The 66,531-nt window shown below is 37.5% G+C and overlaps 2 protein-coding genes across 2 annotated transcripts; one reads left to right on the top strand and one right to left on the bottom strand.

The window, feature by feature from the left end:
• The first annotated feature begins 9,503 nt into the window (after positions 1-9,503).
• Positions 9,504-51,047, top strand: BLNK (B cell linker). The gene is made up of 17 exons (XM_044660205.1): positions 9,504-9,594; positions 10,293-10,333; positions 11,421-11,577; positions 16,758-16,915; positions 21,561-21,642; positions 22,004-22,084; positions 25,697-25,722; positions 27,389-27,431; positions 28,865-28,943; positions 32,993-33,020; positions 36,044-36,086; positions 37,850-37,940; positions 38,267-38,298; positions 39,426-39,502; positions 41,975-42,058; positions 46,777-46,932; positions 50,295-51,047. The coding sequence occupies exons 1-17, from the start codon at positions 9,504-9,506 to the stop codon at positions 50,412-50,414; spliced, it is 1,389 nt and encodes a 462-aa protein (XP_044516140.1). The 3' UTR covers positions 50,415-51,047.
• An 8,724-nt stretch (positions 51,048-59,771) lies between these two features.
• On the bottom strand, positions 59,772-64,340 carry ZNF518A (zinc finger protein 518A). Its single transcript, XM_044660204.1, has one exon. It carries the CDS (start codon positions 64,338-64,340, stop codon positions 59,772-59,774), a length of 4,569 nt encoding a protein of 1,522 aa, XP_044516139.1.
• Between the last annotated feature and the right edge of the window lie 2,191 nt (positions 64,341-66,531).

The following is a 66,531-nucleotide window of genomic DNA, read 5'->3' as shown; positions in this document are numbered from 1 at the left end:
TATATATATATATATATATATATATATATATATATATATATATATATATATATATATATTCCTTACTTTACCTCTTTTAGGATCTCTTGTTTCCTTCAAAATTCTGCTCAAGTTCCACCTTCCACTGGAATCCTTTTCTGATCCATTCAACTTCTAGTACCCACCCAGAATTTACCTTGTATTTATTTTTCATATGCTTGAATGTTCTTATTCATGTTTATGTTGCTCTTCACCCCCTACAGAATATAAGATCCTTAAGGGCCAGAAAAGTTTCATTTTTTCTCTTAATGTCCTTTGTGCCTACTCCAGTACCTGGCAAATAGTAAGTGCTTCATAAATGCTTATTGATTAGAGCAGGTGGCTCATTAGGTAGAGAGCCAGGCCCAAAGACAGGAGTCCTGGGTTCAAATCTGACCCCAGACACTTCCCGTGTGATTCTGGGCAAGGATATAATAAGGTATATCAAGCACTTTTCCTCATAATAACTCTATTGAGAACATCATTCTCATTTTATAGATATGGACACTGAGGCTTAAAAAGTTGAAATAGGACATTTCTAGGATTTAGAAGCCTAATGTGAATAATAAGCTCTCTCCAGTGATCTAGGAGCAGCCAAATGGCATCAGGTCTGGAGTCAGAAAGACTCATCTTCCTGGGTTCAAATCTGGCCTCAGATTAACTCAACTCCAATTCCTTAGCCTTTACAACTCTTGTGCCTTGAAACCTATAGTTAGCATCACTTCTCAGACAGAAGGTAAGAGTTTTTAAAAAAATACTTATTGGTTGATTGATGAAAGGGATAAAAGTCATGGCTTGATCATGGAAATTTGTCATATTATATTTGTTTAATATTGTACTGTTGTGTTGCAGGACAATATTGTATCTAGATAGTGGGTTGGATAGCCTAGCTGGATGGTGCAGTATCGTTGTTGGGGTGTCATCTGTTGTCCCAAACAACCCTTAGTTCCTACCTTCATGCTCCCTTGTAGCCAAGTGTTACCACTTCCCCTTTCCTGGCTGTGTAGCTGTAACCAAGGTCTTAGCATGTATGAGGTATACTTTGTGGACAATAGTTAGATGGTGAGTTGGGAAGAGGGGATGGTTCAGGAAGCAACACTGTGATTTCTAGGAAATAAATCTCAAGATCAAATTGTTACTCATATATGAGAATATTTACAGAGAGATTGTGTGGAGTCAGGTTAATAGTATAGAGGGCAAAGCCTGAAAAAAGCTTTGCAAAACTCTTGTAGTTTTTTTAGGCTTTGCCCTACACATAGTGGTAGAATAATCAATGATCTGATCATTGTTTATCATTGTTTATGGCAGAAAGGGTGCACCTGAATCTGATGATCTTTGAGAGCAGGGACTATTTCTGTGCACCTGTCTTTATATCACCAATGGCTGACATGAAGCAGAATTTTAGTAATTGCTTGTGGATTGATATTGAGTTGCAGTTTGAGAAACAAGTTGGTTGGTGCGAGATTGGCAAGGTATGTTCCTGTGTATGATAATGTCCCTTATGTATAAGTCTCAGATTTCCCTGTGTATGAAGAGAAGAAGCAATGATAGAGTACAACAGTATAATAACATGTAAGAATTAAATTTTAATGGTTTGGCTAAAATATATGAAGATTATAAATAATAATGGTGGCTGCCGATTCAAAGTAATATTGCTCAAAGTCAAAATGACTTTATAGCTTTTATTTACAAAAGAGTAGGAAAGGGTGAAAACAGAGAAATACAAGAGTGTAGAGAAAACATCAGCCTATCTAACTAAATAATGCTATAATGCTCCAGTGTTCAACGCAGCCAGGACTTGTTGACCTTCAACCAGAATTAAACTTTCTCCAGAAGACAGGAAGGGAAAGCCAACTATCCACTCACCCAAGTTCCCTCCAAGAGGCAGGTCAAGAGGATGACTTGAGCTGATGGTGACTCCTGAGGCTGCCTTTCTTCCTTGAGCCAACCTTCTTATTGAAGCTGACTTCCTTCTTGAAGTCCAATCCCTTCTTCAAGTTGACTTCCTTCTTTTATTTTATAAATAAATTTTATAGTGGCTTCTTGTCCCTTCCCCCTTTTCATAAGGGCCAATCACAGCTTCCAAATTGCCCAGCACTGCCCAGAGGACAGTGTTTGTGGGACTCTCTTCTCACCTTCTGAAGAGGAGTACTCATCAAAAGAGTTCACAGGAGGCAGCTGGGTACCTCAGTGGATTGAGAGTCAGGCCTAGAGACGGGAGATCCTAGGGTCAAATCTGGCCTCAGACACTTCCCAGGTGTGTGACCCTGGGCAAGTCACTTGACCCCCATTGCCCACCCTTACCACTCTTCCAACTAGGAGCCAATACACAGAAGTTAGGGGTTTAAAAAAATGTAAAAAAAAAAAAAAAAGAGCCCACAGATTCCTGGCTAACTGAGGTGTGAATTCTCATTTCCTGGCTGATTGAGTTGAAAGGGTAGAGAGCTCCTCCACCTAGTGCTAAGTAGGGTGTTCAAGCTTTTGTTGATTCAATTTAAAAGTAGACAAAGGAGAGTTAATCCTGTCTTCACAATCTAGTGAGGTACTAAGTAGGGGTACTTAAGTTATTGTTAACCAAAGTGTTAATTCAAAATAGACAAAGGGAATAAAGAATTCCCTTTTATAAGTGTAACCTCAGAAAGAACAAAGAATTCCTTTTTACAGTCAAATCAAGCACTTTTCCTCCTTATAACTCCATTGAGAACATTATTCCCATTTTGTAGATATTTCATCTCAGAGATGAAATAGGACATTTACAGAATTTATAGGCTAAAGTGAATAGTGAGCTATACCCAGTGATCTAGAGGCAGTTGGGTGGCACCAGGCCTGGATCCAGAAAGACTCACCTTCCTGATTTTAAATTTGGCCTCAGACACTTATGGCTATGTGTTCTCAGGCTAGTCACTTAACCCTCTTTACCTTGGTTTCCTCATCTGTAAAAATGAGCTGGAGAAGGAAATGGCACACCACTCTAGTATCTTTACTGAGAAAACCCCAAATGGGGTCATTAAAAGTCTTACATGACTGAAAACAACTGGACAACAGCAACTCCATTGATCTACACTTTGCTCAGTAATGCTAGAGCCCCTGGGAAGAAAAGGACAGACTAGTTTCTCACTTTTCCACACTTTGTACACATCATCCATAATACCTGACTGGAGGAACAGATCAAACAAAGGGCACTGTAAGTCCTCCAGTTCTTCTAACAATTGATGGTCCTGGTAAATGGTAATGAGGAAGCAAAACTATCTTGTACCTTGTGATCCAAATGCTATAATTCTTTCATCCTCCAAAGAGAGAGGGAACTATAGCACATTAGCAGAGGGAATGACAATAGGAATCTTTGACTTATGCTTTGGGAAAACAAATCAAACAAACAAGCATAAATGCAGGTTTATAGCCTAAACAGATTCAATTGATCAAAAATCATATCTCTCCAATGTCCGAGCTTTTGAAGAAATGTGAAAGTTAGAGTACAATTTGTTTTTTGTTTTCCAGAAAACTCTCTAGTCATTCCCACAAACTCCCAAAGGCTACCCATGTTGGTTCTCCAGAATTGAAGAAATCTTTCCCTTTGGCTTCACTAGAACCAGAGGGAAGTGTCCCCATATCTTCTAATCTGCCAAAGCTGGTTATGATTCACACCATGCTCAAATCCCAGATGCATAAAACTGTTCTAATGTCTCATCACCCAAGCTAATAATAGAACCAGAGCTTGAGGAGCCCAGAAATAGCAAGTCCCCATGAGCCTTGGAAACCATTGCCTGCTGGGAACCCAAATTCTAAAATTCAGTCCAAATGGTGGGCCTTGGTCCTTAGAGACCACAACAACCATTTGTTTCCTGTGAGCCTTAAAACTGGGTCCTCTTTCTTTCCTTAGGAGCATAACCACTTCTCCAAGCTCTAAAACCACTTCTGCTTTCCCTGAACCTCAGAAATTTGCTGAAGTGGGCAACCTTTAGAAAGAGTTCAGAAGATCAAAAAGTGATGTTTTGACCAAGGAAGGAAAAACTATTACAACCTATAGAACTCCATAGCTGCAAGGGGGTCTCAGCAGCCATCTTTTTCAACTGGTACCTAAATAGGAATTACTTTCACCATCTTCCTAGAAGTTGTCTTAACAGCTCCTACCTAAAAACCTCTAGTGATAGGGAATTTGCGGCTTTCTAAGGAAATGCTTTCCATTTCTGCTATGATTGTTTGTTTTTTTTCTTTTTATAAACCAAAATTTATTTCTGTAGCTTCTATCCATTATTCCTAGTTCAGCTCTCCAAGACCAAGAACAAGTCAAACTTATCTTCCATGTAGAAGTCATTAATTCAAATATGCTTTAAGGACCACATTCTTTCATAACTAGAAGATATCTCAGAAGTCATGCAACACTACTCCCATTGCATAGATGAGAGAACTGAACCCAAAGGAAGGAAGGAAGGAAGGATAGAAAGAAAAAGAAGTAAGGAAGTTAGAAGTATTTACAACTTATATACAACAAGAAACAGGGTAGGAAACAAAATACATATCCTCTAATTTCAAGTCAAATGCTCTGTCCTTTACACCAGGGGTTCCAAACTTGTGTGTGTGTGTGTGTGTGTGTGTGTGTGTGTGTGTGTGTGTGTGTGTGTGTGTTGGTGATGGAACCCTTTGGCAGTTTGTAGAATAATGAAGCCTGTAGACCCTCCCTCTCTTCCTTCCTTCTTTATTTTCTTCCTTCCTTCCTCTCTTTTTCTCCCCTCCCTCCCTCCTTCCTTCCTTGCAGCTGTCTTTCTGTTTTAAAATGTGTAAAATATATATAGGATTCCACATAAATTAATTGTTAAAATGTAGTCATCAAACTGTTTTTTAAGTTTATAGACACAGATCAAAAACTCTGTCCTATACCCAAGTTTTTTGAAGCTAATTCTCACGCTTCCACACCAAATCATTCTCTTCTCTAGGTTTCTCTAGGCTAAACACTACCATTTCCTTCAACCAATATATATACCTAGAATGGTTTCTAGTCTTCTCACCATCTTAGTCTCCATCCTTTGGAAATAGTCCAGTTTGCTAATGTTCTTCCTAAATTATGGTGGCCAGAATTGACTATAACACTACATACAGATGGCATTGAACCAAGGAAGAATACAATGGCACTATCACCTCCCATATTGTGGATAGTAATACCACTTCTAATGTACCCTTCAACTAAATTAGCTTGTTTTAGCTACTGTGCCCTCAGCAATGTGTAAAGAAGGGATGGGATAGAAGGAAGGAAAATAGACAGAAAATGGAGGGGAAAATACTCACTAAAGTTAGTGTGTATTTACTTTAGTCTTATCCTGGACCTTTCTAATGTGACAAGACCCCTACCACCACTACCACCATTTCTGGAAATTTTAGCAATGTCATTTCCTTCACCTTCACTGAACTCCTGGGAAGCAAAGAAGGGCAGGGAATTTCCTCACAGTCCTAAATCGTCATTATATATTGTGTCACAAACTTTTAAATGAAGGGACTGTTTTGTTTTTGTCTTTGCAACTCTAGTGCCTAGTGCTGTTTTTTGCATAGTATTCTTATTCCTTATCAAAAAGAAAATTAAATTTAATAAAAGTATTAGTAAATATATACCCAGCTCAACACCAGACCCTTTACTTAATTCATATGTTAGAGGGTCATAGTTGGCAGCATGTCAAAAAAACAAAACAACAACAACAATAGATTTAGAGTCAGAGGACTTGGGTTCAAATCACAGCTCTGTTACTCCCCACCCATGTGACTTTGGACAAGTCAATTAGCTTTCCTTTGCCTCAGTTTCCCCATTGGTAAAATGAGAGAGGTAGACTTGCTGGTCTCTAAGATTATTTTCAGCGCCAAATCTATGGCCCCATGATCTTTGATCCTTTCCTTTCTTTCATCTCCTTTGTCTACATCACCAAGTCTCATTAATTCATCAAAGTAACTCTTGTATTTTCCTTCTCTTCTTTACCATTTCCACAAATCAGGCCCATGCTTTCACCACCTCGTTTCCATATTATTACAGATAATTTTCTATTTGACTTTTCTTCTTAAAGGCTCTCATCTCCATTCCTCCATACCATTGCTACTCTAGTCTTTAAAAAATGTCATTTTCTTCATGTTATTGCTCTGCTCAGTAAGCTACAATAACTCTCTTTTGCCTAATATATTGAAACCAAAGAAAGTCCCTTAATACCCTTACAATCTGACCTCATTAAAATATTCTTCCATCCCATTGCCCTCCAAAGCAAATCACTGAAACAGGGCAATCTCTTTCACATACCCCACCCTATCTGGCTTCTGTGTATTTGCTTATTGTAAGTGCTCTTTGGGTTGTCCTTTTCTCTTCCTCCTCTTTATCTAGCTCAGTGTTTCCCAAATTTTTTTGGCCTACTGCCTGCTTTCCAGAAAAAATATTACTTAGCCCCCTGGAAATTAATTTTTTAAAAAATTTAATAGCAATTAATAGGAAAGATAAATGCACCTGTGGCCATCACCACTTTCCTGGATCACTGCAGCACCCACCAGGGGGCAGTAGCGCCCACTTTGGGTATCACTGATCTTGCTAAATCTTTTCTATCTTTGACATAGGGAAAAGACCATTATACTAGGAGATGGGAGGGTTGTGTTCAAGTGCTAAATCTACCATTTATTAACCAGGTGACATTGAACAAGTCACTTATCTTGAATCTGTTTCCTGATTGGTAAAATAAGGAGATTGAATTAGATGCTCTTTAAAGGTTCTTCCTAGCCCCTATTGGCACTATATGATTTTCAATAAAATGTAGTCATCTAAATTAGCTTATTTAGGTCAATAAATATTTATTAAGCTCTTACTATGCACCAGTCACTATGCTTAGTGTTGGGAATGCAAGAAAAGGCAAAAACCAGTCCCTGTTTTCAAGGAGTTCACATTCTATAGGGGAGGCAATATATAAACAACTATGTACTACTAGATATATGCAGGATATATCAGTGATAACCAATAGAGGGAAGGCACTAAATTTAAAGGAAAGACTTTTTATAGAAGATTGGATTTTTCACCTAGTTCTTGAAGGAAGCCAGAGAAGCCAAGAGGTAGAGATGAGGAGGGAAAGAATTCTAGGCATGGGAGGTAGCCAGTGAAAATTCCTGGAGTCCGAACATGAAATGTCTCATGTGAGGATAAGCAAGAAGGTCAGCACCCCTAGATCTTGGAATATGTGGTGGGGGTGGGTGGAATGGAAAGTAGTAGAAGACAGAAATAGACAGAAATGGGGAGGGCAGGTTATGAATGACTTTGAACACCAGACAATTTTATATTTAACCCTGGAAGTTATAAAGAGCCTCTGGAATTTATTGGAGAGGGGGGAAGGTCATGATGTGGTCCAACCTATGTTTTAGGAAGATTACCTTGGCAGCTGAGTAGAGGATGCTCTAAGGTGGGGAGAAACTTGTGGCATAGAGGTAACATCAACTCTGAGCTCCAGATCTGAGTTCCACTCCTAGAAATTTTCTCTGATTGCCCAAGCCTGCACTGACTTTTTTCTTCTTAAACCTTTTGTCTGTTCTACATGATTTAATAATTATATGCTGTCTTGAATTGCTCTCTAATTGTTTCACATTTTCAGTCTAATTTCTTCGACTATATCATAAGCTCCTAGAGGGCACAGACCACGTCTTATGCTTCTTTTACCCAAACCCTTCCACAGTAGGCCTTGCCTGGTACTGGGTTCATGGTAGATATTCTGCTATCAATTGACCAAAGGTACATCTGAAGTAGCAGATTTAAGGAAAAGGGTAATGTGATAACACATAATCTGGGGCCAATATAAGAAATTAGATGGGTTTAATTATCAAATGGTAAATATGAAGGTAATGCCCCCCCTTTATTTTTAGAATGTGGTACAACCAGATTGCCAACTTCCCAGCCTATACGGTTACACTCACAAAATTAAACCATGCACTCCATAGAAAGTTCAAGTGGGTCACACAGTTCCCAAGACTGTCATCCTGTTTCTACCTTACCTTTTCCCACTCTAAGCTTCTTCAGAACAGTGAATTCCCAATGTGTAAATCTGTGGTGATTTCTGATGCCACAGCAATTCTTCTGTCAGTCCCTCCCTCTGCACTCAAATAGCCACCACCCTAATGCAGACATTCTTCACCTTTGCTTGAACGATAGCAATAACCTCTCATGTGATCCCCCTACCTCAAGCCTCTACCTACAGCAATCCATCCTCTACATAGCTGTCAGGCAGACCATGTATGCATTTGTTACAGGACATCCTCTATGGCACCAGTGAACCCCTTTGAGGAGCTTGTTTGTCAATTTGTCTTACTTGACAATGATAGAAAATGATTGAGTACAATTATCTCTGTGGTTGTATCTAGCAGGGTTATCTTGTATAATTTCTCTGCTGTTACTCATGTGCTACTGACCAGAGCTATAGAAAGTCACATAACTGGGTTGAGTCAATTGAAAATTTGTTATTTCAATTGGATCCATCATTGCAGCAATGCAATCCTTTTACTTCCCCTAAATTGATTCTCTGTCCCATGTCACATACAGGTTGTCCCAAATCTTCTCTTTTCTCTTGAAATTCCCCATACCATCTTCTCCACTCTCCCATATTTTACTGAGAAAATACAAGTATCTTGCCATGCCTTCTCTCTTCTTTTTCTACATTTTACTACCCCTCAATCTTGGCTCTCATCCTTTTTCATCTTTTCCTGAAGATTTCACTCACTAACATGTCCTCGCTCTTTAATCTTTAATCTCCTCCTAGTTACTGATTGCCTTCTAAATACCTGCAATCATTCCCAGGTCTTTGTCCATCCTGTTTAAGAAAAATAAAAACTCACTTGACCTCTGTCCTTTCTTCTATTCTCAACTAGATTCCTGGAATTTACTATCTATTCCTGTTGCTTTCCCTTTTCATTCATGCCACCACCCTTTGTAACCTCCTTAATGACTCCTTCACATTCCTTGCTGTGTCTCCATCTATATTATCTCCCCTAACCATGCAAGTATGTCTAGGCTTCATCCTACGTCTTGTTTATTTCTTCCTCTATACCAGTGGTTCCCAAACTTTTTTGGCCTACCTCCCCCTTTCCAGAAAAAATATTACTTAGCCCCCTGGAAATTAATTTTTTAAAAAATTTAATAACAATTAATAGGAAAGATAAATGCACCTGTGGCCATCACCGCTCCCCTGATTGCTGCAGCACCCACCAGGGGGCGATAGCACCCACTTTGGGAATTACTGCATAGTCAATCAGTCAACAAGTATTTATTAAATGCTTACCATGAGCCAGATGCTGAGCCCTGAGAATACAAATACAAGTGAAAAGAAAGACAGTCCCTACCCTCAAAGAGTTTACATTCTAATGAGAAAGACAGCCTATAAAAGGAAGGTGAAAAGGAGAGGAGAAAGAGGAGACGAGAACATCCACAATAAGTGCATAATAGAAAAAAGTAGCCAAAGGAGTATAGCTTAATGAGAAATGAAGAGATGGTTGACCTGGGTACCTTCTTTAAGCCCTCCTTAAATGGCAGCTCTGTGAAGATCCCATCACCTCCAATCAGAGGGAGGGGCCCCAGAGGTAGAGGGTACTTTGGAGCTATGAGTTCCAGGACTAAAGGGATCTTCTAAAATGAGGAGTTTCTGGGGCATGATAGAGAAATATAGCAAAAGAGTACAGCCTGGTATGAAGATGATGATAAGCCTGAGTGACTTCCTTAAATAAAGGCTATAAAAAGAGCCCTCTACCCTCCAGTCAAAGGGAGGTACCCCAGGAGTACTTCCATGCCTTCGTACAGGCTAGATGCCATACCTGGAATGTTTTTCCTCCTTAGACTTGGCTCTAAAGATCCTTAGTTATCTTCCAGGACTTTAGGTGTCCCTTCTTGGGGGAACCTCTCTTGACTTCCACCTCTGGCTGATAGTGTATTCTTCCTTCTCATATTATCGCATATTTATTTTCCATTGATATTTTATATCCACTAGTAGAATTTAAGCACCTTGAGGGAAAGTCTTTTTAAATATATATTTGTCTTTGTATCCTCAGTGCTTAGCACAGTTCCTTGCACAAATCAATTGATAAGTAATACTGGTAGTATTGAACTGGGGGAAGATTTTATTTTATTTACCATGAAAGGTGGCTTCATGCTGTGATTATCCTCAGTTCTGCATTTATGAGGGGAAGGACAAAGAGTCATTTGGCTATCTGTTTTTAACTGAAATAGATTGTCTATGATCTGTGCTCATGTGATCTTCTTTTCCCTCTCATGTCTGCTTTAGAAAGCCCTGTTGATGAAGAGGAACAGTGGTCAGATGACTTTGTAAGTATATCTTCCTGAAGTCAGCAGAAGGTCCTCCACAATTAGGCTCCCAGAGAATACAATTATAGCTGTTTCCTTCCAAATTATTCATTTTGACCTCATTGAATAGGAAGTGATATACCTAAGACCAGCTAATTTTTTACTATACCATATTGCTTCTTTTGACTCTTTCAGGTAATGACTTCTGACCCACTAACTTTTTGATAACTTTTCATGGCATACAAAAATATCTGTATGTATACATTTATTGACTTAAGTTCATTGCCTTATCTGGATATGGTTTATGGTGCCCCAAAACAATTACACTAGTAAAATGAAGGATCACTGGTCAGATCACTGGGACAAATATAATAATAATGAAAAGTTTGAAATATTGCCAGAATTATGAAAATGTGACAGTCATGATGTGAGCACCTGGTGTTGGAAAAATGGAGCCAATACATTTGCTTGATGAAGGGTTGCCATAATCCTTCAATTTATAAAAGCTCAATAAAGAGAAGTACAATAAAACAAGATATGCCTGTATATAAAAACTGGATGCAATAATTCAAAATCATTAAGATTCCTTGATAAAGATGTTGGAATATGATAGTTTTTCAGTTTTGCAGAATTTGAGAGCTTGAAGGGGCCTCAGCCACAATCTAGTCGGACTCATACTTGAAAGGAAGCCCTGCTATCACACACCTGACAAAGTTAGGAGAAGTCATTCGACCTCTATTTGAAGGCCTCCAACAAAGGCAGACTCAGCTCTTCTCTAGATACCCCTTTCCCACTTTGGGCCAGTTTTCATTGTTAAACACTTTTTCTTGACATCAAAGTTATATTCTGTGCCTTATTCTGAAGATCATCACTGTTGCCTCTAAAAAGATCCTCTTATTTTGTGACTGGATGGTTTTTAAAATTTTGCTGGTTCTTGTGTGATTTTTAGAAATTTGGTCATGAAAATAGCATTCTTTTTTTCTTTTGAGATTGCACCTTTCATTTTCCAAACATACATCAATGGGGAATAATTAACAGAAATTCATTTTATGGCTAACTTTTTGTGATCACAGCTATTCCATTAAGCAAAGCCAACCTGTATTTCTAGGACAGTGATTATGAAAATCCAGATGAACCCTCTGATTCAGAGACATATGTGGTACCTGGGGAAGAAACGGCAGATGACAGCTATGAACCTCCTCCTACAGAAAAAGAGAAAAGGAAGCTTCCCGCTGCGCTTCCATTTTCCAAAGGAGAATATGCAGGTAAGACTAACAGTCATATCTCTAGTGTATGTGTGAGTGGATAAAAATATAAATCTATGTGTAAAGTAGGGACTAAATCTTTTCCTGGTCTTTGTGGAAACTAAAGATCTTAGTTTTAAGTTCTAGGTCTGAGACTCCCCAGCTGGGTAACTGAACAAACCACTTAACCACTATGAGCCTCTGCTTCTCCATCCATAAAATTAGAATAATAATATTTGTAATGTTATAAAAGTCTTAAAGTGCTTTAGAATTATAAATTATCATTATTTTCTTCAAATACCAATCAATCCATAAACCTTTAATAAACACTTATGATATGCCAGGCACTGTTCATAAGTGCTGGGAATCAAAGAAAAAGCAAAAAATAGACCATCCTTTGAGACATTTACATTCTACCTGAGGAGACAACACACACATATATAGAAAGTAAAGGAAAAGTAGCCTTAGAGCAGTGATTCCCAAAGTGGGCGCTACTGCCCCCTAGTGGATGCTGCAGTGATCCAGGAGAACAGTGATGGCCACAGGTGCATTTATCTTTCCTATTAATTGCTATTAAAATTTTTAAAAAAATTAATTTCCAGGAGGCTAAGTAATATTTTTTTCTGGAAAGGGGGCTGTAGGCCAAAAAAGTTTGGGAACCACTGCCTTAGAAGGATGAAGGTATTAGTGACTTGAAGTAGAAGAAAGAGGCAGGAAAGTCTCCTTCAAGAAGTGACTCTTCAGCTGAGTCTTAAAGGAAGTCAGATATTCTAAAAGGCAGAGATTGAGAGACAGAATACACCAGGTCTCTGGAAGAAAGACAGAGCAAGGGCTGAGATGGGAGATGGAGCATTCTATGAGAAGAACAGCAAGTAGACTAGTGTGACTAAAAGAGTCAGTGGAAGATGGTAGGAGCAGGAAGAGAGGTGAGGATGAGATAGCAAAACACTGTCATTGTTTGGTTATTTTCAGTCATGACAGACTCTTTGTGGTCCCATTTGGGATCTTCTTGGCAAAGACACTGGAATGGTTTGCCATTTCCTTGTCTAGCTCATTTTACAGGGAAGGAAACTAAGGTAAACAAGGTTAAATGACTTGCCCAAGGTCATATAGCTAGTAAGTGCCTGAGATCAGCTCTGAACTTCCTGACTCCAGACCCAGAAGACTTATCTTTTTGAATTCAAGAATAGTGTTTAGTAAATTTAAGACATACTCTTTAGTAAAATCACTTTAGTAACTATATTAGAGGATAAATTGGAGTGGGAAGAAAATTGAGGTAGGGAAGCAAATTAGAACACTTTGGCAGTAATCCAGAAGATTTACTAAACTAGGGTGATGGCCACCTGAGTGGAGAAAGTAGAAAATGTATAAGAGATTTGTGAAAAAATGTACACATTTTGCTTAATAATGAATTTCTCTCTCAATGTTATTTCAAGGCAAACCAATTCATTCTTTCTATGAAGGACTTCTCTTTGATCTCTAGACTGGAAAACACCATGGCCCTTGCAAACAGGGTTTCAAGTTCAGAGTCATTAGAGATCATATAGTCCAACCCCTGTATTTTGCAGAAAAAGACACTGAAGTTCAGTGAAATGATTTGGCCCAAGTCACATAGGCAGTAAAAAGCAGATCTGGCATTCAAACTTAACTGGGTTTTCTAACAAAACAGCCAGTGCTCTCCCCATTTTATCCTGCCCAGATGACATTTTCCTCCTATTTCAAACAATAATAACAAATAATAAATAGCTAGAATTTATACAAAAAGTTTGCAAAGCACTATACATTTTTTCCATTGATATCCCTTCTCGTCACCCTCTTCCCCTTTGAATCTCCCTAATAGTTGGTTTTGAATAAATATTCTATTCCCCTGATTCTCTTTATTAGTTTGGTTAGCTTGAAACAAAGATTGGAGCCCAGACATGAATGGTTATAACTTTTTTAAAAACTGGCTTGTGGCTTAGGCATTTTGTTTAAAGACAAAATGTTCAAAAGGTATTTTTAAAAACTGGTTTGTAAAAGTGCTGAAAAGCTGGAGAAATGAAATGCATTGGAGTGGGGGACAGGGAATGAAAGATAATTGTTTTTAAGAATTTGAAAGGCTATCAGGTAGGAGTGGGATCAGATTTATCACAGTTATCCCAAAGGATAGAGCTTGTAGCAATGAGTGAAAGTTAATAAGAGGCATTTTAAGGTTGATAAAGGAGAAAACTTCCTAACAATATGAGTTATTCCAAAATGGAATGGGCTGCCTTAGCAGGTAATGCAATCCCCCTCTAAGGAGGTTGTCAAAGAAAACCTAGGTGATGGACCACACGTTGAAAAAGATGTAGAAGGGATTCAGGTATGAGCTGCACTGGCTGGATTCAGGAATCTTTTCACTCTGAGATCCTGTGATTATGAGCATCAGGGATCCATGAATGAATAATTCCACTGTTTGATGGGACTATATCTAGATTCTTCTAGTAAGAGGATATTGGAAAAGAAGATGGAATTACAGCCCAGACCCACATCACAAACTACAAGATATGTGGGGGAAGTGTAAAAATTCTGTTGCATTTTCTTGTCATTTGTCATGATTGGGGAAGAAAACATTTCATTATTAATTAATTAATCATCTTCTGTCCAAGGAAGAGGAACAGTAATCCTTATCATTCCTTCCCTTTCAGGTGAATTGCTTCATTTTAATTAATCTCCCTATAACTCTATGAAACAGGCAGAGTAGGTGTCATCTCTGCTTTACAGAAAAGGAACCAGGTTTAGGAAGTTAAAGGATTTCCCTGGGACCATATAAATAACAAAACAAGGGCTAGAACTCAGATCTCACAACTCAGCCCAGCCCTCTTCTGAATATATTTAACCCTATTTTTGGTTCAAAAGCCTAACATTTATTAGAGGAAAACATAGTTTATAATATTTATTACTGATAAATAATGTTAATGGATAACATTTATTTAGCATCCACAACAACACTGTGAAGTAAGTGCTATTATTAGCCCCACTTTACAGATAAGGAAACTGAGTCAAGTTAAATTAAGTCAAGTTAAGAATGATTATATTACTGGGAAATGCCACAAGTAGAATTCAAACTTAGATACTCCTAACTTTAATTCCAGTACTTTTTTTTTCATTAAAGAGGAAACTCTCTCCCTCCCCCAGACTAAAAGGAAAAATAAACTACTGGGATTTTGCAGCACAGGTGGCTAGGAGGATTAACAGACTTGGGTACTTTGAAATACTGCCAAAGGACATTGGAAATGAAGCTAGAATAACACATAAATATTTAATTGTAGAGTATAACACAAGGATCCAGATCCCGATAAGTTAAGACTTACAAATTGCACATTAATTTTTCTTCTTTTGCTCCAGAAAGGGATTTTCTCTTAAAGTTCAGTTGAAATGAGAGCTAAATGTTAGTATCTCTTGACAACTTAAGCTAAGATTGCACAACCTTATTAAACACTGGTTGCATAATCCAAGCATTCCTGTGTGTTCTCAAATCCCCATCTGAAGAAGTAGAGCAAACAGGGCTAATGTTACCACAAATGCCCAATAAGGTTGCCCTCCATTGGTGACCAAGTAGACCAGGACTTTCATTTAAAATGGTAGCTGAGAAAAAATAGGAAATCTCAGTAATAGTTCTCTTAGTTATCCTCACATGACCCAAAATTCATAGGATCATAGAGCTAGAAGGAACTTCAGAGATTGTTGTCTGAAGTATCCTTATTTTACTTTTAAGGAAACTGAGGCCCAGGGAAGCTCTAATGATTTACCTTAACTAAGTTTGGTAGGATCTAGAACCCAGATTTCCTGAATCATAGTTCAGGGTTCTTCCTACTATGATACTCTGCATCACTGTCCCTCCCAGGTATGGAAAATAATTATATATATATATGTATATGTATATATATATATATGTATATGTATATGTATATGTATATATACACATATATATATGTATATATATATATATATTGCTTTTAAGTTGTTGGAATATTAATTTATTCTGTTTTATTGAGACACTTCAATATCCATGTTCAGTTGATAGTGTCTCAGAGAAAGCCTTAAAAAATATGAAATGCTTAAATATCTCTCCTTCCCATGGAAATTTGAGATGGGGGAAGGAAAGAGTACTACTTTAAAGTGAGGAAAATTATACTAACAAAGGATAATTCAATTCAACAGATGTTTATTAAGTGCCAGGCACTGTGCTAAGCTTTAGGATTACAAATAAAAAAAAAAGACAGATCTTATCCTCAAGGAGCTTTCTTTTTAATGGGGGAAGACAACACACACATAAAAAAGAACCTAAAAAGAGAAGGACCACCAAGGGGCACCTGCCATGGGACATATTTTCTGATAGCATCCAAGACAGCAGAGCAGCTGGTGGAAAATGGAATTATCAGGAAGGTTATGATCCCTCTATAAAAGAAGACTTGAGGAAAGTGATAGGTAGGATAATTCTGATCTTCATTGGGATTAAAAATGAGCAGGTTAAGGAAACCAGAGGGATTTCTAGTTTTTGAGTTGGTTTTTTGATGTGACTTCATTATTAGGTTTCTTGTATGACATAACATATTCATATGCCCATCTAATGCCACACTTGAAAAAAATTGATTTTTTATATCCTCTACCATTTTGGATCTGCCATTCCAGAGCTCTTTCCCATTATTATGCATAACTAAGGAGTATCTATACCCAAATTAAAGATCCTTGAATATTTCCTGATCCCTATAACACAAGGGGGCCCTGTAGGGGCATCATATATTAAGACCAACAAGGAAATTTCATGTGATCTTAAACTTGGTCAGCAAAAGGGAAAAACATTGTTTTTTCTCTATAACCAAGGCAGGCTGTTTTCTGAGGAGCCTAGTCTGACCAAAGGTTTGTATAAGTTCTCATAAAGTGCTCCTCCCAGAAGAAGTATGGAAAAAGATCACAGAAGTCTTGGGTTCAAACCCCAATCACTTAAAATTTTCATTTCAATCAGTGGTTGCTTTGGGTTGTTTGTTTTTTTTTTTTTCCATAGCTACTTGATACTAGAAGGCAATGATAAAACAGGATTCTCTGCATGAAATTGTGCTGTATGCTTTTCAAGAACGACTGGTTTAAAAAAAAAAAAAAGCTTTCAAATGAATTCAAAACACTGAATAATTGAGATCTAAATTTAAGTTGTATATATGTGTGTATGCTTTCCTTTAAAGATAATCGATCACATCAGAGACATTCTCCACCTTTCAGCAAGACACTTCCAGATAAGGCAAGTTGGCCTTCCCAGAAAACAAGAAACTCATCTTTGCAGGTACTTCCTCCGCAGAAGCCTCAGCTCCCACCAAAGCCAAAAAACTGCTCGGAAGATGAGGTAATCCTCATACTAATGGCAAAAGCTCTTCCATATGCTTAGTTGCAAAGATCACCTTCGTCCCTGGGACTGACCTTTGGCAAAATGCTCCATCAGTCAACAAACATTTATTAAACACCAACTTTGTGCTAGACACAAGTGATACAAAGACAAAAACAAAATAGTCCCTGCCCTCAAGGAGCTTATAGTCTATCTGAGCAAACAACATGTATGTACACATAAGGAGATATGATATATATATAAAATAAAGACTATGAAGCAAATGCAGTCTTACCACTCTGGGATCTTCTTCCTTTTATAACTGCTCAACACTCTTGAATGTGAAAATTCCTATAATCAATCAGTCATAATTCCAGGATTACAAAGAAAAGCCGAAAAATATGATTCCTTCCCTTGAGGAACTCACATTCTTTTGGGGGAGGCAACATATAAATTACAAGATACATGCCAGCAGAACATAGTCTCAATGGGAATATACTAGCCGCTAGGTAAGGGAGGTGGGCATCTAAAGGTCTCTTACAGAAAGTGAGATTTGAGTTGGGTCTTGAAGGAAACCAGAAAAATTCAGAGGCAGAGAAGGGAAAGCAAAACATATAATGCACCAGAAAAACTTTATGTAAGATCTTATTTAAATACTTTTTTAGAAGCTGGCCATATGCAGACATTTTGTTCTAATGGGACCCCAGAAATAGTTATGGAACAATTGAAAATATAAATAATAGATTGATGTATAGAGACATGCACCTGAAGCCTAGACATCCCCAAAATAGGGCAAGGTTCCCAAGAACTTAATAAATGCTCATCAACTCCCTAGCAAATGATTGGTTATGGCTCTGAATAATGCCAGTTATGGATCAGTCCACCTCACCTTTGTCCCCTTCCTATTGCCCTTCAATTCTTGTGATTTTCCTCCATTTTTCTTTTTCCTTCCTTTTTGCTTTTCTATTTTGCTGAATTTCTTTCTAATTATGTCTTCTCTCTGACTCTTTGACTGCTTTATCTCCTGAGATGGAAAAGAAGAAAAGATGGGGAAAGAGGATGACCACTTTAAAAAAGTATGTCTGGGAGGAATTATGAAGTAGGTATCTCCCATCTCCTCTAAAGCTCTTTCCCTCCCCCTTCTTTCACACCATCCCTCACATCTTGGCTCCTTTCCTAAGGTGTGCCATCAACAGAAAGTTGACTTGTCTCTGCGGCCTAGTAAATGATCAGTGCTTTTAAATAGCATACTACAAGTATTTGCAATTCACATTAATTTTCTTTTGTGGCAGGGAGAGGTAAAAATAGAAATTTATTGATTGCTTCTGTTTATTGGTTCGGCCACCATCATAATTGATAAAGAGATATAGAGGTCTCCAAGGTTGTCCCTAATGACCAGGAATGACCTAGAACCTGGTTAAGCATCTTAATAAATAGAATTTTAGGAGTTCATTATTCAGCCCCTTCCTTGAACATGGCAAACAGTTAATAAAGAAGTTCGCTTCTCTCCATACTGACATCATGGGGAATATGTACACAGGGAAAGAGCCCTTATTCCTTTAATTTGTTATCTAAATTCTGTTAAAAAAAAAAAAGAAGATATTCTCTGGGTTTCCTAAGGGCAAAGCACATGCAAAAAACAATAGCCTGGATGGAATCTCTAACCCAGGTCCCAAATACAGAAATACACAATAATTCAGTATATTAAAAATAAATTCTCATATATTTAGTCAGTCCATCATGTCTTAAGGGTCTATGGTAAAGTGCCTTCTTGAAATCTCCCCTGCAACAGGTGGGTTCTCAGAACAATTTCCTTTTTTAAAAAAGAATCTTGAGAAAAATCTACAACTGAATTCTCAAAAGGAATAGATGACTTTGTGGTTTTGCTCATGAACATACGTAAGACTAATTCATTCTGTCAGCTACAACAGGCATGCAGCATTCTGGATTGATTGAAATGTTCCAATGATCTTTAAAATCATTTGATATAGGTGCTTAGAAAACACTGAAACATAACTCATTAGCCATCTTTTAGTGGAATCTTTTTATATTTTCATTAAAATTCACTTGTATGAAGTATGCATACATAAGTCATAATCACTAGGAAAATCAGTTGATGGCCATTCCTTCAGTTTCCAATTCATTGCCACCACAATTCACCTTAATTTTCAAGAAAATATCAATTCTTTGAAATACTAGTTTAAAGGGAACTTAATAGATTCCTAAGGATAATCTTTTAAAAAATTGTATTATTTTTTATTTTTAAGTATTTTTCCATGTATACATGATTCATTTTCTTTCCCTCCCCTCTTTTTCCTCCCCCTCCCAGAGCCAGCAAGCAATGCCACTGGGTTGTACAAATGTTATCATCTGACCTATTTCCATATTATTCATTTTTGCTATAGAGCGATCTTTTAAAGCCTAAACCCCAAATCACATATCCATATATACTTGTAACAAGTCATGCCATATGTTTTTCTTTTGCCTTTCTACTCCCATAGTTCTTTCTCTCAATGTGGATAGCATTCTTTCCCATAAGTCCTTCAGGAGTATTCTGGCTTGTTGCATTGCTACTAGTAGGAAAGTTCTTCACATTGGATTTTTCCACAGTGTTTTACTTTGTTGTGTACAATGTTCCTCTAGTTCTCCTCATTTCACTCTGCATCAGTTCATTGAGGTTCTCCCAGTTCATATAGAAATCCTCTAGATCAGTGGTTCCCAAACTTTTTTAGCCTACCACCTCCTTCCCAGAAAAAGTATTACTTAGCCCTCTGGAAATTAATTTTTTTAAAAATTTTAATAGCAATTAATAGGAAAGATAAATGCCCCTGTGGCCATCACCGCTCTCCTGGATTGCTGCAGTACCCACCAGGGGGTGGTAGCACCCACTTTGGGAATCACTGCTCTAGATCATCATTCCTTATAGCACAATAGTATTCCATCACCATCATATACCACAATTTGTTCAGCCATTCCCCAATCAAGGTACATCCTCTCATTTTCCTTTTTTTTTGCCACCACAAAGAGCCTACAGCTGTGAGTATTTTTGTACAAGTATTTTTCCTTATTATCTCTTTGGGGTACAAACCCGGTAGTGGTATTGCAGGATCAAAGGATATGCTTTCTTTTAAAGCCCTTTGTGCATAATTTAAGGATGATCTTTTTGCTGCTTTCTCTTTGTAATACAAGGTAGACAATAGCACTGAAAGAAAAGATGTACATAGTTTCCAGCACTCTCTAGTACATTCTTTTTCATTTGTGTGTATTCTAGAAAATCTACCCAAGGTTCAAGGTCAGAACTGTGGGTCAGTATCCATTGAGATCATGAAATCCTAGAACTAGAACTGGAAAAGACCTTAGAGACCATCTGGAAGCTCAGAAAGTGACTTGCCCAAGGTCCCAAAGGAGTAAACATGAAGACAGGTCCCTTGACTCCAGAGCCAATTGTCTTACCACTGATTGTGTACTTTTGCTAGATACCACATTAGTTCAAACAAAACAAATGTCTTTGATAGTAAAACAAATAAAATGACATGAGAAGAGTCTCCTTCTAGGGACATGGGGGTACACTCTCCCACATAGCAGCATTCCTTAAATGACAAGGATATATACAGAAGGAACATCCTTGACCAAGACTTATTCATCAGCTTTCAAGTGCCAGGAACTCATGTGGCCAAAACACATCACACCTTCAAAGCTACAAACTGCTACAGAACTACTGGTGCCTCCTGGTGATGTCTCTGCTGCTCTGTGCCTACTTCACATATGTCCTCTCATCACATGTGTTCCTTATGAGGTTGCACCCTCTTCACTGGTAGCATAGTAACTTGTGAGATAATGTAACCTAAATGCACCCATCATGGCAAGGAGACTGGGGGAGAAGAGGTGAATTTACCAATTGTCATTCTTTGATTAAATATCTTTGATTGAATTAATGTGTCCTCTGGTTGACTAGCAAAAATAAACACATAAACAAGGGATCATGAACAATGGTTTTGAGTGGATAGTGACCCACATGGCACATTAAAACAAACTTGAGGTACCTTTTGTTGGTAACTACAAAGAAGTGGGGATGCTACGGGGGTACATTCCAGTGACCATATTTTTTGTCAGTCTATACAGAATGGGGCAAAATCAGTATGGGAAGACAAAAAAGAGCAAAATGTGGGATGAAGGGGACAAGAAAAGATGCAAGAATAGTAGTAAAGAAGGTGACAGAAACCCAGCTTGCCAGAACTATCTTTTTGCCATGGTGGTATTTGTGGTGAGGAACCACAGCCTAAAGCCTGAGTCCTGTGACCACATGTAAGGAAATTCCAGACCCAAGTAGGCTGGGTGAAAAGCTTCCCTTGGCTTGGCATGTTTGGCCCAAAGCACAAGATTTCTAGGTATTACTTTCCTTGGTCTTGAGGTCCCAAAGCACCTTCGCCTGTTCAAGGTCCACCAGTTCCATAACCTAAAATCTGATTGAGTCCTTGCACCAGTACTAAGGGGTGACAGTCATATCAAGGAAGAAAGGCAACCAAGAGTTATACAATCTTAAGACAGAGGGGACCTTTGAGACTGTCTCCCCCAGAACCTTTCCTGTCAATTAATGACTATCTTCTAGACTCTAGAATCTAGAGAATAACTAGCAGTGACTCCTTTTATCTCTCTGATTTTAAAGGCTGATTATGTGGTTCCTGTTGAGGACGAAGATGAAAATTACATCCATCCTACAGAAAGCAATTCACCCCCACCTGAGCATGGTAAGAGAAAAAACACTAGCCACAAAGATGTGGGAAGTCAAACCCATTTTATCTCCAGCTTCAGCAATGTTAGCAATGTTAGTTCTAGTAAAGTTCCATTATAATAAAATAATGTTAATGATCTCTGGGGTTGTCAAATTATTACTTTCTTGATTTTTTTCTCAAAAGTTTTATTTTGCTTATTTTTTCTAAATAACTTTACTGTTTTACTGTTTGACATTATTTATAAGGAATTTCATTTGACCCATTCAGTGGGCTATCAAGTACTAATGAAAGAATCTTTCCATATTTTATTTTTGTCATAAATATGGGTTTTCCTTAGGTGGGATATGTCTGTAATAATTAATTATTTATCTTTAAGCTCCCAAAGTGAACAGATCCGTCAAACCTTCTAGTTCTGCATCACCAAACTCTCTCCCACCTGTACCTGCTTTGGCTCCAGGTAGAGTATAGACATTTTTTAAAAACCAAACTAAGTTCAGGCGTTTAGATGGATCACATATCAGAACAAAGATTAGGATTTAAGAATGTTAGCACTATATAGTATCTTTAGGAAAATAGACTGTGTACATAGAAAAAAATTACAAGTAAATGTAAGAAAGCAAAAATACTGAATATATCCTTTGCAGATTGTTGCATTACGATGCAACAAAAACAGTAATCAACACAAAGAACATAAGCTAAAGATACAGATCTAAATGGAGACTCAACAAATAATCATTAATAACCATGTGAAAAGAAAAGAAAATTAATAACCATGTGAAAAGAAAGGATAACAATCAAAATTTCTAGATTGAAATTATGTAAACTACAGAGGGGAAAATATGTTTTAAAAAAATAGATGAACAAAATAGAAAAAGAGAGGATTAATGAATAATAAAACCAAAAAATGAGCACCCAGGAGAAAAATCTTAAAAATTTAAGGCAAAACCATAAGGACTATAGAATTGAATAAAAAAATAACTAAAGCTAATCTTTCAAATGACTAACAAATTGATAATTGTTGACTAATCTAATTAAAAGGAAGGGAGAGTAAAATTACACCAACAAATTTTTAAATGTATAAGATTAATTGGGAATTTTTTCAATTGTCAGAACCTTATGTATATCAACAAAACTGAGAATTCAAAAGAATTACCTACAAAAATGTAAAATAGTTAATGAAAATGAGAATTTTAATTCCTATTTTGTTTGACTAATGAAAAAAATAAACTCCATTACTATCAACAAATGGACCTATATTTGGCATTGAAACTGTTGACATGTTGAGCACTGTTGAGCTGCTGCTAAAATCTAGGAAGCAGAGGGCAAAAGTTTGAGTTTCAGGTGCTAGAGCAAGAGCCTATGCCATAGATGAAAGAGGAGGAATCATTTTCTCTTCTTGGTTGGGTGCCTGAAATTGTTCTTGCTTTTTGCAGCTTCTCTTTCCCTTTTCTACTTTTTAATTCACAGGTACACTAGAAGGACCAGGGACATGGAATTTGCCCAATTAGTCCAGTTCTCATAATCCTCTTGCCATTTCTCCTGGTCCTGCATGAAATAGAAGTTCCCAAATAACACTAATTTGGTGGAACCAAAGAGCACATTACCAGCTCCCCCCGACTTTAAATTACAGTAAATAAATTAAAATTGGACCCATCACTTCTAAAAGGATGCAAGCCTTCATCAAAATTTTCCTTCCTGAATCTCAAGGCTCTCCATGATTTGATTTTTTGTCTTACCTCTTCAGCTTTATTTTCTACCATTCTTTAATTCTATAGTTCCATTAAGAACAATCTATTTAGCTTGTCCCTCCCTCATCCTGTGACAGGTTTATTCACAACCTGGTATTTTTCCATCTTTACCACAGTTGAAAAGTTCTCTCAATTGTCTCTCCTAGCCAAATCCTATCCAAGACCTCTCTTAAATCCAACCTCTTCCTCACAACTTTTTCTGACTATTTTTACCCACATAAAGGTTTCTCATTTCTGGAAACTTTTTTTCTGTATTTATAGCCAATATAAACCATTTAGTGGGCAGATAGGTAGCTCAATGGAGTCAAGAAGACCCATCTTCCTGAGTTCAAGTCTGGCCTCAGATACTTTCTGGCAGTGTGACCCTGGGCAAGTCACTTAACCCCAATTGCCTAGCCCTTAACAGCTCTTCTGCCTCAGAACCTCTACTTAGTATCAATTCTAAGAGAAAAGGTAAGGGTTAAAAAAAACTGATTTCTCAAAAGGAATCCTCAGACTAATGCACCTTTGATGCCTTTGGGTGATTCCTTTGATCCTCAATGATCTCAGATGTTCCCTTTACAAGATATTTTAAAGAAGCTCTAAGATTTCATGTTTTGTTTTTAAGAAGTGACCGTCTCCTGCATATCAAGTAGATAGAGTATGAACCTATAATTTCACTGGTATAAAGAACTCCCAGGCAAGAAAATTCTTCTCACCAATGGAAACTGGCACCTTCTGTGTGACTTATATTCTTAGTTATTCACCTAGAATAGCAGATTTCAAACTTTTTTGATCTGAGATTTTCTTTACACTTAAAAATTATTGAGGAATCCCCCAACCCTATACAAAAACAGAATTCATTATTGACCCTAAATACTTGCAATTTACCTACCACTGCTTTGTAGCCTCTTTATATCAAAGATGGCACTATGCTCCAAGTCACAGTGTTTCTCAAACTTTTAGTCATCGTCAACTAGCTACAACTGGCACACACCTATATCCAATCACTTGCCAAGGATTGTCAATTCCACCTACCCAATGCTTGGGGGGGTTTTTGTGTGTTTTTAAAAATCCTTACCTTCCATCTTGGAGTCAATACAAAGTATTGACTCCAAGGCAGAAGAGCAGTAAGGGTAGGCAATGAGAGTCAAGTGACTTGCCCAGGATCACACAGCTGGGAAGTGTCTGAGGCAAGATTTGAACCTAGGACCTCCCATCTCTAGGCCTGATTCTCAATCCACTGAGCTACCCAGCTGCCCCCATGCTTGGGTTTTTTTAACCTTTTTTTTAAACAAAGTTACAAGAACTGATACCCCAAGAACCTTACCCCAAGAAGAGGGGTAAGGGCTAGGTAATTTGGATTAAGTGACTTGCCCAGGGTCACACAGCTGGGAAGTATCCAAGACCAGATTTGAATCATGATCTTCTTTCTCCAGGCCTGGCACTATCCACTGAGCCACCTAGCTGTCCTCTTTTTACTCACATATCCTGACCAGTGTAATTCATCTCCTTATCACCCCTCACTTGAACAATTGCAATAGCTTCTTAACTGAACTCCCTATTTCCTGTCTGCTCCCTCTCCAATCTATCCATCTCCACACAAAAGCAAAATTGATATTCCTAAAATTCAAGCACAACTCTGTCACTGTCCTATTCAAGAAATTTCACCGACTCCCATTTGCCTTTATAATAAAATATAAACTCCTTCTTTAGCACATAAAACTCTTCATAATCTGGCTTTAACTCCCTTTCCACGATTATCACACATTACTCCCCTTTCCTTATTGATTTGTTAAACTGGACTTCTTGCTAGTCTTCATATATCACATTTAATCTTCTTCCTCTGAGCCTTTACATAGGTTTGCCCTTTTGCTTAGAATGCATTTCCTCCAAAACTTTGAGCACAGGACTTTACTGTGTGTATATGTATGTATGAAGGAGCATAAATTCTGTCTATAAAGAAATACACATATACACATACATATATCATATTTACCCATATGCATATATGTACATAAATATAAGTGTACATATATTATTTATGTATAAATATATCATCTCTATGTAAATATGTTCAACAGATAGATAGACAGCTTCCTCTGATTGAACAGCAACTCTTCGGGAGCCTTTATATTCTCAGCACCTAGGACAGTGCCTGTATAATAAATACTTTTCTATGGTCTCTATAATAATGAGAGCCAGCATTTACATAGTACTTTAATGGTTTATAGGACACCTTGTATGTGTTATCTTATTTCATCTTCATAAGCAAACTGATTTTTATATAAAGCCTAAGTTTCTTCCAATTTAACAAATAACATTTAAATTTCTTATTTCAGAAATGTATGAAATTCCTGCAAGTGAGGTAAGATCCAATTCAATGTGCAAAGTCCCTTCTTAATGGTGGGATTTCTGTTGCGGGTTCCATAGCCTGTGATCTCAAGTTTTTTTTGAGATTTAGAGAAGGGGAAAGTTCACTTATAGTACTATTTTTCTTTTCTCTCTTTATGAAGGAGTTCATATCTCTTAGTGTTTGTCAAGTTCAGAATAACAAATTAAAATTATAAAAAAAAACAGTTCACCAATATTTTATGTAGAATTGAAAATGGTATGTTATGTAAAACTTAGGCTCAAAAAGATTATGTCTATTGATTAATTCTCTTTTCATCATTATAATACCCAATAAGGGGCCAAAGGGTATTTAATAGTATAGTGACTCCTGCCTTGGAGTTAGAATGTTCTAGATTCAAGATTTGGCTCTAATACCTGGATACTGTGTGACCCTGGATGAGTCACTTTTCTTCTTCATCTGTGAAACAGTTATTTATTTCACAGTGTTATTGTGAAGCTCAAATGAGATATTGTATGTAAAAATGCCTTGAAAACCCTAAAGGGCTCTAGAAATGTCAGTTTCTGTGTTTGTTGTTATGATTATTAGTTCAAATTTCACTGTTCCCATTTTACAGTTGAGGAAACTCAGGAGACTTTTAGGGAGGTTAAGTGACTTGGCCAGGGTCATCTGCCTGACAAGTGGCCAAGTTTCAATGCCAAGTCCAGTGCTCTTTCCACTCACACACTCTGGTCTTTGCAATAGTCAGTAATGTGTATTTTGGGAAAAACAGCCTAGTAAACTTGTAAGGGATGCCTAATGATCATTGTATATCTCAGAGACAGCCTGGGGGCATCCACAAACCAACTGGTTTTTGCTGAGGTCCGCACTCTTCTGTTTGTCTTCAGACTCAGTGTGTATGTTTTAGAATAAAGAGATTCACTGGGGTGAGCTCATGGAGTGTGTACATTTATCACAACTTGCTCTTCCCTCCAACAAATAGGGTTACAATCAAGAACACCTACATAATGCAAATATGTGACCCACAATGACATTTATTGGCACCTTGTACTTGTGAAAATCAATTATAGTATCTCATATTTGAATAGTATATATTGTTCATATGGGGAGAAAGCACTGATTCAGAAGTTCAAGGACCTGGGTTCAAATCATGCTTCTGATTCTTACTGCCTGTATGAAGTTACCTCAGCCTCAATTTCTATATCTGGTAAATGGTGAGGTGATGAGGTACCTCCAATGTGCATTTCAGATCTAGATCAGTAATTCTTTGAACTTTTAAAAGCAATTACCTCATTTTTTTGAAAGCAGTCTTTCTGAGAGGGGAAACTTGCTGAAGGTCACCTATCTAGTCATTGTTAAGAGTGGGAATTGGAACTGAGGTTTCTTGAAATCCAGACCTATATGGTTTCCATTGGGCCATGGAACATTTCTCCTCCCTCCCCAGACAAATGAACGAGGGACCACCTATGCCACAACAGTAGAGACAGTTTCTGATTCCTAATGAAGAAATTTATGTCTCTTCTCCTTTACACAGAAGACAAGGCAACTTAGAAATGAAAACCAAATGGGGATCTGACAAAAGTCTTTTGACAAATCACAAAATAGGTTCTTGGATTTTTTTAAACAAAATCACTGATAGAAAAATCTTGATTTATGGTCCTTTTTTCTTTTTCTCTTTCAGACAGCATCTTTTTCCCCATACCAAAAACCATCTGTCAAAACTCGTGAGTAATCATTGATGCCATAAAACTCTGTTGTCAGGTTTTGAATATTTTAAGTAAAGGATCAATTAATTAGCCACTCTTTGGGGACCTTTTAATTCAACAAATATAAATGAGCTCATGTTGCATCTATGGCTTGAAGATTAAGTGTACTTATCTGGGGAATTAAAAAACGCTTAGCACATTTTTATTTTATTTGTTATTTTATATGTTTATTTTATATGTTAACTGGCATATAGGTAGGACATGCCTACCTGCCATGAGGTCACAGATACTGATAAGATTGCCCCATCCCCATTCATAATCTCTCCTGAACCTATCTATTCCTGTCTTAAATTACAGACAGACTATAATGAGAACTAGTGTTAGGTTAGTAGCAATGGGAATAAAGAAGGATGGGATCAAGAATTTCCACTAAAATCCTCTTCTAACGCCTCATCATGGTGTTCCTGGACACTATGCCAATGCCTCCAAGTTCAGTCAACTTTGAGGCTTTATGACAGATGTTCCCATCATTGAGCCAGCCCCGGTTCAAGAAGACAGATCACCAGAAGGTTGATCACTAGCTATTATTAAACATAATAACTCATGAAACCATCTATTAATGTGGGAAAAGGTGTTTATCTAGGTCTGTGAAGGAATTACTCACATGAATAACTCACAGATCTTTTTGTAAAACAAAGGAAATAATATTACCCAATACTCAAGAGATAACCTCCTAGTCAAAAAGACCTGAACTCAAGTTTGTCTTTGATATACACTCGCTCTGAGACCCTAGGAAATTTTCCAGGGCCCCAAGAAACTCTCTAACTCTATAAATTACAGACTGGATGTCATTTTGTGTTGTTAGACAGACTTTCCTCATCTGAGACTTCCTTATTCCAATGAAATAACAGGTCTAGCACCAAAACAAAAATATCCATATTAGCTACCTCCAAATGTTATTGTGTGGCTTAGCTAGGTGGCTCAGCAGATTGAGTGGTGGACCTGGAGTCAGTATGACCTGAGTTCAAATCTGGCCAATAACACTAGCTGTGAGACTCCAGGCAAGTCATTTAACCTTCATTTGCCTCAGTTTCTTCAACTATAAATTGAGAATAATAGCACCTACCTCCTAGAGTTTTTTCAAGGATCAAATGAAATAATATTTGTAAAGCATTTAGTACAGAGCCTGATCCATAACAGGTGCTATATTATTATTATTATTATTATTATTATTATATGAAGTCACGGCAGTAAAGCCCTTTGCATGCCATAACGTTCTGTATCAATCAATATTAGCTTTTAAGATTATAATGATAATGAAATATTATTTAAAAGGTTGAATGCATGTTTCTTCCCTGGCCTAAAAATGATGGTTTTATTTCACTATGAAAATTTTATTTGAGGTTCTGAAGATTTATGACTGACTGTCTTTTATGTTCACATGTGCTCAGATGATAGCAGCCATGCCACAGCTTGGGAACCCAAGTCTCCTTCATCAATTCAAGCCCCATCACCTCTGCCAAGAGCCTTGTAAGTATTACAAAAGATAGATGTTGAGCCTCAATATTCCACCAGCCCCCCCACCACCACCGAGGGTAAGAGGATCAGCCTATATGAAAGCCAAGGAGAGTTATTCTCAAAAGGAAATGAGCTCAGCTCCACAGATAATTTGGCAAAAGAACAAAAGGAGGTTCTTCTTGTTTTGCTTCTTGTTCAAGATAAAAGGAAGATGGTCAAAAAAGAAAAAGGCCAATGGGCTTCGAAGGCTAGACTGTTGTTGTTACTCATTACACCTTTTCAGATGATTCTGGATTCTTAGTGCATCAACCTCAGGATTTCAGCCCAGCATATAGTAAGAGCTAAACAAATGCTTGTTATTGTAGCTGACTGAGCTGGAGATCAATAGTCTCAGGAATGCTCATCATCCCATGGTGATGGACTCATAGGTCTTTTTTGCAAAGTAAAGATAAGAGTCCCAATCATCAGGAGACAGAGAATACAATTATGGGACCTTGGGATGGCAGCCTCCTCAGTGGGAAACCCCTTCAGAGTAGCCCAGTGGGGAAACCTTTTCAGGAAACTAAATTAGATATCTAAAGATTGCTCATTGGGCTTAGAAGCTCCAGTGAGAAAAATATGGCAGTTGCCCTCCCCAGAACCTAGCTTCCTCCTGGGTCTCATCTTATAAATCCTTAGTACACTCACTAGCTCTCTTATATCACTCCCTAGGAACCAGTCCCAGTTTTTCAATTAGCCTGGCACCACCCAGGGGGCAGGTCCCTGTGGGATCGATTTCATGGTTGCTAATTGACTCAAATTCAAAACAAATAGAAAGGAAGTTCAAATCTCTGAATGATCAAATCAACACACAAATTCACTTCTCACAATCCCCCCTGTGATTCTAGTGGGAGACACATAGTCTTCCCAATGAATCATTTCAAATAACCTACCTATACCTCTAAGGATTCTCCCACTAAAGGTGTATAAAATATTGCACTTTCTAAGGGGGAATTACAGCAACCTGGAAACAAGAGGGAAATAAAAAAGAAAGAAGACAAAAACAATAATTAATAGACATATTGACAAAAAGCCAATTGGGGGCAGTCCCCTTTGGCATAAGAGTTTACATTCAGAATAAATGTGTTCAGCCCCCTTCAGTTCAGTTTATTCTGGATCTCTTAACACAGCATGTGGTTTCTGCAGGCGTCTCTGTGGCACCCTCTTCCAAAGATTCGCCTTCCCAATTCAAGGTGCTGGCAAGTCTTTTCTCCTAAAATTCCTCCAAAAGATTTCAAACTCTGGATTTTAGGACAACCATCATACAACCCCCCCCCCCAGGAGGATGTCAACCAACACCAGGATTACCCCATAATAATAATAAAATTATAAGCAAAATAAAGAATAAACAAACTCACAACAAGTCCTTGGATCACTAACAAGACCCAATTAAAATTACTTATGTCCTACAAACATACAGGACAAATACAGCAACACTGTACTTATCTAACAGCAGCCAGGATTACAGAAAATTGCCATATTATAAATGAGAAAAAGGGACTAGATTCTGATGTAAAAGGGAAATATGATTCCCTGGTCTGATTTTACCTTTGATCTTAGGGATAGGGGAGCCAAAATGGCAGCCAAACTAAGATACTTGTTGGAATGTGGCATGGGGGAGTCCATCTTCTGACATTATCAAACAGCCGCTTCCTCAAATCTCAAACAAGTCCTCTGTCTTGACTCATATCCTCATAAATCTCACAAAGATTGTTGATCTCCTTGACCTTGTGCTTCTTGGCACTGTACAGTGACTCTTTTGTAATCCCCTTTTTTGAAATCAGACACAATCATTAATAAAAATCCCAGAATATTTAAAAAACAATAGCAGATTTCTATAGTCTAAAGCTTTTCAGTATGCATTGATATTAAGACTAATGGATATTATAAACTTATCCTTTAAAATCAAAAACATTAATAATAATTCCATTTACTTCAAATACAAAAAATAAGAAGAGAAGGAAAAATTCAAATATTCTATTGCAAATAAAAAGAAAAGCAATAATACAAATATTCAGGAATCCACTGTGTCAGTCAAAACAGTGTCCAACTTGTCTATGGACTTCTATAATGGCATTATCTCCAGTCTAGTCATAGGAGAGGGTACAAGTAAAGACAATTAATAATAGGATACAGTTAATGCCAATAGAAGGTAGCCATTTTACATGTGAGCAATGAATCCAAGAGTCCTTTTCTCTGATTTTAATAGCTGTTGGAGTGGTTAATAGTACTTAAAATGGGCCTTCCCCAGCAGGCTGAGTTCCTCCAGTGTGCTGGAAATTCTTTATGTACACCTTGTCTCCTGAGTGAAGGTCATGGAGTGAGAAGTCTAGAGGTCCTGCTTGTACTACAGCTCCAGATTCATGGAGTTCTCTCAATTTGATTTGTAAGTCCTATATATATGAAGCAATAGAAGTGTCCCATTCCCTACCCCCCACCCCTGAGCAATGATGTGCATGCAGGATAAAAAGGCTTAGTCTGTGTGGGGGAGATGTCCAAAAAGCATCTCAAATGGTGAGATATGTAGATGTCCCCTGAGTCTGTTTCAAAGATAAAGCAGAGCTAGAAGGAGAACTTCAGGCCATTTTAAATGAGTCTCAGTGCACAATTTTCTAATCATAGTCTTAAGGTTTCTATTCATTCTCTCAACTTGGCCTGAGCTCTGGAGATGGTATGGTTCATGAAATTTGGGAGTGATCCCCAAACAAGAATAAATTTGAGATAAAACAGAGTCAGTAAAATGAGTTCCCCTGTCTGAATCAATTCATGCTGGCAGGTCAAAGCAAGGAATGATTTCTTTTAAGAACACCTTGGCAACAAAAGCCACTGTGGCTCAGGTGCTAGGAAACGCTTCTGGCCATCTGGTCAGATGAACCACTATAACCAGACAAAATTCATAATATCCAGCCTTAGGCATAGTAATAAAGTCAATTTGTAAATGTTCAAAAGTTGTGTAAGCCAGAGGACACCCACCAAAAGCTTTGCCACAAAAGTCATGCTGGTTGTAAGCTTGACAGGTAGGGCAGGCTGTACAACACTTTAGAGGCTATGGTAGTTATACCAGGGGCTATCCATACTTTCTTAACAGAGTCCATAATGCCCTGAGTGCCAAAGTGACTGTTTTTGTGAACAGATAAGCATATTTGGTGATTAAAAAAAAACAACTTCTAGGGAGAAGGGGTTTTCCTTCAGTTAACACCCATACCCCATTGATCTGTTTTGTTTTAAAATTTTGTTTCCACTTTCTCACTTCCTGTTCATTATAAGAGAGCAATAAATTTGAGTCATTCCTAGTTGCCAATGTTAAAATCAATTCAGGTCCTTCTAAGGCAGAGAGCTTTGGTGTAGAATCTGCCAGGTGGTTCCCTCTAGAGATAGGGTCAGTTCCACCTGTATGGGCAGAGCAATGAACTACAGCTAGGATTTCAAGTAGCTGGAGAGCAGAAAGAACTTCATTAATGATTTCTGCATTTGTGATACATTTTCCAGAAGAGGTTTAAAACCCCCCTTTAGAGTCATAATATACCCACTGCATGACATATTCTAAATGCATATCTAGAGTCTGTGTACATTGTTGCCTTTTTATCTTTGGCAATTATATAGGCAAGTTTTAGAGCTATCAGTTCTGTACCTTGAGCACTTATATTTGAGGGCAGTGAAGCTGACCACAACAGGAAGATTGTAAGAGTCCAATGAAATAATATATGTGTCAAGAGAATTTGCACACCATGAAGATACTTTATAGTTGTCAGCTATTTCTGGTCTCCTTTCAGAACCTGGCCACGGGTTAGTTAATAGTGTCCTGCCAGGCATTTTTCAGAAGCTTCAAATTTTTTTCATTCAACTAAAGGCATTTAACTTGGTTTCCCCTTGAATTCTCCACAAACCAGCAGAGCAAAACTCACTCCCCCTTCTGTTGTCCAAAAGGGACAGCTCTGTAGGACATTTACTTCTGATTTGGTTTAAATTTACTTGGGCCATTTCATAAATTTTCTCTACAAATGATTTTTTTTATTCCCCAGAAAGAAAACACCAACTCAGCTGAAGACAGTAAGTTGATTTTGAATCTGTGGTTTTAATAAAAGATGGTATTATCTTTTCTGTAACATCTACTGGTATTGGACAACTTTGCATTGACATTAGAAGAAAGATGACCAGGAGGGAGAGATAGTCCAGCTGATAATTCAGGCTGGTCCATTTTTACTAGTCATGCCTTGATGATATCTTCTGAGGTCAAATCTAGACCTCAGAAATTCTATTTTATCAGCTCACTCACAGGAGATCACTCTGAGGGATAGGCTCACACTGATCAAACTCAGGAGATATTGATTTGTTATTGCTGTTTTCTATAAAACTGAGCCTCTCTATCTTGCCCAGCTGGAAATGCAGGGGTTACTCCTGGGTCTATTCCCACTATGATTGGCACAAGAGCTTGGTTTGACCTATTCTGTTCATAACCTGAATTTGTTCCCCACCTCCTTAGACAACATGGCGGCCATCTACTCCCAGGATCTCACTACACTGATTCCAGGCTTTGTTCAGATACATGATCAATAACTCACTTCAGCTCAGAACTCTTGAGCTCAAGAGATTTATTAGGCTCAGTGTCCCTCTTAGCTGGGATTCCAGGTGTGTGCCAAGAGATCTAGAAGAGACACTAACTCACAAACTAGAATGTTAATTTATTAAAGTAATCTTAGATCCACAGATGTTAGTCTTTTGCATAGCATACGTTCTCTAGTAGGTCCAGTGCAGAGACCAAATTATAGGCCAGAAGATTGATAGTACACATAAGATCATAACAAAGGGAATTGGATATTCTCAAGAGACATTTCCATCAAACTATGGTACCCGGATTAATGATCTTCTTAACTCAAAGGTTATTGATTTCTATCTAGACCTTCTTAACTCTATGGTTACTGAATCATGTCTACCACTAAGTAGAAATCAGAGTATCTTTTTCCTCCAACAGTGCTAGACAAACATTGATTTCCTTTACCCTTTAGGTCTTCTTTTTCTAAACTTAGTGCAGACCCCCTAGGTTGTGACATTATTTCAGAAAGTATCAGTATACATTTGACTAGTTTGTGGCTTATTTTATCTCAGCTGAAATTCAGAAAGATTTCCAATTAAGAGAGTTTCAGGAGACACTTTAATTTCTTCAATATATAAGTTATAAGGTTTGAAGAGATAGGAGAGAAAACTTGGATAGTTAACTAACATTCTTTTGATATTAAAATCTCTTTAGCTTCAACTTTAGGGTGTATTTCTGACCTTGTTTCAAAGTTCTGGAGATATAACCCAGTAATGAACCTGGTTAAAAGCTGAAATGATTTTTCAAAAAAACAAAAACAAAGATATCCTTTCTTAATGAGAACATGCTTAGCAATGATAAAAATGTAGTTGAAGTTATGCCTCTTAAGGAGAGTACAGTTATAGTGGAAGCAATCGTTATGGCCTTAGTAAATATCTCTACACTCTAGCAGACTTGCCAAAGAGGCAACTCTCACAAAAATTCTAAGTGCTGGAGTATGGATTCCCTGTCAACTAAGTTGGCTTTAAGTTGGTTCCAATGATTCTCAAATAATTTCCTTGATCTGTTTTCTAGATTAGTTATTTTTGCTATGAAATTCTGTAACATGTCTTATATTTTTTTCAGAATTTTGGCATTGTTTTTAACATTTGTATGGAGGAATTGTGGGGTAGAGCTCAGGTGTATTTCCTCCTTTTATTTAACCATCTCACTAAAACTTTTAAGTGAATTTGGATTTAATAAACTACTATAGTACCTCTATATACTTGAAAAAATGGAAATACATATCAATGTGAGGCATCAGTGTGAGTGATATGGTTCAGTATATTATTAGAATTGGAATCAAGAAGATCTGAGTTGGATTCCTACTTCCTACCTGTGGGACCCCAGTCAAATCTCTTAACCTCTCTCAGTCTCAGTTTTTTCATTTGTAAATTTGTAAAAAAGAAATGGGTATTAATAATAGCAACTACCTGACACGGTTAATGAAAGGATCATGTAAGATGACAAATGTCATCCAGTTTGTAAACCTTAACATGCTATATAAATGCTAATTATTATAGTTAATTCAATATACTCTCAACATGGGAAAAAATCAGAACTACCAATGTGGTTATAAGCACAGGTCTTTAATCAGAACAAGGAGAATATAATCAAGAAAGACTACACAGAGCCACCACTGTGAAAAGATCATATTCCTGGGGAGGCCCACAGAACCAAAGCTCCAAGACTTCCTGCTGAACTACAGAAAGTGGGGCACTTTTATAGATTTTAGAAAAGGCGAAGGAATAACATTCTGATGATATGAGTTAACTGAGACTTAGAAAAGAAGGGACAGCAATAGTCACAAATGCTTGAGTGATTGAGATGTGCTACTTAAAAGTTTTTGATTGGTGTAAGCTAATCCTGGCTTATTTGTTTACCATTTCTTTTTTTAACTCATTCCTTGGAGGGAAAGGCAAACCCAATTCATAGTTAATTCAATCTTTGTCTGACTTTTGCTTTAACACTTTGGGAAATGAGTCAATCTGGAGATTCCTTGAAGACAATGTTGTCAATACAGAAAATGTCTTTGCTGATTTATCCCCAGGACCTCAGCCTATAGGTTGGGAATCCCTGGATAAGACCAATTGCCAATAATTATCATCATCCATTTGTTCATAGGTGTCAGTCACCAGCATTCATTAGCCCTTTGGGTGCAAAACAGCCTTTGAATTGCTATAAACAAAGTCATATCAATTATTGCTTTTGCCAGAGAAAAGCTATATTCTAGTTTTAAATTTATGCTTGTTGTTATTATATATGTGTGTGCATATATAATAACTAACTATATGTGTATATATAGTTGGTTAAACTGGTGAATATTTCTGCAATTTTAAAGATAGTTTTTGCACAAAACTGATTAGATGTCAACTACACATGAGAAGAAATGCTCTATTGAAATGTCTATTTTAATAACATTGCCAGGATTTCCCACTGTATTATAAAGTGCTTCTTTTTAAATTCTGTCAAATTGCACAGCCTTATTTTATTCTTGCAGGCCCCAGGGCTTCCTCATCAGAACACCTGGAGTGATCATGAAGGTAAATGCACATAGAGCTTTTTTTTTTCTTCTTGTTTTGTTTTGCATAGGGGTGGGGAGGAGGGAGTAGGAGAGGCACCCCTTGGAAATGACTTTGTAAGTACTTATTGTAAACAGAGTATTCATTTCTTAAAACAAAATAAAGTACCTTCTACAAATAGCAATCTTAACCACAAATCATCCTATTACCAAGTGTGATAACCATGTCCCAACCCTGGTAGTGGAATCTACCCATCTGCAGAGAGCCATGCTGATTTCAAAATAAGACAAGAGCAGGAAGGGTCCTCGGAGGGTCCTCAGGTCTAAACCCATTTTACAGAGAGGAAACTGAGGCTCAGAGAATTAAAATAACCAGATACAGCCTCTTCAAAAGTGAAAAATTACTCACTCAAAACCAGGCTTTGAAGTGAGCCAAATAAATAAATCAGAGTTTAAATAACACTTGTTCTTTTGCCTTTCCAATCATTTAGAGAAGGGGTTCTTAACCTGGGGTCCATGTCTAGATTTCAGGGGGTCCCTGAACTTGGATGAGGAAAAAATACATCTTTATTTTTATTAACCTCTCATTGAAATTTAGCTTTTTCTTCAATTCATTAAAATCATGATTTGGGGAAGGAGTCCCTAGGGTTTACTGGACTGCCAAAGGGGTCCATGACACAAAAAATACAGGAGCAGCCTGGAGTCTAGAAAAGGCCTAAACTACTAACTCTCCTCTGGAGCTTACCCATGTACATCTTCAAAATATCAGGATCTTTTATAGCACCAAGAAAAGAGCAATGAACGCACGAGTCTCAGAGTTAGGGGGGACCTTAGAAGGTGATCTAGCCCAGCCCTGAGCAGAAGGCATAGTAACCCAATGGAAAGCGATCTGAATTTATAGTCAGAAGCTCCAAATTCTAAGTCTCCCATCATTTACTTACTAGGTGGCTTAACATCTTGGACCTTTAATTTCTTTATCTGGGTAACTGGAGGAGAAGATTGGACCAACTGGCCTCTAAGGCCCTTTCAGCTTTAAATCTATGAACCAACGAAATGGGAAGCTCTTCTCTGACATCTAAAGCTTCTAGAAACAGCAAGAGCTAGAGAGAGAAGGACCTCAAAGACCATCAAGTAATATGGCCTTCCTCTCCCTGTCCCTTTGGACTGATGGTCAAACTGAGACCCAGAAGACTTAAGTGCTTTGCCCAAACAAGTTAAATAGCCGAGCTGAGATCTGAATTCAAGCCCTTTCAGCCCACTTTTGGATAGCTTTTATTATTACAAGGTTCTTTCTTACAACGAGCTGAAGCCACACTCCCTGGCACTTCCATCCCCTCTTCCGTGCGTTCATTTGGTCACGTACTGCTGTCCAGAAGGTTCTCCTTCTCACATTGGTGCACATAGGACAGGGACCCCCAATCTCTACTTTCAAAGGAGACTGAGCATAGCCCATGCAAGGAGCTGACATTCAGTCTGAGACAGCAGCCTGGAGGCATCATTCTTAAGTCTCCCTTCTTTGAACTTGGGAGGATTGTGCTATAAACCTAGTGACACGAGGCCAGAGACTCTGGGAGTATTCCTTGGTGTTCTTTTAGAATCATAAGCCATGGCTTCCTCATGACATGACACCAAACTCTGTGTCTGTCTGCTAGGATAGACAGATGCATTACGAAATTAAGCATAGGCAAAGCAGGTCATGGATTAGTTCTTCCCACTCAGTTTTGTGGTTTTGCAGAAAAAATTGTGTTTCCTCCTAACCCTGAACTGAGAACTTTCCCCATGTAGAAAAGCCTGTACCTGCTGAACGTCATCGAACCAGAGTGCCTGGCCAGAGGCTGGAACTCCGACAACAACCAGCGTTTCCCACAGTCAACAAGTAAGAATTATTTTGTTCTTTATGTTCTCTCTCATCACTATAGATAGTGACATCTGCAGTGAAGCAGATAAAATATTTTCCCATATATGATCCCCCTTACCATTCCCACATTATACCCCCTCATTTATTCATCATTTTTTAGATAAGGAAATTGAGGCCCAGAAAGTTGACTTAACTTACCCAAAGTTACATAGCTAGTACTTCAGACATGCTCATTGATAATTGTCTCTCTGTATACTCTTTATAAATCTTTATCATTAAAATAAAAGGTTAATTGAATCATGCTCCATTTTATCCTTATCTAAATTTCTACTGTTTTATTTCAGACCAATCCAACAGAAACCTGTACCTCCACCAAGTAAGTGAAATGAGCTACTGATAATAAAATCAAGGATGGTTTTATTTGCAATAAGATTGTATAGAATTAAGTGATTTGGCCATTCATTTTCTGGCTAATTTCATAAGTATAGGCAACCAACCAATCAAATAGTATTTCATAATATTTAATTTAATAATAGCTCATGCTTCTCTTCCAATTCCTCATCCTGACATGAAGGTAACTTTGAGTTCTTCAACACTGTGGAAATGAAGTGAAAGCCTCAGCAGGTCCCACTACAGGGAAAGTTTTGAGAAATGCTCTTCAATATATGCCCATCATGTAAGTGCCAGTCTAGGTAAACTCAGACAGGATCATCGTCAGGTCCACTACAAGACAATGACAACTCTAGAAGGTTCACCTACTAAAACGTGAATTGACCTAAATTTTACTGTCATGTTTCAAAGTCTATTCAAATTCTGTTTGGGGGTAGGAAGACATAGATGGATGACTTTTTTAAAAGAATTTAAAACTTTGTTTTAGTAAGACTGGATCCTTGTCCATTCTATTCACTTGTGTGCCACTATTAGTGTTAATAAAATGCAAATCAAATATCAATCTCTTTCCTTTTCTCTTCTCTCCAAATAACTGTTTGATCCTAAAACTGAGCAAACTATATGAAATGACAAGTCGGGTTAATCTCTGCCTTTCTTTTGTTCATGCTTCTCTCTGTTTACCTCCTCAATTCCTACCCATGTGGCAAGGCCCAGCTGCAATTTCACCTCCTCCACAAAGCTCTTACTGACCACTCAGCCCCGGCTGGTTTCTGCCTCCTTCTAACATCTCTTACACTTTTAACCCATAGACAAGCCTTCACCTATATCATATTTTATGTAATCCTATAGTTGGTTGTCATGTTTCTGCCGAATCTCCCAACCAGATTGTAAACTCACTGAGGCAAGAGACTAAGCCTTGCATTTCTCTATTTGACTCATCTCAAATCCTTTTTATTTTTTTATTTTTAAATTGAAAATTTTTATTTAATTAATTGATTTGGAATATTTTTCCATGGTTACATGATTCATGCTCTTTCCCTTCCTCCCACCCCCCCACCTTAGCCAATGAGTAATTCTACTGGGTTTTACATATGTCACTCAAATCTTTTTTAGAGCCTCCAGAGGTGCTGAGTTCCAGTATGGATATTCCATTACCCAGTTTTCCAGCCAATTCCTGTGTGTCAGATCAGGTATGAATTTAGTCCTGTTTGTATCAACTCTTCAACTGGTGAAGAACACAGCAGCAGAGAAGAAAGAGTTTTAGTTAGAGATAGAACTTAAATGGAGTTAGATGTGTGGACATTTCATGAACTCTTTCATTTAATTCAATTTAACAAACATTTACTGAGTACCTGCTAGATGCAAATCACTAGGGAAGTGAAGACCGTGTGAGACACAGCTTGCAACCTAATGAGGATGAAACACGGGCAATTGGGGTTAAGTGACTTGCCCAGGGTCACACAGCTAGGAAGTATCTGAGGCTAGATTTGAACTCACAAAGATGAGTTTTCTGACTCCAGTCCTGGCATTCTATGCACTATGGCACCGCCTAGCTGCCCTTGTGTACTCCTGCATGGGTGTATCTACTCTTCTAGGCATGTGTTTGAGTCTAGACATTGGCACACACAAGAGTTGGGAGCTAAAATAGTAAGGCGTGTGCAAAGAAGAAACCCAAACAAGGTGATGCTCCAAATTTGTGACGACTCTCAGCTGGGAATCTCAGAGAAGGCTTCAGAGGGGAGGTGACGACTGAGTGAAGCCTTGAAGGAAAGGAAAGATTTCAACAGGTAGCCAGGCTAAGGCTCACCCCGGAAGAAGCAATGGCACTGAGAGCAGAAAAAGGGAAAGATGGAGGCAGGGTAAGAGAAGAGGTCCAGTTTAGCTGGAGGATATGCAAGCTGGAATGAAGAAGAGCTGAGTTTATTCTAGCCTCAAACACTAGCTCTATAACTCACTTATCTTCTGTTTGCCTTCATGCACTGGAGAAGAAAATGGCAAAGCACTCCAGTGTCTTCGTCAAGAAAATCCATGGTGGACAGCTGGGTGGCTCAGTGGATTGAGAGCCAGACCTTAGAGACAGGAGGTTCTTGTTTCAAATCTGGCCTCAGACACTTCCCAGCTGTGTGACCCTGGGCAAGTCATTGCCCACCCTTACCACTCCACCAAGGAGCCAATACACAGTATTGATTCTAAGATGGAAGGTAAGGGTGTTAAAAAAAAAAACAGAGAGAAAATCCATGGATGATGGCCAGTATTAGGGCTACGGACACGACTAACAACAAAGTAAAAATATATGATTTGAGAGGCCAACTTGTCCAGGACCTCAAACATAGAAATAAATTATTATATTTTTATTCAAAGCAAAGTTAAAAAAATAAAGATTTTTAGTAGAGGAGTGATATAATTAAAGCGTGTTCTCTTATCATTTCTAACAATAATGACTTTTTCCCATTAAAAAAACAAACAAACAAAAAACCTCATGGGTTACAGAGCACTTTCCTGACAGCGACTCTGTGAGGTTGCTAGTGTGAGCGTTATGAACCCAGTTTTAGGATGAGGGGATTAAGGCTGCATCGGTTTGTCTGAGGTCACCCAGCGCTAGAGTGGCTGTTCCAGCTCCGTCCTCCTGATCCAAGCACAGGAATCTCTTCCCTGCATGGTGCTGCCTTAGAGGCTCACTGAGGCAGCACGATGAAAACCAGATTAAAGAGAAAGTAAATAAGAGAGGAAGGAAACGGAAAGGCCAGCTAGGGAGGAGATAAGGAGAGTCTGAACTACAGAAGCTGCCGTAAGAAGGGAAACAGAGGAGGGAGAGTGAGTTATTATCAAGATAGACTTAGGACCTGATTGTGTCGGGAAGGGGAGGAGGGAGGCTGGAGGAGAGGAAGGAACCAAAGTGGAGTCCAAGGTTCCAAGTCTAGGTAGCAAACAGGGAGAACGATCGTGGGGCAAGAGAAATACAGTTATGCGGTGAGGGACGAGAGTTCCATTTTAGCTATGTTGGGTTTGAGGTTATGGTGTGAAATCTAGATGGTGCTCCCTCAGGAAATATCTGGAAATATGGGATGGGAGTTCCAGGCAGAGAGGTGGGAAATCTATAGATTTGGAAACTGACTGCCTAGAGATCATAAATGAAGCCATGGAAGGAGAAGAGGGAGCCCGCTGGTGGAGAGATCCTTTTTCCATTTGCTGCGGTCACGTTTGAGGTCCCAGAGGTGGCGAGTGGTGATTCCCACTTCTCTAACAAAGAGGAAGAATGCCTTTTCTTTGAGTTTCTTACAGATGCAGACAAGAGAAGGGTTCAAACCACCATCTGCTGTGTGCTTTTTTTTTCTTCCAAAAGTTTTATAATTCTGTCTTGTAATCTTGTAATCACCCTCCTCCCCACCCCAACACACACAGAGTATCTCAGTTCTTGGGGTCATAAATAGAGAGGGGCCATATAGTCCAACCCTTATTTTACAGATATGGAGAATGAGCAATTGCCAGGCCCAGAGAGTTGGAGAGACTTCCAAGGTCAAAACTATAGATATTCAGTGGCAAAGAGGAAAGTGCAAATCTTGCCCTCTTTCCATGCTCTCTCCTTGTGCATCTAAATGATATAGAGGTCTCTCTAGTCTCTCCTATGTAGTAGTAATTTTAATGTGCTCTTGGCTCTGCAGGAAGCTGAAATTCATTGCAAACCATGGTATGCTGGTTCTTGTGATCGAAAATCAGCAGAGGCTGCATTATACAAATCCAACAGGGTAGGTTTTTTCATTCTAAAATTTCTTTTGTATAACATTTGTTTTACAAAACTTTTTTACATCTTCTTTTCTCATTCATGCCCTTGAAGAGGCAAAATCTAAATTATTATCTTTCCTCAAAAACCTTCTCCTATTCCTAAATTCCCTATTGCTCCCACCACCCTCGCATTTACCCAGATTCACAATCTAGGTGTCATTTTTGACTACTCATTTTCTCATCTCCATGTTATCCTACATAAAATCTGTTGCCACGTCCTGTCCATTCCTAATATTTCTTGTATATATCCCATGTCTGTTCTGACATTGCCCCCAATCTGGTCCAGACCCCTATCACCTCACACCTGGACTATTACTCTAGTCTTCTCTGCCTCTATAAGTCTCTTCCCACTCCAGGCCATCCTCCATTCAGTCATCAAAGCAGTCTTCCTAAAGTGCAGATCTATTCAGGATATTCCAGAGGCTTCCTATCACTTCCAGGATCAAATATAAAATCCTTTGGTTTGGTTTGGTTTGGTTTTTTAAAAACCTTTACCTTACATCTTAGAATTAATACTGTGTATTGGTTCCAAGACAGAAGAATGGGAAGGGCTAGGCAATGGGGGTTAAGTGACATGCCCAGGGTATCACAGCTGGGAAGTGTCAAAGATCAGATTTGAACTCAGGACCTCCTGTCTCTAGGCCTGGCTCTCAATCCACTGAATCACCCAGCTGCCTGCACCCCACCCCACCCCACCCACCGTATCCCATTTTGATTGTTTTTTAAAATCTTGCACAAGACACCCCATTTTCCAATTCTGTGCTTTTCACCAGCTGTCTGCCATCTTTAGAATGCTTTCCTTCCTTGTCTCCTCTTCCTGGCTTCCCTCAAGTTCCTTCAAGTTAAGGTCTTGCCTTCTGCAAGAAACCTTTCTGCTCCCTCTTAACGTTTATGTTTTCTTCTACAATTGCCTCCAAGTTTATATGTGTGTGTGTGTGTGTATGTGTGTATGTATGTGTGTATATATATATGTATATACATATATACATATATATATATATATATATTGCTAATAGTTGTTTGTATGACATTAGATTGTGAGCTCCTTGAGGGCAGGGGCTGTTTTTTGCCTATCTTTGTATCCCCAGCATTTGGCCCAGTGCCTAGTACACAGTAAGAGCTTCATATATGCTTCTTGTTTCTTGTTAGTTTCTTTCTTGTTAGTTTTTTTTTTTTTACATGACTCATTCACGGTCACACAAGTTGTGCAAGGGCAGAGTTGGGGATCAAACTTGGGGCTCCCAACTCCACACCCAACAATGCTTCTCTAGAAAAAGGTATTGTCACCAACTTGGAAATAGAGGCTGAGGGAAACAAGTTTCTTCCTCCAGAGAAAGGCACCAGAAGAGGGACGGAGAGCCGGACTTGGCATCAGCCGGTCACAGGTGACACCACTTATATAGCGCACAATGACCCCAAACTCAGCATTCTCAAAACAGAAGAGAAGATCTTCTCCCCAAACCTGCTTCTTGCCACTATTTCTTTTCTTTCTGCCTACCTGTCTGCTAACTGTCTTCTCACTTTGGGTTTATCCTCAATGCTTTCATGCCTTTCCCTCAGCCAGATTCCAATGCAGGACCATTGGCAAGTTACTTACTTAGCCCCTCTGTTTCCATTTCCTCACATGTAAAATGGGCATCCTACTGCACAGAGCTCCTGGAAAGCTCACTTGAGACATGCATAAAAAGATTTACAAACTTTAAAGTCTCATCTAGTGTAAAAATAATAATAGGCAAGCATACAAATAAAGACAAAGAACTAGAAAACAAAGGTTCAAAATTGTTTCTAGATACTTTTGATAGATGTTATCAAAGTATCTTCAGTGGTAAGTGAAGTGAGGCTCAAAGATGAACTTCCCTTCAGGGCCAGGTGCAAGGAATGCTAAAGAGACTCTTGTTTATGAAAAATATTTATTTAAATATATATAATGGAAATTCTAAGGGATTCTAACTCCACCCAAATAAACTCCCAGGTCCCACAAGGAACCTCTTGTCTTAACCACTCTTAACCACTCTTAACTTAACCACTCTAACTCTTAACTTCGCCTTTAAGTTATAAAGATAACCAAGGCTAGCTGGTTGAGTCTTCACAAGAATCAAGTTAGGATTCTGAGCTTTAACAGACTTAGAGTCCAAACCAAAGACCAGATTTTGTTTGGTCTTTTCACAGTTTAACCAATCTATAGACAGTAACAGACAAATAAATAGTGTTTCCCAAGTTGGAAAAGAAAACATTCTACTCCTTCAAGTCTTTTACCCAGACAGAGATAGAGAGAGACAAAGATGTTACCTTCTCTAGCCCTGAGAGAGAAAGAAGCTGTGTGTGGCTCTGTCAACTGCCATACCCAGAGAGTGTAACTGTCATAGAAATAATGGTTATAACTGCCACCAGTTGAAATTAACACTCTCTTTCAGTTCTATTTGAAACTCCAATTCTTCCTCAAGCCAGCTTCTCTGTTTCTTATCTTTAAACTAATAAAACAATACTTATTTTCTAATATCATCCTTATACTAGTCGGTTATTATTTTATCCCTATTTTATCTGCTGCTACATTAGAATTATTATCTTTCCCCTCAGAATAACTTTCACAGGAGGGTAGATATGTTTTCTTTTTTTTTTAATTTTATTTAATTAACTAATTTAGAATATTTTCCATGGTTATAAGATTCATGTTCTTTCAGGAGGGAAGATATTTAAGCTCTTTCCCAGAGCATTTACACAGTTTAACATGGGATTGTTCTCTATTTTCTCTCTTCCCTCTCTCACCTGTAACCCTGTGTCCCTCCATTTTACTACATTTTGTAAAAATTCCTCCCATTCCAGGTAATACATAGGTGCTGATACCACACAGTAATTCCTTCCTCTAATATTCTGCTGCCCATATTTCACTACATCTCATTTAATGAAATATGTATACTCAAGAGTTACTTCAAGCTTTACCTATGAACCAAGACGCTTTCTCCTCAGTGCTATTTCTATGCTATTTCTAGACCCTGAGAAAGGAAGAAGAGAAGGGAAATAGATTCCTATAGACCAGAGGCTGATAGTAGCACTTTCTCTAAAAAAAGAGACATCTTGACATCTGATAGGTCTTTTTCCCCTTCCTGGTGATTATGATTTTTAGGAGAAATAGGGGCAAGAATGAGAAAGTATACAGAAAGGGTAGCCATCTGGCCTACTCATAACCCAAGGTTTCATTCTTTGTAAAAAAAATTTGGAAATTACTCTGAAGCAAGATAATGCCTGGCTGGTTTTTATCAAATGTTATTTTTAAAAATAAATTATGTTGACTGAAATTACAAGAAGTAAAAATTAGGATATCTTTTTTAAAGGTCTAAAGACAATATTAATACATTATTTCATGTATATTTATCATTTCTATAACCAAACAGTTCTGTTTGCTTCCATCATTTTGTAACCACGGTACAAAGGTAAGACGACGAAAGTTAGAAACAGAAGTCTAAGGGTAAAACCCACCTCCCAAACTTTACTACTTAAGTAACCTGGGAAAAGTCATTCCCTCTTTCTAGAGCTTGGCTTGCCCCTCTGTAAACTGAGGGAGTTGGATGAAGTGACCTTTAGTTGTGATAACAATAGCTCACATGGATATAGCACTTTCAGGTTTGAAAAGCACATTGCATCTATTATGTCGTCTAATCTATGGTTCTATGACCCTTCAGTTTTACTTTGTATTACACTGATAGCAAATATAGGGACCTACAATTTTATTAGCATTAGGAACTCCCAGATAAGTTAACACCCTTTATAATAAGAGCTGCCATATTCTCTGAAATTTATTATCTTAGAGTTGCCTAGAACACTGAGAGGTTAAATCATTTGCCCAGGGTAAGGTTTTAATTCAAGTCTACCTGAATTCAAGGCCAGCTCTCTATCCATTTTTGCCACACTGGAATTTTGTTGAGAATGGTAGAACATAAATTCTGATAATTTTTCATATTTGAATAGTATTTTATAGTTTACAAATTACTTTCACATACCTGGTTTTTTTTTTGTTTTGTTTTTTGTTTTTAACCCCTTAACTTCTGCATATTGGCTCCTAGGTGGAAGAGTGGTAAGGATGGGCAATGGGGGTCAAGTGACTTGCCCAGGGTCACACAGCTGGTAAGTGTCTGAGGCCGGATTTGAACCTAGGACCTCCTGTCTCTAGGCCTGGCTCTCAATCCACTGAGCTACCCAGCTGCCCCCACATACCTGGTTTCACTTGATCCTCACAATGACCCTATGATGTAGCAGCATCTCTATTGATGATAAAAAAAAGATAGGGAATTTGAGATTAAATGACTTGCCCCAGATCACACAGCCAGCAGTGGAAAGCACATTAGATTGGGAATCAAGGGACTTAGATTCAGATCCTGTCTTGGACACTTACTAGCTATGTGATATTGGGAAGCTATACTACCTCTCTAAAGCTCTGGTTTCTTTATTTGCAGCATGAAGGAATTGGACTAGAACTCCAAAGTCCCTTTCAGCTCCAAAATTTGTGATTCTAAGTGAAAGAGCAAAGATTGGAAGTCCAGTGCTCTTTCTGATGAAAAGACATTCAAAGACCAAGAATACCTTTCTTTATTATCCTTAAAAGGAGTTTCCTATTTTGTAAGCAAGTAATAGCAATAATAACTATAATGGAGATTCTTTTTTTTTTATTTTCCTCTGTAACTAGGATGGATCATTTCTTATAAGGAAAAGCTCTGGTCACAATTCCAAGCAGCCATTTACATTAGTTGTATTCTATAACAGAAGAGTTTATAACATCCCTGTGCGGTATATTGAAACAACAAAACAGTATGCTTTGGGCAGTAAAAAAAATGGTGAAGAGGTGAGTAACTCCTTCAATTCAACTCAATGTGCTTCACAGTTCTAGCTACTAAATGAGATATCCTAGCTTATATGAAAGAAATATCAAACATGAGCACTGCTCAGTTCTACCCAGACCTCAGGAGATTTATAGCCTTGTTCTGGAGACAACTTATATGCAACAAAATTGAAATTATCAAATTAAAATAAGCTAAATGACAATGTTCTCATGCTATGGATGCTATCTGAGGTCAGACTGAAGAGACAGAAAGGCTGGGGTCCGGGCAAGGGCTATGCTGGAGTACATCCACAGCAAGGCGATGATCATGGCCAAAAATGGAATTCAACATCCAAAACCCCCAAAAATTAATTAGCTAGTAAGGCAAGATTAGAAACACAAGGCTCAAGTTCTGAGAACTTATGCAGAAGTATTGATAATCAGTTTACCAGGCTCGTGTCAGGAACAGAAATGCAATGAGAACAATTAGAGGCTCTAAACACAGGGCAAAATCTTTTGAGCCCCTCAGTCTGGACAAGTGTTAAAACTTAATTCTTCATTGCTTAGCTAGTCTCCTCTCCCACTGAAAGGTGGACACTGAGTGGGAACAGTAAGGAAAAACTGCCTGGAGGAACCAGGACTTGATCTGGAAGGTGGGGGGTAGGTAAAATTTGTACAGACATAAAGTTGTGGTCATCTAGCACTCTCTGCTTAGACACTTCCAGGGACTGGGAGTTCACTACATCTGAAGGCAAGTGGCATGTTAGGTAGCTCTGAGTAATGGAAAGTTTTTCCATATATTAAGCTAAAACCTTTTTCTCCTAATAACCTCTCTTTTGAGCAATGCTTCCAATAAATAAGCTTTGCCCTCGAAGTGACCAGATTTCAAACAACTGAAGGCAGACAGTCTCCACGTACTATAGACTTCTTGGAAATTTCATCTTAGAAATTACAAAAGTTATTTTGCAAAATTCACCAGTAAGGTGAATATCTCAACTCATTCGAAGGGCATTTCCAGTTCAGCCATGAGATGGTCTTGTGGGCTCATCTCTTCTTCTATAGAATTTACTCATCTTGACCACTAGATGGCAAAAGCATCCTTAGAATGTTAGACCTGGACAGTGGCAACCACTGTCTCTAGTCCACCTCGACCACTTCCCTTTAAAGAGTCCCAGAGAAATGAATCTTAGAATCTCAGAGTGGAAATGATCCTGAGGAGTGAGGTGGCTCGACCCTTAGCAGAGTAAGACTCCTTCTACGTTCTCCCCAAGTGATCATCCAAACTATCCTTAAGGGGCAACCCACTTGCCTTGACCCAACTCCTTGAAGCTACCCATTCTGATTTGGGCAGCACCATTGGTTAGGAAGCCTTTCCTTAAAGAGCCTGTATGTGCTTCATTACAATTCCAGCCTCTTGTTCCTAATTCTGTTCTTTGAAGACAAGGAGAATATGTCCAGACTTTTTCTCACAGGTAGCCTTGAAAATAACTTGACTACTACTATCAGATTTCTCCTAAATCTTTTCTTCTCCAGATAAATAATCCCCATGATCTTTGGCACCTTGAGTGCTCAGACTGCTAGATCTGAGCTCATTCTAATTCCTTCAGGCTCTCATTTATCTAATAGCATTTAAAAAAACACCTTACCTTCCATCTTAGAATAAATATACTATTGGTTCTAAGGCAGAAGAGCATTAAAGACTAGGCAATGAGAGTTAATTGACTTACTCAGCAGGTCACATAGCTAGGAAGTGTCTGAAGCCTTATTTGAACCCAGGACTCCCATCTCGAGGCCTGGCTCTCTTTCTACTGAGATACCTAGATGCCCCCTCTAATAGCATTTTTACAAAAAAAGCATTTTGAAACTTTTGTACATCTTGGTAGATATTTAAGAAACTCAGAAAACTCATTTCTGGTAAACCAATCAACTCTTTATTGTTGAAATGCAACTTTGGGAAAGAAATACTTTTAAAATATAACAAGTTATAGTTGGGTTTTAAAAAAATCTCATATCTTGAGCCCAGGATCTCCAGAAGGAGGGTCAAAGTTTATGATGTCTGTATGTCTGAGCTTTCAGAGAACCTTTCAGAGAATGTGGCTCATGTACCATGGACCAAGGCAACTGTATACCATGGTCCTCATTGTATTTTTCCCCCAGCTTTGCTCTGGACATTTCTTCAGGAAACTTGTTCTGGGTGTTGCTCCTTATTGGCTTTTTTTCATACTAGTCCCTTTCCCAGATGAGTTTTGGCCTTGTTCTTTGAGAAGAATAACTATTGGTTTCCACCATCTTCTAGCTTTAGATCTAAACTGAAGAGGTAAATAGGTAGAAATCAAAGGATAAAACAGACTCACTACTTTCCTTTTGATTCTGATTCCAAACAAAGTGAAGGTGATATAAATCAGTCAAGAGTTATAAACATTTTTGGAAGACAACTTCTTAAGCCTTTTAGCCCTGAATTTCTCTCTGAGCTGACTTTGAAGACTCATCCCTTACCTGGAAACCTTCAAGGCTCTTAAATAAAACACAGCAGCATTATATCTGGACTATCACTGGCCTCCTTGCTATTCCTCCCACATTTTAACTGGCTATCCACTATTCCTGGAGCACTCCTCTTCATCTATGCTTTCTAGCTTCCTTGGCTTCCTTCAAGTCTCAGCTAAAATCCCACCTTCTTCAAAAGGCCTTTCCCAATTCCCCTTAATGAAAGTGCCTTCCCTCAGAGATCATCCCCAATTTAGTTTGTATACATCTTGTTTGAATGCAGTGATTTGCATGTTGTTTTACCCATTAGACTATGAGCTCCTTGAGAGCAGGGACTACTTTTGCTCCTTTTTTATATCCCCAAAGTTTATCACAGTGCCTGGCACATAGAAGGCACTTAACAAATGCTAGCTGACTCATTGAATGAACAGGTCTTATACAATAAGGCACTATGGCTAGAAAGATGAGTTTCTTCTCTTCCAGCCTGCAAGGATGGGAGTGGTATTTAGTGTTCCCTACTCTCTAGGAAACTCTGTGGTCTAATCTAATGAAATATTAAGTAGAAATCATGGAACCAAAAAATATTAGAACTATGGAAGAAATCTTAATGATTACTTGTTCCACCTGCATCTTTTCACAGGTGAGGAGGCCAAGGTCTAGAGAGATAAAGTGAATTCTCTTAAGTCACACAATAAGACAGTTGAAAAGTTGAGACTAAAATCCAACTCCTCCAGCTCCTGGGCAATTCATCTTTTTGGAGGAAATTCTTAAGGATGATACTTGTTTTGGAATGAAAGTTCACTTACTATAGAAGGTGCTGTAAAAAAAATAGAGTTTGAACTGGGCTCTTAAGGAATTAAAGTCTACAATCAGTTTTAATGTGTTCTATTTTCTTCATCCAGCACTTTAACAGCGTGGCTGATATAATAAAGAATCATCAACATACACCTTTGGTTCTTATCGACAGTCAGAACAACACCAAAGATTCCACTAGACTGAAATATGCTGTTAAAGTTTCATAGGAAACAAGAAGAGAAAGGATATTAGCAGAGTTGCCTCAGATATTCCTGATTTTTCACCTTTTTAGTGACATGAAAAACATCCTCAGGGAGACTCTTGGATTGTGGCTCATGCACCATGGACCGAGGCAGCTGTCCCAGAGGACACTATTCCTTCAGAGGGAGATCATGGAGCCTGCATTGTCTATTATTTCTGAAGATAATGCTGTTAGTATACAGTGAAGCTGAGATGTTATCACCATCACTGTAATATACTGCAAAGTAAACTGCAAGAAGCAGTTAGAGAATGAAAATTTTCAATTTTTCAATTAGGAATTCCCTTCTATTGATCCATTTTCAGTGGGAGAAAACAGTCATCTAACAAACAAGAAACTGAGGCTGAGAAAAAAGAGCACTAAATTCATATAGCTGAAGCATCCTGGGCATCTGTTCTCCAACCCTGACAATCACTTCTTGTTTCAGTTTTGTAATGTAAAAGAAAAAAGTTCAAAATGTTATAAGATGATGTACTCTAGGCTGTACATAGCACACGTATATTATTGAGTGATTGCTGTGACTTGTCAACATCCAACCCCCTGAACCACAGGGTTAGGTTGGTTTGGGTTGTTGTACTCATTAAAGAAATGTTCACTCTTCCTCATGCATGTGTCTATCAGAGGACCCAGAAGCGGGTGATGAAGAAAAGGTAGCTGATAGCAGATCTCCTAGGGATAAACACATTAGTCCTAAAAATAGGGGGGTGGGGAGTGGTTATGACAAACTTGGACAGGAATGTAATTGTTTAGAAGCTGGAAACTCACTACTGAAGATAACTGTACTTTAAAATAAGAAGTTTAGTTCATTTTTATACACATTTCCCTGCAACTGGTTAATGTCAATTGACTTTGCTCTGAACATGTTTAACATTAACATTTTTTTTTATTCTTGAACATCCTTACTGTAATGCAGCAGGGAAGCTCACCATGTAAAGAAATCCTACATGTGAGGCTTTTATAAGCAAAGTCCTTTTCTCATGTCAATCATGAACCCTCTCCTTCCCAATTCTCCTATCCCACCCCAAGCCATCTCAGTTTTCTAAGTATGGTTGTTCTGTTCCTATACAGTACAATCTCATTCATTCTGAATCTACAGCAGCCTGACCTTGACACTGAAATTTTTCTTCTCACTATCAATAACAAAAGGGTTTTACTAATAAAGATTAATAATAGTGGCAAAATTGATGGTCATTGGTTTCAAACTGGCATCATAAACACCTAGATTCAAATCTTGCCTCAGACATTAGCTATATGACCCAGGACAAACTACTTAACTTCTCTGGGTCTCGTTTTCCTCAACTGAGTTTGGTTTGATGACCTTTAAGGTCCCTTCCTGCTCTAACTCCTTAGGACATGAATCTTCAAACCACTAGAAGATCTGGCTCTCCAGATATTAAAAAGCAGCTCTCCTTCCTTGACTACATGCTAACTTACCCCTCTTCTTCCTTCTCCATATTTCAGATATCCTAGAAGAATAGTGTCAAACACAAACACAAACAGGGGCCATCCATCGATCTGTACATAAGGATCCCTGCAGGCTTCATATTGACAACTTTAAATGTTTTATCATATTTTTATCCAAATATTTCCCAAATACATTCTAATCTGGTTCTGGGGCCCTTGATCCACGTATGACATTTGTGTCCTAGAGCATTGGCTCCACCAAAGAAACAGATGGGAGCCTGGGAAAAGCTTCATGTTATGTCACTGCATCAAACAGAATTGCACAAGTTGGGGTTTGGGATCTTGGTGGGCTGCTTGGACAAGCTACTTAACAGTAGAACAAGAGTCAAACTGGTTCCAAGACCAATGGAAGGCTGGAGTTTTAGAAGTCCATGCCCAAATCTTCTAATTCCTGTTTTTCTAATGTATTGCATTTTGCCTTAGCTCAACATCAATGTTACAGGCAAGATGCAAGACCTTTAGCTTTAACATTAGTCACAATAGAATGTTGTTTCCATTCTTAGTTGAATTCACAGGGTAGAGGCTGGGATATCCATGGGAAAGTAGTGCCTAGCTTCTGGGTGCAAGTACCTGAAGATTAGTGTAACGGTTTCTGGGGTTCACTTAGGCTTGGGGATCCCCTTCACTACACAAATGTAAGAGATTACCTTTTAAAAAAAATATTGTACCTGTGGCTTTTGTGTACAGATATTCCAGTAGAAAGAAATATGTTGAGAAAAAAATTAAATATGATGTAGTATGAAACAGAAAGTAAAACTCCTCTGGAGTATTACTTCTTTGCAATAGATGAAAGAATAGTTTTAAGTATTTAAAACGTGATAGCCACTGTGCAGGCACTAAGGAAAGAGAAAAAAATAGCTTCTGCTCTGTAATTCAGAGACTGGCTCTAAGAAGATGAGGGTTCAAATCCCAACTGATACATATTAACTGTGTGACCTTGAGCAAGTCATTTTATTTGATCTCAGATTTCCTTATCTGTAAAATGAATGGGTTGGATGTACTAGCTAAGTCTCTGGACTACCAATTTAGAACTAAGCTTATATAAATGTGTATGTATGATGTGTGGTGGAAGAGACCCTATAAGCTAGGAGAGCCATGGAAAGTACACTCTAAAGGCCTGAAGATGGGAGGAAAAGCAAGGCCAATTTAGTTTGTAGAATTATGTGAAGGTATATATGCAGCTAGAAAGGGAGGCTGGAGCTTGGTTGTGAAAGGCTTAAAACAACACAAAGGATTGCATTTGATTTTAGATGGCAGTATCATAATTAGACCTCCACTTTTGAAAAATCACTTCAGCAGTTATGTGGAGGATGGATTGGAAAGGGGGGATTTGACGTCAGTTAGGAGGCTACAAAGAGGATAAGACCCTGAACTAAGGGGATGGTCCTTTAAATGAAGAGTTGGGAATAAGAGTGAAAAAAAACAAAGGGTCTCATGAGGCCAATTAATACAGGAAAACTACACCTACACTTTGCAGAACTGATATCTGCCATTTTTAAACATTACAAGAAAGCATGCTACCTACAGTAGTTTTCTGTAGAACATTTAGCATACATTTTTTCTAATAAAAACTTTTTTCTGTAACAACTTGGCTAAATTTTTTTTAACCCTTACCTTCTGTCCTAGTATCAATTCTAAGACAAGAGTGGTGAAGGCTAGGCAATTTGGGTTAAGTGACTTGCCCAATCAGTTAGGAAGTATCTGAGGCCAGATTTAAACCCAGGTTCTCCTAACTCCAGAATAAGAGCTCAATCCACTGTGCAACCTACCTGCCTCTCATTACCTCTTTATAATAATTCCTCATACAAAAGAAAATAACCTTTTCATTCATATCTCCCACCATTCTTCTGAATCTCTTCCTTAGCAATCTCTCTACTTACTTCCTAAAATACACCTAGACATCTCCAATTAGGGCCTGAGCAAAACCAAATAACAACTGCCTCGCAGATCTGCTTTGTTCTCTTTATCTATCAAGTACCTGGCACTGCCAATTGCATACTATGGTTACATGGTATAAAGAAGGCAGCTCCCTGGCATCATCTTGTTTTTTCCTGTGCTACATTCCATAGGCTAGGGTTCTTCCTAACTATATCTGCAATAACAAAATGGCACTATATTCTGGGAAACAGCAAGAGACAAAGAAAGGGGGAAACTAATCTTATTCTTATAGCACCTCACTTTACAAAGGAATTTCCCTCCATTTGTTGAAATGCTATTCTTTTGAGGTCCATTTCAAATATCCACTCCTCCATGTTTTCTCTTGATTCCCACCACCCAGCCAGAAATTCTTTCCTATATCTATACTCACAGCACATTATTATGCATTACTTCTGTCAACGATATCCAAATTACCCCATAATTACTTCAGTTCACATTATTTCTACCTTTGAAATGAGGTAGAAACAAGTGGTACAGGTATGTCAAACTGTTCCAACCAGCTTAAACTCCAATTGGGAAAGGTTTGGCAAAATCAACAAAAATTCAACAATGTTAATTTGTAGTTTTCCAAGACAATATGCAGTTACCAGGTATCTATTTCTATTATTGACTATTCATGTAGTCAACAGAGCAGCAGTCTCAAAAACAAGATGATTCAAGTCATACCTCTGACTTAGGCTAGCTGTGAAACTTTGAGTTGTCTGTCACCCACTCAGTGTCCCAGACAACTCTAGGCCTCAAAGTTGGAGATAATCTTCTTCAGTGAATATTTCCACATAACAGATGCTAAATAAACATGTAGGTCAAATGGTCTTATTTAATGCCCACCAATCCTCACTGTCTGCTTCTACTCTCCACTCTTCTTTCATCTCTCTTTTCCTTTTTCAAAGTTGCAATTTTAGCTACTTCCAGATCTATGGTTGTTTTTGACATCTAATGGTGTTCAACTAAAATATAAATTACTATGGTTCAAAGATTATCAAAGGCTTTCCAGTTTTACAAAGTAATCAAAAATTAAACATAGTAAATTTATAAGATTAGGACTTTTGTGACTAAGTTGTTCTTGAGGTAAATGGGTGTTCTAGAAATAAAATGAGATTTTTAAAAAATGCTCTCCTCTACCAGAAAAAAATCATATGTAGAATGTTGGTTTTAATACATTGAAAACATGCAAGCACTCTTTAGTAATCTAGAATAAGATTACTTATTTTCATATAATGTGTTGTCACATTTGTAGAACTTTCAAACTTTAAAGTTAAAAGGAGATACAGGGCTCTGGGAAAATCAGTCATACTTTCCACGTTTCTTAATTAAAAAAAAACATGACTTAAAACAAAATATCAAAATAGTTCATTTTATTTTTGAAGAAAATGTTCTGAAACTCAGGGCATTTAATAAATAGACAGAGATAAGAAAAGACCATTCCACCAAAAGTTTTACTGGAGTGATTCATCAGCTCTCATTTAACCAGTTCTAGTGCAAGGAAACATTGACACCAACAATTAAAAAATAAAAACAATCAATCTACTTAGCTGCCAAGAGCATGTAGTTGTATTCTCCATTGTGAAGAAATCAATAGAATATAAGTTCCTCCAGGGCAAGAACTGTTTCATTTTATTTTTCATTTTTCTAACTCCAGTGATTAGAGCAGTACCATGACTTAATGAGTATATAATGTTTATTAAATTGGAGTAAGACCAGTTAGGTATATTCCAGAAACCTCACAACCTAGTTGAGAATAGGTTCTGCTGCAGAAATGTCTAACGCACCATAAGTCCAAGTGGATGCCAAAAACTTTTGCTTAACAATAGCAAATTCTTTAGGGAAGAGAATTATTATCCCAATGAGGTAAATCAAGTCCAGAGAATACAGGTGAGTTCTCAATAGAAATAATCTTCATGCAAGAAAGTCATTTATATCTAAAGTTCTATTTGCATCTAAAAATGTATCATACTCCCTCTTTATTTCAACTTTCTCATTTCAAAAACCCTGAGATTTCCACCTTTCAAGTTCTTCTCAAATTACAGAAGATCCCTATATTTCCACAGGTCTATCATAAGAGCCTGCAAATCCTAGTTATTCTCTATCCATTCTAATTCTGTTCTCTTCCTTAATTATATTTTAGTGAAGGTGAAATGGACATTGACTGGAAAATTAACAGAATTTTCTTAAGAGCTAGAAGGCACCTTAAAGACAATTTACTTCAACCCTCTAATTTCACATAAAATTGAGACCCACAATAACTAATGTCACCCAGCTAGTGGTAGAGTTGTGACAAAATCCTAGGGATGTTGGCTCCTATATTCAGTTCAGTCCACTTGTACTCCAACGTAATTCCTCCCTACCCTTGTGTGCATAGAATATACTCTCCATTTACCATTTTTTTGTTCTCTACACATCCTGTACCTAATTATGCATATTAACCAGTTTTACATTACAACCTTAGTATGATAGCACACAATTTGGGGCTTAAAAATATTTTGATAGTTTTTTAAAAAAACCATTAGCTTCTATCTTAGAATCAATACTGTGTATTGATTCCAAGAAAGCATAGTGGTAAGGGATAGGCAATGGGTGTTAAGAGTCTTGCCTAGGGTCACACATCTGTTTTGATGGTTTTAAGGACCAATGAACAAATCACCAGGACACATTCAGACTGCTATAATAAAACCATCAAACTTTTAAAAAAATTGCTCCATCTTAAAGTTGATACAAAGGAAAGAAAGCTCCTTTAAAAGAAATTGGGGATGGAGAGGAACCAATATGCATCTTAGGCCCATTTACTGAACATATGTAAGAAAGGACAATTTTGTGCCTAGTAAGTGTTGGCAAAAATAAAAATTCTTCTAACTAGAAGATTGTGTTGGAAACGTTTGGTTGTAGCTACTTCAGTTTGAGCTAGGAGTATACAGCAAAAAGAACAAAAGTCTTTCTGCTCTAATTGTGAAGGAAAGTTTTGAGAGATTTTCTTGGAGAAGGCATAGTCCAGGGCATAGGAATAGTTTAACTCCTAACTATAACTGGCCCAATTAGGCTAAAGATGTTTCCCACATGAAGGACAGATTTTCCCAACATAGTTGCCCTGTAATCAAAAAACCTACACTTGCCTAAGCAAGCAAAGAGGCTTCTGACACTGGAGAGTCAGGGTAAGTTTCCAATTGAGGCTAGGGAAGAAAATGGACTTAGACCACAAGTGCACTGTAAGTGAAGTATTTCCTGGATCTCAAAATTTCTTGCATTTGTTATCAATTTGCCTAAACATTTAAGAAATGTATTCTGTTCTCTTAATGGTGACACCCTGCAGAAAAGAAATGCTAACTGGATTATGTTCTCATTTACATCTCTAATTATGTAACACTGGAATAATCTATGGCTAAATCACTTTGGTGGCAGCTACTCGAATGGTAAGCATGTTGCCTAATAAAAAATAAGGAGTCTTACAAAGTTTGTCCTATCAAAACAACACTAGCAAATGGGGGTAAAGTCACATAACACTGAAATAAATCTCTAATCTTTAGAACAAAATCATACTTTTATTATGTATGGTGTACTGGCATAAACGGTTTTAAAAACTAAGTTTTTAAAAATGCACAACACTAAGTTGTCATTAGATATTAATACAGTAGACTAAAATTATTGTGTAAACACAATTTAAGATAAATTTAATGTTAAAGAAAGTCATTACAGAAATTAGCAACGCTTACCATTCTTGAATTAATACCATTACGCATTATGAATATATATTGTATATTTCCAATTGATTCCATTCTTAGGCTCAATTTAATAAACACAATTGTAACAGGTTTTTATTTATATGAAAATACTTCACTAAGAAAGTAGACAAACTGCACAGAAATAGTACAAGTGTCATGTGCATAGCAAGATAGCTTAAAGCATCTACATATGGCTTTCTTTAAAATAAACCTCTTGGGGACTGGTCCATTTTGGACCTATTGTTACAGTTGATATATGTAAACTGTTTCACATCTTTTAGGCACTTGCTAACAATAGTGTTCATATCCCTGAAAAACAAACTTACAAAAAAATTAATAAAACTAAAATTAAAACCAAGAAAATAATGCTGGTAAAAGCTCTGTATATATACATATATTTTAAAGTTTATAACCAGTTTTATTAGTGCATGCCCAGAACTAAAATAAAACAAACTTTTTAGGCCAAAAAATTTCTGTGCAGGGTTTATAGCAAATAAGCCATACAAAAATATGTACATGTCTTAAATCTTAGTTATGTACAGAAGAGAAGCCCTGAAGATTTATTCCAATCAATAAAAATATATAACACTTATAGTAACCATGTAACAAAAAATCTTAGATCATGTAATTTTATAATACAGATGAGCTCCATTATACAAAGACACAATAAAAGTCAAACTACATTTATAAAGCAGAAATTTTATGTCTTTGATTCTTTGATGCAGCAACTTCATTTTTGAGTCTGTTCTTATCAAGGAATCCACTAGAAAACTGTCCTGAGTTCTACCACTGATTTAAGATCTACTGCTATCTGCCTACCCTACTGATACCAATCAGCTGTTTTGCTTTGGATTTCCAGTCCTCTAAAATTATTATGAAAGCCACTTCACTGGAGGCATGTGTGAAAGATGTGTGATATTTTATTAGTCATTGAAATAAGACTGTTGTTGGGTTGTTTGTTTTGTTTTTTTCCCCAAAACTCTGAGATTACCAGTTTGTTACTATATAAATAACAAAGCAAAATCTAGAAAAACAAAATTTTTCCCTGAGAAGTGCCTACTTGTAGATCTCATATCCAGAAGAAAAACAGCTAGAATGGCAGCAGGTATCTAAATCAGTTAAATCTGAGTTTCCTGGAAACTGGAAAATGCATTTATCTGAAGAAATCTGCCATCAGCTCTGCAACAAGATTCTCTAAACTTGGACTAAAAGACATTTCCTTGTTTCTGTTCCAGTCTTCCTATAGAGCCCAATACTTGTCTTTAAAATCATCTCTGTATACCCCCTTTAGAAGTGGTGTCTACCTTCACTCATCACAGGGAATATCTCAGCAACATAAACCTTAACAAGAAAAAAAATTGTTATTTGCTTGACATATCTACTCACAGACATCTCTTTAGAAAGAGATGTATCCAATGGTATCCTAATTGCAGTGAGTCAACTCTAAGTCAAATATACTATCCAGTCAACATATTTCCTTCACAGGATCACAGAATGGAGCTAAAAAGGACCTTAGGGGTCATCATCAGGTCCACCTTCCTCATGGAGATGAGCAACCTGCAGTTCAGAAAATGACTTGCCCAAAGTCACATAGACACTAAGTAACAGCTGAGCTGAAATTGCAGAATAAGATTTCTGACTTTAAATCAGTGCTCTTTCCATTGGATCTCACTGATTCAAGGATTATACTCCACTCTGCACCAGAGGTCTCTGAGTAATCTGGACTGAGGATAAGCAGCCTGGAAAGATAACCAGGAAGGGAAACTTCAGCCTTTTGGTGGGAGACTGATATCATACTTAGAGGGGAAATACTTACCAGATTTACAAGACTGATAATAGAAGCGGTGTTAATGGAGATGCTGATCTCCACTGTAATACACATTCTCAAATGATTTTGACATAACTTAATGGGGGAAAAAACAGGTGGGGGGGTTCACAATTTTCATTTTAACCTAACTTTCCAGAACATATTCTTGAAAATAACAAAAAAAAACAACAAGGTACATCTGAGCTATAATTTCAAAATGCATGCATTGTGTGGTTGCATTTTCAAATGCTGCAATTCTGCTTTTCCAATAAAATATAACCATCTCCAAAAACAATACTTAAAAGCTTAATTTCTGGTACTACACTGAAATAGAAAACATATGCATATCATAATTTGATTCATTCTTTTAAAGTAATTTTATTTTTTTAATAATCAAGGTAAATTATTCTAACATATGCCAATCTCGAGTAGCTTCCATTAAATGTCGCTGTCCATGACCCACCCAAGCATCCTGATTGTCAAATACTCTACCACAATACCAGCAGTTAAACTTTGCTTTCAAAGTATTATCAGAGGTAGTTTTCACAATCTGATAATTATTTTTGCTTGTCTTTTTAAGTGTTAATTTTAACACAAATCTTTCTTTCACAGGTTTAAGTACTTTATGCCTCTTGGCAGAAAAATCATCAGTAACTGCTTTAGAAATGTTACAATATGCTGGTTCCAGAAGTGCTTGAATTGTTCTTTTTGACAATGAAACCTTGACTACCTGCCCTTTAAACTTAGCAATAGTTTTCATTACATTTACCACTTCTGGAGAATCTGTATCAGGATGGTTTAAAACCACAACAGGCTGATTTCTTCTAGGGCATTTTATAAGCTGTGTAGAACTGAAAGGGAAAAGTCGCAAAGTCCTAACTGTATCCTTAGGAAACCTTGGCCTATAAAGGTCAAATGTGTCATGAAAATCTTCAGATTTCGTTTTTCTTTTACTCTTCCTGTGCAACATTACTTTTTTTCTAGGCCATTCCTGGAAATTCTCTCTACATTTTGGTCCAAAGTTCCTGTTTTCATATGTAATCAAGGGTTCAGAAGCTTTATGTCGTACATTAGTTTTCATTTTTGAAATCTGTCTTCTGGTAGATTTTCCATTATTGAAGCCACTCCGAAATGAACTATTTGTTTGACACCTTAAAAGCTGGGTTTCTGGATGAGTAGTGGTACACACTGTCCCTTGAGGAGGTATGGTGCATATTGCTGTAGAGGTTGCGACAGTTGCATTTGCTGGCATCAATCTATTTGTTAAGAGTAAGGCATCACTAGAAGAGACAGGTTGTTTCTCCTCTGCTGTGGAAGTTTGATGAGATTGTATGATGTCTAACTGTAATGAAGACTTAGGGCTCTTTACTGACTTACTGTTATCAAAAGCAGGGTTCTTAATAATTTTCAGCAGTATTTTTTGTTGTGTTGCTCCAGATTTCTTTGGTTGATGATTTTGATGATCATAAGTGCTACTCTGTAATAAATCAGAAGATCCTACCTGCGACTTACTGGGAGTCACGCATCTTAGGAGAACTGCCTGACGGCCATCGGGCAACAATGCATAAAGAGATTGTTTCTGTTGAGCTTCACTTGGCTGTCTTACTGAACCCAAAGACGGTGACTTAGTGCTTTGACACCCAGGCACTATATTTTGAGAAGAATTTTCATTCACTGAAGACTCTGCTGGGTTTCTAAAAATATATGATCCTTTAAATGGCATGCTATTTTCTGAACTAACTGTCATATCAGGCCTACTATCAACTGTAGAGGAGGAAATTATATTTGTAGGACTAATCTTTTGCAAATCTGCTTTTACAGAAGGTGTTTTGTCATGCTCCTTAGCTGTAGCTCCACCAAGAACTTGAGAACTCTCACCTGTAATATTGGCAACACTTCCAAGCCCTCCATTACTTAACCTTAGAATCATTCCAGGTTTCTTGTTTAAAAGGAGAGATGATGATATACCTTTAGTCATATAAATACCTGGTGGATTAGTTGATGAAAGACTTCTTCCTGAAACAAGTTGTAATCCAGATTTGTTAGCAAGATGCAAAGGTAAAATAAATCCTTTAGGAGATGACTGAACTAAAATGTTTTTTTTTGGTTCAGAGTTTATTGGTGGGCTCAGCACATGAAAAGAACCTAGGCCATTGGAACTATCTGGAGTAGCTTGTATTTTGTCTTTTACAAGCTGCTGAGTTATTCTTGTATCAGACTGGGTCTTAACTAATGAGCCAACAACAGCAATTCTGGGTATTTTCTCAGAGTCTCCCAAATCATTTGGTGTTGATAGTACTTGCTTTTCTTTCCCACAATCCATTTCTGTATTTTCTGTACAGTTGCTGGCATTAAGATCTTTTGTATGTACACTAATCCCCACATTACTAGATGAAATGGGTAAAGTGCAAGGGCTTTCTGAACCTTTCAAATATTCAGTAATGTTGCTCTTGCCTTCATTTTTCAGAAGTAGCTCATCATGAAGTTGAACTCCTTTATTTGGTGTAATATCAGAGTCTTTTCCCAAACTTAATTTGTCATTCAATACATTTTGTAACAACTGGGTTTCTTCAGGTGACCAAAAATCAGATGCCTGTGTACTCTGCAGTGAGAAAACAGATGTGATTTTGGGCATTGTGAATGAATCAACAGAAGAGATATTCTCCCAATCTGATTTCTCAGCTACATCCTCTAAGCCTTGATTTGTATCAGTTTGAGGACTCTGTGTTTCAATATTTTGTACTGTTTCTAAAATTTCAGTGTCAACTTCACAATGGTTTTTTAAAGGTTCACAAGTATCTTTAGTGTTTAAAGGGCAATAAGTTTGACAAATCTTTGAAGGAGATGTTTCATGGAGATCTGGATTTGTGCTCATCCCCACTGATGACAAGCCTGATTCATTTCTTGAGCTATGCTGGTGAACAGCTGTTTTGCTTGATGAAGATTCTTCAGAGTTTTCATGTGCTGTTGCTGAAATACTGCATGAGTTATCCAAATAGTCCATTTTTGAGTAATTATGAAAAGGTAATGATCCTTGGCTAGAGAATGGCATATAGTTGAGATCATTAACACTGGAGTTATTCAATATTCCACTATGTTGTGCTTTTGGTTCAACAGAATTTACTTCAACAGATTCCACGTTAACTGGGTTCTTAACTATGGCATACAATACCTGAGGATGACTTTGAGTAACACAACTTCCCCATGCTCCAACATTATTACTTATTCTAATTTTAGTGGTCAAATTTAAAGGAGCTGCAGTCAATTCTGAATTTGTTGACAAGAGAGGTGTACTATTCTCAGTACCTACTATTTGAGACTTACTCCTAGCTTGAGCCAAAACAGCCTTTTCTTTTTCCAAAGTTGCATTCCCTGAAAACAGAGGAGTAGAAAATGATAATGGATTAGATGTGTTAGTGCAAATTGTGTTATTTAATTCAGATGTATGCAGTGTAGCACCTGTAGATAATCCAGTGGTTTCAGCTGTATGACGCTGCAAATCAGTTGTGTTGTCTTTTACTGTACCTGGCTGTAGACCTGGAGAACATGAATCTGATTTACTGGTAGGCAACAATTTTATAACTATGTGTTGTTTTCCGTCTACCATCTTGAACCCCATAAACTTAGCACTGTAGTTGGCAGGAACTGTTATTTTATTATTTTTCAACATCAGTACTGCAGGTCCATGTATAACATTCTTTAAAAATCCAAAACTAGAACTTGATCCCTCTTCAGATCTACTACTCTGACTGGTAGGTAAGAGGTTTCTTGTTTCTGATTCTGACTCATCTTGCTTCTGACTTTGTTTTTCAATGTGTATGATTTCATTCTTTTCTTCATGTAAATGTTCCATTGTATTACTCTGTTCTTCAGATTTAATCTGACTTTTATTAATGTTTTTAATAAGCACCTGTGTGCTTTTTTCTACATAGCTGTCATTTCCATTGTTCTCTTTCTTTTGTCTCCAAAGTGTCTTTCTTGATGTTCCTATTTTATATCGTCGTAATATAAGCTTAAGTCCAGCTGTAGTCTTTACTATCCTTTTTTCACATTTTTCCTTTTCCAGTTTATCTTTTGCATACAGTTGATCTTTGTGCAAAGCTATAACATGTTTTACAAGTTGGTCCTTCCCAGCAGAACTATAGTTACAATATTGACAACTGAAGGGAAAAGTAGTGGAATGAACTAAGAGATGCTGCTCAAACTCTCCTTTGGTGAAACTTATATGATGACATTTACTACATTTATAGTGAGTCTCATTATGTCTGTGAATATGCTGAACAAATGTGCCAACATCCTTGGTAGAAAACTTGCATTTTTCACATTGAAAATTACCATTAACACAATGCTTAACTGCAAAATGTTTTGTCAAGTCTAATAAGGTATATACCTTCTCATCATTGCAAATGTCACATTTTACTAAAGTGCTTCGGTGGATAAGTCTGTGTTGTTTAAATGACTGAAAGTCATTTGCAGAAAAATTACACATCTCACAAGGATATAAAGGTAATTCTCCATAGTGCAAAAGCTGAAAATGTTTCTGCAAATCATTTGGGCTATATCGGACATTGTCTCTACATTTTGTACAGCTGAAATTAAGTATTTTTGCAGACATTTTCATTCCTTCTTCATTTCCTACATTGGGTCTATGCCACATGTTACCCTCCTCTAAAGAGTTTAAAGGACTTTCATCTACTTTCTCTTTGCCAACAGATTTTCTGGCAGTCTGTGGTTTATTCTCAAACACTTGTCTATATGTGTCAACTTCATGCATCAATGGAGTTTCATCTGGAATACTTATCTTGGGCAAATCAATTTTCACATTTTTCAGTTCATAAGGAGAATTATCTTCTAAAATTCTTGGTTCTTCTGACTCTACAGCATCAATAACTATTATATCTTCCACATCATAATCTTTTTCTAACGTAGTTGGTTTTTCATCACAAAAAAATTGCTTCTGTTCAGATGGCATGATTTGAAAAACTGATCCTGGTGTCCTCTATTCAGCAAATTCTTGAAGTTATTTATAATTTATGCAGAAAACTAGAATACTGTGCTGGGGCATCTTCAAAATTCCAGAATTTTCCCCACTTTAACTTACCTAAAATCAAAGAAAGAATTGAAATTTTTATCATTGAATATATGTGAATTTTGTATTTTAAAACATCACCAAGTAGACACTCTAATAAAGCCTTTATAAGATATAAATTTAGAAGACACGTAAGAGAATTATCTAATTCAACTCCTTCATTTTAGAGCTAAAGAAACTATGACCAGGTAAATGTTAAGGTTTCTAATTCTCACTAATCTGCCATTAACAATCTATATAAAAAAGTATGACTAACAAACTCTAAGATTCCTTAATATTATAAAGATTTTATGATTTAAGTCATTTTAAAAAAATTTAATAAAACTTTAAAAAACTGAACAAAATAGTTATAGCAATTATTTTAAGTCTTGATTATAGATGTGTGAGTTAGCAATTTAATTCAGGGACTACCCTCTATAGATTGTATTTATCTGTTTTCAAAATAGGAACACTTAAAGAAACAAAGGAAATCACACTAGGATTCTTTTTGGTGGCTGATGATCCAGAACTATGTTATCAATTCAAGGCACTCTCAATATGGGAAATTCCTCTGGTAGCAGAAAACAGAAACTCAACAATAAGTGGTGTCCTTACATAGGTTGTATGGGCCACTGAAAAATTAAATTATTTTTCCATGGTCAGAAACAGTATGTGCAGCTTTCCCTAATTCCAAGACCACTCCTTCTTATCCACTATGCCATGCTATCTCTCAGACATAAATTATCCACAATAATATCCACTTTTAGCATTTAAAAACAAAAAACAACCAGAACCCAATGCCCAACATAATATAAAAGAGTTAAGTTCAAAGGGTGAGAGGTAGAGCCAGGTCTGAAGGAGAAAGCAATGGGGCAAGCAAAATCCTTTGGGAAGATGAAAACCTTCCTGAAATTATCCTTTAGTAATTAAAATACTCCCATTCCATCATACCCTCCCTCCCGTGATTCTGAACAGCTGCCATTATTCAAACACCATTCTCCGTCCCCTCCTGACTACTCTCTTATTCTAATCACCCTTACTTCAAATCCCAAACCCTCCACTACTGTCCCTCTCTAAAGCTATTCATCCCCTGCTTTCATAGTGCTCTCTAGAATGCCTACTATTTCATAAGTAACATATATAATAATTATAAGTTTGCTTTTATCTTAAACCTTTTCCTTTCTCACTATTTCACTCAATGAAAACTAATTCCCTTTCAATGACAAAGCTTCTCTGGCCTTTTTACACACTGATTGTACTTTCTCTAATATCCATCCCTTCTCTCCCCATCCTAATCACTGGTCCTGGTGAAGGTACTGGAATGTTCCTTGATCTCAACTGCCACTTTGAAGCTTTTTCTCTACCATCATCATGTAGTGACCTTTCCTCCCTGAGGTTCACTCAATCAATATTTATCACCCAAATAATATTTCTGGTTCCTGTTATTTATTGACTTCCAGGAAACTCTTCTTTTCTCATTAAGTTCTGTGCCTGAATCATAAGGTGTGTTAGAGCCAATTCTATCAGCTTGTGAGACACAATTGTTAAATTTTCAGTACCGAGTATACTTGAGAAATCAGCAAACTTGGGCTTGATTTCTTTTGATTGTGTCTAGACTTAAAGTAAGAGGGGAAATGTTAATAATGCAGATTAAACTTAAAACTGTATCTTGCATTCTTTTTTCCCCCTTTAGAGTCACCTATTAAATATTCACTAGAATATCCTTGGTTATACACTTGATCTTACCATCACCTATGATTGTTCCATGCCCATGTTTATGAATTCTGAAATGCCTTTATGTAATTATAAAGGCTATCTATCATCTCTGCACTGGTTACATTCTCTTCCCTTTCTCATCTTGACCCTTTGGAGAAATAGTTCAAGTCTCCATTGTGCTTGACTCCTGACCCTTTATTGCTAGTCTTGCTCTACAAGTTCCAGTTACAGATTATTCCCACTATCTTCACTCCTACTCATGTGCTGCTGAAAAAAGTTAGGAAAAAAATCATATCATGATAAGGGGGTCCCCTAAATGTATATGTTAAATAATTTCAACTCAGCAAGGCAATCCTTTTTCCCCAACTGATTCATTCTC

The sequence above is a fragment of the Gracilinanus agilis genome, chromosome 2, assembly GCF_016433145.1.
Source record: "Gracilinanus agilis isolate LMUSP501 chromosome 2, AgileGrace, whole genome shotgun sequence".
Classification (NCBI taxonomy): Eukaryota; Metazoa; Chordata; class Mammalia; order Didelphimorphia; family Didelphidae; genus Gracilinanus; species Gracilinanus agilis.
The sequence above is the reverse complement of the archived record's forward strand: the minus strand, read 5'-3'. Positions and strand labels throughout refer to the sequence as shown.

What these genes read in the sequence shown, in the direction of transcription:
- BLNK (XM_044660205.1), top strand. Translation starts at nt 9,504, where the DNA reads ATGGTTGACCTGGGTACCTTCTTTAAGCCCTCCTTAAATGGCAGCTCT. An exon ending in AAAACTGCTCGGAAGATGAG is followed by an intron (nt 16,916 to 21,560) that starts GTAATCCTCATA and finishes CTGATTTTAAAG; the next exon opens with GCTGATTATGTGGTTCCTGT. An exon ending in TGTACCTGCTTTGGCTCCAG is followed by an intron (nt 22,085 to 25,696) that starts GTAGAGTATAGA and finishes TTCTTATTTCAG; the next exon opens with AAATGTATGAAATTCCTGCA.
- ZNF518A (XM_044660204.1), bottom strand. Translation starts at nt 64,340, where the DNA reads ATGCCATCTGAACAGAAGCAATTTTTTTGTGATGAAAAACCAACTACG.